Raw genomic sequence first — 72089 nt, 5'->3', positions numbered from 1 at the left:
CTTAACCATTCATGTCTAGACACTCCAAATCACAGTACGGTTATTGAATACAGTGTTTGCATTTGAAATTGGAAGTGTCACCGTTAGTGACAGAGAAGCCCCTCCAATCTCAGCTTTTGTAGCCGGCCATCAATTCAGTTAAATGTCCACAAGGGCTACTGGGAGGTCCTACATTGCACTCAAGTACTACGTCTGACGGTTCTAGCTAGGCTCCTTAACAACAACTAGCTCGGAAATTAAAGACACTCTTATTTTGCATCTCAAAAGCAGAGGACCTGGGCTCATTGCAGCAACAAAAGGAAAGACACTGTTGACATTCCAGACATGAGTCCTTTGGTCTTTTCTCAGGAAACCTGAGCCTGCCCACAGGAGATACAGTGCAAACAAGGATTCTACACAGTTTGTCTGGGTCTATTCTATCCTTCTCTAATGTCCACGTGCAATCACGCGTTTTAGTCTATTTTTTTTAATGGTCAAAACCACAGTGAAAATCACAGAGGACCACAGCACATTACCATAATTGTAATAAAATAACAAAACTCATCCACTGCTCCAATCAGAAATAAGCACAGGTCAGCTCCCATAAGATTCACTTACTCCTGTTATAGTAATCATTTGTCCTGTCAAAGGATGTGTGCCTTAACACAAGATAATATTTTTCATTACTCTGGCAGCAATCTGAGGTCTGCTGGTTTGGTCCGCTTAACAGGTGCCTGTGCATTGGATCACTGACTGTTTACAATGACATCATCAAACCATGGTGCTAATATTTGATTTCACTATACCTAAATACAGTGTTGTGTTTACAGAAAACAACATTCATTCAGGAACCTGTTCGAGATGCTCCTTACAGATTTTCATATCTCTCAAGAACTAGCTTTTATCTCTAAGCCAAAAGTGGTTGCGTGTGTAGTGATCGATCTTATAATGTATCCGTATTATTAATTGTTTTTCTAACCGCCATTCAAATAGTACTCAATTGAATCATAAAGTGCCCTTTAAAGATTCAATCATAGTAATATAATATTGTATGTAATCCGTGTAAACATACACTGGCACTTAGGGGCTGGTTGTTGACTTAGAAAGCATGTCACAAATCTGGCGCCTGAACTGTCATTGCTGAGAGCAGGGAAGCACTTGTTACAACACTGATGCCTACTTGCAGAATATGAGACACTTAACCCAAGAAAGGAGAAGTAGTTTGGCTGTGAAAAAAAAGTTAGTTGAGGGCTCACTTTTAAAACTCCCTGCACAAAACAAAGAATCAGCTGTTATGTATTAATGAGAGAGCATTCAGTTACCCTTGCAAACAAACGCACGCACTTATTGTAAAAAAAAAAAAAAAAAAAAAAGTGAAGCGAGCAACTGAGTGTGTTGTAAACTCTTCCAACTGTGAGTGAACAAGTTAGTCCTGCACAAGTCATGCAACTACAACTTGTTTGTGGTCCATGGATGTTGAGTGAACCGTCTACGGAAGAGTGTGAGTGAGATGGGTGTCTGTCTGCGGCTGTCACCGAAAGCGAGTCCTTACCGCTATAAGCGTGTTATTCCTCTGTTCCGTGGAGGAGGCCGAGTCCGGGTCCGGCTGTTTGATCTGCGGCTGCTTACTGCCACCGCCGCTCCCGCTGGCCGACTTCTTGGCCCTTTGCTCCAGACTCCGTTGGTACAGACTGACCGTCTCCCTGCGCTCGATCTCCAGCTGCTCGGCGTGGGCTTGCTGGTACCTGTTCTCGCAGTTGACGTGGTGTCTCCGGCAGCCCTCTATCCGCTGCCTCAGCCTCTCCACTACTGTGCTGTGCTTAGGTATGCCCACGGCCCCGGCAGGCACCACGTTCCCGGCGGCCGGGTTCATGCTGTTGTTGATGCAGATACTGCCGTTGGGTCCGGCAGCGGGGGAGGCGAAGTCCCCCATCACTGGGCCAAGTGGCTGCTATTTTGAAGGAACTTTTATCCGCCGCCCCCTCCTCCACCTCTGCCACCTACCGTCACCCCCTTTCTGTCCAAGGAGCCGGCCAGCTGAGGCTGGAGTCCGGAGGTCGGACCGGCAACAGACACACGCCAACCACGGGCTTTAAAGGGCAGCAAGCCTTGCGCTCCTACGGCCGGGAGCTCGCGAGTGACCTCGTCTTCTTCCCTCCTTAACACAGTTCCAAAACAAACAGCTCCCGAGAACACAAATAAAAGGCAACATGAGAGGCTTCGACAATGAAGCGTCTCTCCGCGACTCACAACAACTCCGCCGGAAAGCCAACAAAACAGCGACGGTGTGAACGCGGGCAGCCAGCGGTCAAACACACACCGACAGTCCCGCCGAGCAGCAACAGTCCACTCGCCGCTTTACGGTGTTGTCCTTAGAGAAAAAGTTTTGGTGCTTGGACCTAACGGGTTCCGGAGTTTCCGAGTCAACTTGCATGTCATATGGTTATTGGTTTGAAAGGAATCCCGGTAAGGATGTCGCTTAGTTTTGTTGTGAGGCATCAAGAGTCCAGACGGCGCAAAACGTGAATATGGGAAGCAGTGGCGGAAGTGTGTAGTCACTGGCTGACGCCTGCCACCATCACAATGATCAAGTCAGCTTCTCCACCATGCCAGCGGAGTGATATCAGGACAGGAGTTGAGTAAAACCAGCTAGAGGCTGTGAGAAGCCCGCCGAAGGAAATTCGGAAAACCCGGCGCGGCACTTGTGGTAGATCCCCGAAACAGAGAACTTGCGGTATAGTCCCCACCTCGACGACCTGTAGAAAAACATCTACAATACGTTGACATTGTAAAGAAAAAATTATCAATAGTTTAAAATCCCTGAGCCCCCTGCCTAAATAAATAAAAATAATAAAAATAAATATATTTTTTTGGCAGTACAATAAGAGTGGGGTGATTATGGTTAAACGCATCAGTTCTCAAGTTGAACTCATATGAAGTATTTGTCAAGCCAAAATGTATCAGGCATTTAAAATGAACAGGTAAACAATGGTGGCCCAACATTTTTTTCAAAGACTGTACATATACTGTATGGGTAATTCCATAATTGGAGGACAATTCAGGCGCCATCATTTTAGGAAAACAGACCATCCATCCATCAAATAAATAAACCATCCTATATACTTCATCCAGTTCAACTGTCAACACACCATTTCATTGAGCTCACTTACTTTACACAGTGAACGACTGGTTAATTCATCCACCTCGCAGTTCTGAGGTTGTGGGGTCAAATCTGAGCTCAGGCTTTCCTGTGTGGAGTTTGACTCTTCCCCCCGTGCCTGTGTGAGTTTTCTTCGGGTACTCTGGTTTCGTCCCACGTTTAGGAAGAAAAAAATACATGCACAGTAGGTTAACCCTCCTGCTGAGTTTGTTTGTCAGAAAATCCAACTGAATTGCTTAGTCAATTTGACCCATTAGCCAAAGATTCTGACACAAATTATAATTTAAAAAAATGTTAAACTCCAATAATCACCATCTTTAAAATGTATATTTCATTGAGATACTACACTAACTACTTAAGATAAGAAAGTAATTTTGCAATTGGTACGTTTGATCAGCAACCTAAAAGGAGGGTTAAAGTGACATTGTGTAATTTATAGAGCCATCTTGTAGTGAACTAATAATTCATTCATTTTATAAACTCTCTATTGATTTCAATAATATGCAAAACAAATATGTTCTATCACATCAGCATACAGTTTTTTAAATATAATTGTAGGTCTAGTAATCATTAATTATGCTACATGGCTGGAGCCTCACCTTAAAAGAGGCTGACATGTTTCACCGTCATCTTCCAGCTACAGATGCCCAAAGGCAGAAATGTCAAAACTACTAGTGTTCAGTACTTAGGTCAAAGTATTGTTACATGTGCAAAAATACTCTGATAAAAGTAGAAATACTGAAATCACGCCCCTATAAGTAAAAGTACAAAAGTACCAACTTGAACATGTACTTAAGTAAAAAAGTAAATTGACCTTAGGCAATAATTCTATATAACCACATTTGGTCATTTGACTAGCAAGCAGCCTGTTGCGCAATTATTGTTGACATCGGTGGCAACAAGTGAATGAGAAGCGCTAACGTTACCCATAGCTCTTCACTTGCAAGATAAACATATCGTCCTGTGTCATCATCAGTATCAGTCACGTGTAATTTGGGGGAAAATACAGGACTTCTGTCAACTCATGCTCAGTAACTAGGTTGTTACAGACAAATTCTGTTATTTTTTGGGCTGAACAGTGAATTAATTAATATTAAAAACATATCTGTTATACAACAAAATTGTGTACTCATTATGGTACCGTAGAAAGAGGATGTATCAACAAAGAAATACAAACAATATTTTATCTGTTATATTTGATATGTACTGTAAGATGGTCACAAGGAGGGAGGCACAAGAGGGAAAAGTATTTCAAATGATATTAAGGAATCACTTTAGCTGGGCACGTGCACATATAGACCCCAAATAGTGCTCAAGCACCTGCCCTTTTACCCTGGATGAAAAAAGTTGCAGCAACCCATTTTTGTCTTCATTCATGTTTTTTGTTCTTTTTTAGCTCAATTACACTCTCTGTCATCAATTCCAGTTCACTATACTATGGGTCAGTCCTCACAAGTATGTGCGTTTACCATTTACAAACCACTGACCAATCTAAAGTGTTGAAAATGGGTAGCTCTCTTCGATGATGCAATATAGTAAAATTTGAACAAACATGACGTTTTATTGGTCTCTTGAAACTTAAATATTTTGGAGATACATGAGTTCCACCCAACACCAGCAATAGACTCCCATCTTAATTTATTTATTTATTGTGTTTAATATTAGAAAAAAGTAGAAAAAAATTGATTATGAAAAATTTTCCTCTACTTCAGTGGAGTACAGTACAGATCTTCTACTGCTCTTTTGTCACAGTTATTTTCTCATAGACCTTGGTTTGGAAGTGTGTGGTTCTATGTCTTACCAATATGTGTTGGCAATGAAAATTCCTTCACCTTTTATCTCCATTACGTGATTATTATATCACATATTTTTTGTCAGTTTCATATACTATTTCTATAACATGCGATGTAATATTACACACAATATATTAAATGCAATACACTCTCAAATTCACAAATCATAGTTACTGTATGAATAATATGCTATGAGACTACATAGTGTACTGTTAGTCCTGATACAAGACAGCAAATATACTAATATGCAACTAATATACAAATTATCAATAATAAATGTTAATACTAATTAACGTTTTAATAAGAATCTATATCTATATCTATATCTATATCTATAATATAACTAGCAGTTTCCTACCATCCATGGTATAACAATAACAGACGTGCCTTCCACAGTAAAATAATTCTCATGCAAGTCAACACAGCATCCAATGCTGTAAAATAAATGAAGTTGAAGGTATGGCTACTACGTGTATGAAAGAAGAAAGACTTATGATGAGGCTACCATTATCTCCTGACCTCCTCCCTTTTGGAGAACCGATAGACCAGGGGTGTCAAATGTATTGCGCACGAGCTGGATCAGGCCTGCAAAGTGGTTTAATCCAGCCTGTAAAATGATCTTGTAAAGTAAAAAAATTAGTAACGTCAGACTGGCCAAATTCACAACGTATAAATTTGTAATTTCACAAGCAATCCTCAGATGAGCACTGCAACTTGTACACAGAATTGACCGGGATTTCATTAGTTTACACACAACCTAAAGTTATGGTTTGTTGAGAAAAATTAAAACATAAACCAACATTATATTATATTATATATTATATTGTATTATCTTATTGAACTGCACAATGCACCTTTAAATCAACATTTCAAATTGGAAACATGGATTAACATCCTATAACTTTATTAACTGCGCCACACAATGCATTCTGGGAACAATATATATGCAAAACAAGTAGATATAACACACCCAGTACTCATACGGGCAAAGTGTTGTCGCGTTCCATTTGCCTCTTTATTATTTTTTGGAACAATATATTTACAGTTGAGCCCCGCTATTTAGGGCTGGCCTGCATATAGCGAAAATCTGTGTGTAATGGACACCAACTATTTTTAAGTTATAAACCATGATTTTACCGGTCCGGCCCACTTGGTAATATATTTTCCTCCATGTGGCCCCTGAGCTAAGATGAGTTTGACACCCCTGCTATAGAGCATCCTTAAAAGAAAGACCTATGAGGAAGGAGGCAGTATACCTTTAAACAGCAACTCAAAGAGGCAATTCTTGCATTCGCAAAAAAAGGAGGTAGAAACTTTATATGCTATATTAAAGTACTCTAATGAAACTTGATCGGTTAAGATGATTTTTGGTCAAAATAGCTATCTATATCATGCACACAAAAAAAGAATGTTTTTTTGTGTGCATTTTTTTAATATACAGTAGAGTACTTTTCTACCAACGGGTATTAGTTTTAAACTGTTATGCATAATAAGTCCAGTAATTTAACTAAAGTAATGTGTGCATATTGTATGTGGTGCCTTGATGGTCGTTGTTCAGTGGTTCAAATCACTGTTTTGCTGCACACTTGTGAGCTTGTGTCATCAAGACACATTTGATTTAGAGTCTCAGCTGCGTATCTATATCTGTGTGTGGCTATGTGTTTGTTGTTGTTTAGTACCAGTGCGGCTGCGCAGTATGGCCATCTTAGCACTTAAAGAATGAATGGAATGTTATTTGGAATGTATTACACGCACACACACACTTGTACTTATATAATTGTGAGGACATCCATAGACATAATGCATTTGCTAGCCCCCTCCACTAACCCCAACCATTAAAAAATTATTGCCTACCCCTATTCCTTACCCTAACCTCAACCATAACCCAATACAAACCTAAACTCTAAAGCCAAGTCTTGACTCTCAAAAAGAGGTTTTGAGTTGTGAGGACCGGCCAAAATGTACTCACTTCACAAAAATGTCCTCAATCTGTTAGTTAAGGATGTATTTTGGTCCTCACAATGTAGTATGTACAAGTACACACACGCGCGGGCACACTCACACACACACACGCAGAGAAACACTTCTATTTGTCTCCCACACTCTATTTGGCTTCCAACACAATTGGATTTGATTTGTTTTAGACAGAGAATCGCAAAAAATGTGTTTCATTGGACTAAACTAAAAAAAATGCTGTAATTTGCTGCAGCTAATTTTCTTTTCTTTTTCTCATTATATTCATGGTTTGGTTGAAAGCATCATTTTCAATTTGATATAAATCAAATACATTTATTTTTCCCAAGCCAAAATTAAAAAGTTACAATAAAGTAACTTTTTTTTTGGAATAAACTAATTAAAGCCAATTTATTACTTTACCCTGAATCGAATTTCTGATTCAGTATGAACACAATTTGTGGGGTACAACCTGAGTTGGTTGCCAGACAATTGTAGCGCACACATAGGTGAACAAACACATCAAGGGACAATTTAGTGTTCTACGAACCAAGCATGCATGTTTTTGAGATGTGGGAGCAAACTGGAGTACTTGGAGAATGCCAACACAGGGACCCATAGAACATGGAAGTGCCACACGGGAAGGCTGGAGGCTAGATTGGAACCCTGGACTGCTGAATTGTAAGGTGGGCATGCTTACCGGTGGGCCACCAAGCTGGCTAAATTTGTGTTCAAAGCAAAAACATACTTGCAATCACATAACAAAATGCCAGTAAAAAGGAAAACTGTCCCTAAAAGATCATGATTATTGGGAGTACAACTTGTGCAATCTTTTGTAGCATTACATGAGTCTTAATTTACAATCCTTTTTTTGTTTTTTTCTAACTAGTGGGGGCACATACACCAAACTTTTGCAGATTAAAAAAATGTTTTTCATTTAGCTCCCCTATGTGTGTAAAATTGAGAATTCATGACAGGAGAAAATATCAAGAAAAAAAAACTTTCATACATTTTTTACAGTTCTAGCTTCTTCTTTTTGATTTTTTATAAAAAAAAAACATTTTGGGAGAAAATAAAAAGGTTTTATAGGGACAGTTTTCCAATTTTTAATGGCAGTTTCAATTAGCTTAGCAGGCTTGGTGGCCCACTGCTAAGCACATCCGCCTCACAGTTCAGCAGGCCAGGTTTCAAATACAGCCTCCAGCCTTCCTGTGTGGAGCTTTTATGTTTTCTCTGTGCCTACGTACGTTAATTAAACACTAAATTGTCCCTTGATATGTAAGTTTGTTCATCTATGTGTTCCCTACAATTGTCTGGCAACCAGCTCAGATTGTACCATGCAAATTTTATTCATACTGAATCAGAAATTCGATTTGGGGGTAAAGTAATAAAATTGGCTTTAATTAATTAGTGTAGTCCAAAGTAAAAAGTTAGTTGATGTAACTTTTTTGTTTGGCTTGGGAAAAATAAATGTATTTGATTTATATTAAATTGAAAATGTATACGAGAAAAACTTTTTTTTTTAATTAGCTGTAGCAAGTTACAGCATTTTTTTTAGTTTGGTCAAATTAGTCACTTTGTTTAGTGATCAGTCCCCAATGATGATGCTATTAGGGGTTGTCATAAGCAGTAAATGTTTTTAAGCTAGTAAAATACAATTGTACAAGTGTTGTATGTGGCCCCACTAGTTAGAAAAAAACAAAAAAAGGATTGTAAGTTAAGACTCATGTAATTCTACAAAAGATTGCACAAGTTTGCAAAGTACTCCCAATAAGCAAGATATTTTAGGGACAGTTTTCCTTTTTACTGGCATTTTGTTATTTAATTGCAAGTATGTTTTTGCTTTAAACACGAATTTAGCCAGCTTGGTGGCCCACCGGTAAGCATGCCCACCTTACAATTCAGCAGTCCAGGGTTCCAATCTAGCCTCCAGCCTTCCCGTGTGGCACTTCCATATTCTATGGGTCCCTGTGTGGGCATTCTCCAAGTACTCCAGTTTGCTCCCACATCTCAAAAACATGCATGCTTGGTTAGTAGAACACTAAATTGTCCCTTGATGTGTTTGTTCACCTATGTGTGCGCTACAATTGTCTGGCAACCAACTCAGGTTGTACCCCACAAATTGTGTTCATACTGAATCAGAAATTCGATTCAGGGTAAAGTAATAAAATTGGCTTTAATTAGTTTATTCCAAAATAAAAAGTTACTTGATTGTAACTTTTTTATTTGGCTTGGGAAGAATAAATTTATTTGATTTATATTAAATTGAAAATGATGCTTTCAACCAAATCATGAATATAACGAGAAAAACTTTTTTTTTAAATGAGCTGTAGCAAGTTACAGCATTTTTTTTTTTTGTTTAGTCAAATGAAACACTTTTTTTTAGTGATCAGTCCCCAATGATGATGCTATTAGGGGTTGTCATAAGCAGTAAATGTTTTTAAGCTAGTGGAAAATGGCAATTTCTCTTTGACTGCAATTTTTTTTTTAATTGTGTTTGATTAAAAAGACACAACATTACTGTGTGTTAGTCAACTGAGTTCATGAAGGCAGTTGTTTTGAGAAACTAAGTGATTATTGAGAGATGTTCAAATTTGTTTTCACAAGATCTGCCTCTCAAGAGCACAACATGTTTGCTCTTGAACCACAGAGAGGATGCATTTCTTTGCTCTTCTCGCAGTCATGCCGGTTTGTCTACTCACGACTCAAGGTGTGGAAGAAAAGAATGAGTTGTACACATCTGACGGCTTGATGGATGTATTAAAGCAAACAGGGCTAACAATCCAGTCAGCGTGGAGCTCTCCAGACCAAAATGGTGGCAGGCTTATTTCCTGGCATATTGACACTACATATCTTTTCTGCTAATTCTTTCCCACTTACTTCTTGTTTTCCACGTGACCTATCTGTATCCCTCTGTGTTCGCCTCATTGATTTGCACATCGTTTTGACATTCAGACTGCACTGTTCACCCTCTGATGACCCCGGACACACGCTCAGATACCCATTGGGAGAAAAGGGCTCTCCTACCCTTTGGACTTAGAGAGAGGGAGAGGCAGCGCATAATGCGTATTCTGCTGTTGCAAGGAGGTCCGACTAAATATTTTATGTGATCTGCTGCCAAGAGTGAATTGAAAAGAGGAGTACGGGCGATATTTTGAGGAGGATGGCTGAAAAATGAAAGCATAAAAGGGGAGTGGGATGCTAAGGTGATGTGAGAGACAACCTTGCTGAAGGGAACGTCCATTATTATTATTGTGAAAGTAAAGGTTTGTTCTGCCCAGACCTAGATGATTCCACTAGGGTCATAGCAGAGATGAAAAATACAGTTTATGAGGAAAAATGCTGTAAAATGAAAACCTCTAGGAATATTCTAGACCTCCATTCTTGCATCACCCAAGGAAGAAAATATAGCCAAGGAGAACAGTTCATTTAGAATGTCATTGTGGTGATTGCGAGGGCTTAAGGTTTGAGAAGAGGCTGTCAGACAAACATTTGCTAACATACAGTACTGAAATAAGGGACTGGCAATTGCCATCGATAATTACAAGTTTATTGAATTACAAGTACAGTGAAACCTCTGATGTTGTATACACCAGAAGCCATACAATTAGGAACGTGACTGAAATTATGTGGAAAAATTCACCTCTTAGTTTAAACAAGTCATGCAAGTCAAACAAGTCTTGCATGACGTCACATGTAAATTTGCATATTGCACCTCTCCATATGTCAGTGAACCTCTAAGCAAGTAACTGCACAAAGAAGAAAGGGAAAGCATCACATCAAAATGAAAAAGCAGAATGGGTCCTGGCTGCTCAGTACGATATATGTGGCTAATGTGCTAAAAGTGTTAAAATCTCCTTGAATGGATTTTGGTTGAGTTCAGGGGTTCCACCGTTTGTGCTTAAACGTTTATGCACAGATTCTCCTCTCGACTTAATTGGGTCAGTTAGGCACCTTTATAAAATGTACGCACTCTGGGTGGAGCAATATTTAAATGAGGTCGTCCCCTGTCAAAAGTAGCGGTGCGCGTATAAGCGAAGTGCGCATCTCGGCAGCGCGGTGCATCATGGGTATGCACTTTATCGGGAGTTTAAACAACAATGCGTTCACTCGCTTTTCAACTATAATACTGGAACAACTCCAAATGTGTATTCTGTTCTCTGATTAAATTACTTTTATTGCATGTATTTAATACTGAATGCAAAAAAAAACACATGCTGTTTCAAAATAGCCAGTTAGATGAGCCGTGCGCATGTCACTGGGGAGTTTGGGGACGATCAGTATAATTAATAATAATGTGAATCCATATCAGGGTTATTCAATTTTGGGAATTTTCATTTTAGTGAGTTTTTATTTCGTTTTGAGTTAGTTTTTTTTTTAAATTTGAGTTAGTTTCAGTTTCAGTTTTAGTTTTCTTTTTTTTTTTCTTTAAAAAAAAATGTGTATTACTTTTTGGTGGATGACTGGTTAGCATGTTTGCCTCCCGGTGCAGAGGACGTGAGATCGAGTCCAGGCTTTGGCCTTCTTGGGTGGAGTTTGCATGTACCTATGTGCCTGCGTGGGTTTTCTCGGTTTCCTCCCTCATTCCAAAGACATGCATGGCAGTTTAATTAAACACTCAAAATGTTCCCATGGAGTGATTGTGAGTGTGAATGGTTGTTGTCTGTGTGTGCCCTAGATTGGCTGGCAACCAGTTCAGGGTGTACCCCGCCTACTGCCCGAAGTCGGCTGGGATAGGCTCCAGCACCCCCGCAACCTTTGTGAGGAATAAGAGGTTAAGTAAATGGATGGATGAATGTATTACTTGTGTGCAATATTTAATAAACACCATTGTAAAATGAAAAAAGTAACGCATTTCTTACCTACTGTAGCTTTGCTGAGTTAAATGAAAAAGCAGGCAAGCCGAGCCATTGTAGCCAAAAGTCAAGCAAGAATTGTTACCTAGGAGCAACGTCATCTGAAGTTGCTTTTCTATTGACTGCTGCTAGATGATGTCACTTCTGTGTGACACACTTTCAGACGTCCTTATTCCGGCTAATAGCGAGAAAAAATATACTTAAAATCACATTTAAAATCATCCCCAAAGGCTCATGTATTGAATTAAATACCTAAGACTGAAACTGAAATTTTTGCTATAATTATAGTTAGTTTTAGTTAGTTTCGTAAACATAAAACATAGTTTTTGTTAGTTATTAAAAAGCATTTTGCTTTTATTTTTTATCGTAAATTTTATTTATTTATTTTTATTTTAGTTTTTTTTTCATTAGTTTTCGTTAACTAAATTAACCTTGATCCATACCAAGTCAACTTCACATTTAAAGTGTGAAATATATTTCAAATGGATCTCTATGGAATTCACGTCTCCGGAAAATTCCGCAATCCGGGATTTTTTATCGTAAATTTTATTTATTTATTTTTATTTTTGTTTTTTTTTCATTAGTTTTTGTTAACTAAATTAACCTTGATCCATGCCAAGTCAACTTCACATTTAACGTGTGATATATATTCCAAATGGATCTCTATGGAATTCACGTCTCCGGAAAATTCCGCAATCCGGGACTTGCAGGTATCCTCACAATTCAATGGGTCACACCTCTTTGGTGGCTGCGCTTTTCCCGGTTATGCAGAGTGGGTGTATCAGAAGCTGAGACTAGAGAATCACTGCGCATTTCAATTGCGTAAGGAAGGCGAGTAACAAATTGACTTAAGCGCAAACTGGAGAATCTGCTCCTGTGTGCTTGGAAAGGGAGTGTGCAGTTTCATTTTTCAGCCACACGTGGCAGTAGTGATTGGAATTTGATTTTTCTGCATTGGGCAGCTTTAAGGATACATTTTTATTTTTGATAACGATCAGAAAAGACTTATGGTCATGCATCAACCAAGACCTTTGTAGAGTGCAAGTATATGTAAATCCTTAGGTATACAGTGTTCTTTTTGAAACATAATTAATATATTATATAAATATTGAAATAATGTCTAGTATCAATTTTTGGGATGTCCCAGATGTAGCAACACAGGCTTCAGGCTAAATGTGTTTGTTCGCTTAAAGGTGCTTTGTGCAGTTCAACAAGGTAATATTAAAGCTTTTTCTATCGTGCATACTCCACTTATGCCCAAATGAGTACAAAGAGCCCTGACTTTTTCAGCTTGTATCTCCCCTTCAGTGTGGAGTGTTCGCTCCGAACACGGCAGTTTCTTGAGGGGGAAAGGGTGAAGTGGCGCCATGCACGAGTTATACAGTGAGGCTGCAGTTACGCTTTCAGCCAGAGGTGGCAGTTGTGAGTAAAAAAAACTGATTAAGTCCACAATGATCCTTTAAAAAGCTATAACATGTACTGTATTTGTGTCGGGCAATAAGAGGGCGGCTTTATGAAGTTATGCAAAGTAAATATGTCTCAAAAGCATTTGAAACTGTCTTACGGTTTTTCAATGTGCGAATAATAGTTGTAAACCAGTTTTTTACATTTACTTTTGTAATGTTTAAATTGCAAAGCCTTTACTTTGCATTTATAATATTTGACTTATTTTGAGTGCTTTTTGCAACATGTTAACTGCTGCATAGATTTGTTGGGAATTTTAGTAGTTCAGTTTGAATTAGTCACAGCCTTTGTACCTTTAGCCTAAATTCCTAGCCTTCCTAGCATTGACCATTTGCTATTTCATCAGAATGGTGCCATAGCTGCCAGATTTAAAAAGTATGCAATATTACAATATCATGAGCAATGGCAATTGATTAATGTCTATAATGTTCACTGGTAATACTATTGGTATTGTTCTGGTAATGGTAATACTAATCAATTTCCATTGCTCAAGACAGGTAATGGAAGCTAGCTTCATCACTACAAAGTTCTGTTGTTGTTGTTGTTGTTGTTGTTTTGTTTCTTAAAATGTTACAATACCTTGACTGCCAGTTCGGCGTTTCCGCTAACTCAGCCCCTTGGCTACTGCACAAGTGTTAGTAGCTGGATTGATATGGGACTGAACATGGAAGGGTTAGGGAGACTTTCATTCTATTTCTTGATTGGTTCAGTCTACTATCTATGTTAAAGATGGACCAATGGGCCTCCCCTCTACACTTCTCAAAGAGTTTGGGCTGCATTGGTCGTATATATCCGGACTGCTTCAATCCATTGTCCATAAAAAAGATGCCCCTTTGAGCCAGCCCCTCTAAACGGTAGACTGGTCTCTTAGAAAAAAAGGGAGACAAAATAAAAACCAACAACAGTGCTGCAATCAGCCCCAGAGGATTGCCGGGCATCTACCTGGTGGGATGGCTGGAAAGTCCACCCCTGAGTGTAAGCATAACATCACTGTATGATTTCAAGAGGAATAGATCGTAATTAGGAACACTGTACAATAATCTACTTGAAAACGTTAAACATAGAATGTAAAATTGACTGATTTTGGGGTTCACCTTACACCTTGCTGTGTGAAGAAACACAACCCACTCTAGGATGCTTGTCAACTAGTAACAAGTGGTTAGCACATCTACTTCGCAGTTCTGAGGTTCTGTATGGAAGTGGCATGTTCTCCCCTATACTTGTTTCCCCCCTTTTTTTTCCTACTCATTCCCCCCAAAAATACATCTTGATGGCGATCAGTCCAGGGTCCCTTTGGCTGAGGTCAGCTGGGACAAGTTCCAGGACAGGATAATTGGTGCATGAAATGGATGGTTGGATGGATGACCAATATAGTAAATGTTTTATATTAATTTGTGAAACTTTTTTTCTTACTGGTATTTTATTTTCCTGCACAAATGCTTGACATTCGACAATTCTATAAATGATTTATTATTGAATTGATATTGCAATAAGACTTGAATGGAACTGCATGCATGTTATTGAAAGTGGGCTATAAGTTATTTTGTTGTTGTTTTCTTTTTTCTTTTGTTTTCCCCCTTTTTTCAATTTTAGTGTGAAATCTGCCCCTTTTAAGTTAAACTCAAAGCTATAATTCTGTTGTATAAATGGCAACAACTGGATACACAGGCTCATTGTACTTTCTGCCATCTAGCAGAAGAGCATTGTCACTATATGATGGTGGCATAGATGAACAAATATGCATTATTTGTCGTGAATAATTTAACACTGAAGTAGGATCATTTGACAGTGTGTGATAGTGTGTCTCACAGAACACTATTGTGCCACAACAAAGTATTTGGGCATCATATGCACGAGAACAACACTATTACTTTCCTATAATACAGTTAGGAAGCCCTTTGCACCAACAACATTTTTTTTCTTTCAAGCATAGTAGTTGCAGCTGTAGAAAACTAAAATAGTCTATCCCGTGCTTCTTGAAGAAGGTACCTTTTTTTTGTTAGACATACTGATAAAGAGTAATTGGCATTTAACAATATGTCACAAGGTGGGTGAGGCAACGATGAGACTATTTGAACTTGGCTGTTCCTGAAATTTTACTGGATTCAGGCCTGGTAATCAGTTGGTCTGAAAATGAGTTGGAATGACAACCATGCATCTACCACTTCTATGGAGAAGAAGCTGTAGGCCTTGTGAGTAAGGATTAGCAGTTGATTGCGTACATAAATCAAAACTGGTCCAGTTTATTTAAAATAAAAGATTTCCACGTAAGGTAAAGGTAAGGTAAATAAGGTAATGGGGCGTCATAGAGTTGAGTCAATCTGATATGGCTTAAAAATCAAATCTAACTATTTTAGCGTACAATGTGACTGTACTGAGGCTAAATTTCATGTTGTTCTACTTAAGTCCAGGAGATGGTGCTAATGCAAAAGAATGTGATAAGGTCAAATAATGATATTGTGGCAATCAAAACAATGTACTTCCCTCATTTTGTGTGCCAGAAACTCAAAACAAATCGCTTGCAGCAAAATATAACTGAATATATAATTAGTCCGTCTCCTTAATTGCCTTGAATTGCCACAATGTGTGTGTTCTTGTTGATTTGGTTTCGAGTGGATTTACTTTTGTTTATGTTGTGTCCCTTTTTGCATGTCTGATTGTCAAGATTGTGATTCCTTTTGCTCCCTGATCGTGCCTACTTGCTTCCCTGCACTTTGGGACCTGAAAAATGCCAAACCATAGCATTTCTATTTCTGAATGTACAGTGCTGCAAGGGAGCGACAATAAAAGGGCAAAAAAGCCATGCTGGTGCAAGATTTTGGACAACTTTTCAGCCTGCCATGCCAAAATGAAAGGAGAGTGGGGAATTATTCCACCGCACACAGAGTAGTCTGTCATTATTTACAAACACAGCAATTTCCCACCATGCAGAACAGGTTTCCCCGTTTGGCCAAGTTATGCAAACGCTACCTGGTTGTCGTGGTAACCTAGAAATACCATCATGTGACAGCGAGCCTTCCCTCAGTCCTTGTCGATGAACGTGTATGTTATGTAAAATTCAACAGCTGAGCTACTGGTTTTTGTCGACATAGGACTTGCTGTTCTGCGTATGAGGTGTCTGTCAGTGAAGGCAGATTATTGCAAAGTATGCTCTTCCGCAATATGTATCGTTACCAACTCATCAACATTAACTTTAGTGTTGTATGTGATTTCTTTTTTAACAGGAAAATTAAATACTATTTCTTTTCAGACCGATATCAGTATGAGTACTCAACTTGAGTAGTCACCAATGTTATTTTAGTTAAAGGTGCATTGTGCAGTTTAAAAAGGTAATATTAAAGCTTTTTCTACATCATGCATGCTCCACAAATGCCCAGATGAGTACAAAGAGACGTTTTACTCTGATTGCACCTATCAGCTTTTATCTTCCCTTTATAATAGAGTGTGCGGAGCCTTCACACTCCACAGTTCGTTTGGGGAGGGGAGGGGCGGAGTTTTTCTTAACTCATTTGAAGTCATGTCTTCGTTTGTCAACTATGGCTGTCGCTTTAAGATCATGCACATACTCGCACGCGCACCATGAACGAGCCTGACGCAGATGCTGCAGTTACGCATGGCAGTCACACGTAAAAAAGTTTTTAAAAAACGAAAACTAACTGAAACTGCATTTTATGTTTACAAAACTAACTAAAACTAACTATAATTACAGCAAAAATGTCCTTTGTTTTTGTCTTTGGTAATTAATTGAATACATGAGCCTTTCGAGATTATTTTAAATGTGATTTTAAGTAAAAATGTTCCCGATATTAACTGGAATATGGACATTTGAAAGTGTGTCACACATAATTGACGTCATCTGACAGCAGCCAAATAGAAAAGCACCTTCAGATGATGTCGTTCCTATGGTGACAATTTGTGCTTGACTTTTGCCTCCAATGGCTCGGTTTGCCTTCTTTTTCGTTTAACGTAGTCGAAAATCAACGCTAGGCAAAATTGTTTTAAAAAAGTTTTTCTTTCTTAATTTTACCATGGTGTTTATTAAATATTGCGCACAAGTAATACACTTCTTTTTTTTTAAACAAAAACTATACAGAAACTAAACTAAACTAAATTTTTAAAAAAATTTGAATACAAAAAAAAAGACCTATATATCCCAATATAGTATTTTCACATCAAATTGAATGAAATTAATGGCAATTTTCCGTTCTTCACATTTCTAATTTGTAGTTCCTTATTGTAAAATGGCCAAAAGAGGGCGCCGTCGCAAGAACGATACCTTGAAATGAGGCCAGGCATCAGCCCAATACGAATCCTGGTGTTGGTATTCACCCATCCCTAATTTTTTTAGACTATATTAACATTGTTGTGCTGTAGTTTGATGAGTGATAGTAGTACAGTATGTGCGTGATAAATAAATATAGAAAATCAAAAATGTCAATCTTTTTCTGCTTTTTTATGATAATCATCTGTAGTGATGTCAACGGGTTTTGGTCTGGATGTCAGAGCAGGTCAAATTGTCTCTACAATTGCTGTTTTGATTACTGGCAGAGTCAAAAGTAATAATAATGTGGCTCAAGGGACACAACTCTTACCTCTAAATACAGCAAAGCCCAGAAGAGTGTGTGTAAATGGGATGAGGTATGAGAGAAAGGAATAACAGAGAGAGGTAGATAGTGTATAGGGGAGGAGGGAGATGGGGGCATGTGTGCTGAAGATCATAAACTAACAGTGTAGCCTTTCCTGGCTGCCCGCAAAGCCCGGAATGTACTTCTACTGAAGCAGGACACACACTTCTCATGACAAATTCAGGCACGCATGCATGCACATGGTGAGGCAAAACATTTCAAATAATAATCATAATAATACATCTCTTGGGCCTTAATTGACCAAAATTCTACCTTTTGACAACATCACGTTGCACAAAAATAATACAAAAGCGCTAAATTACTATACATGGCATTAAAAAAGAGACAGAGGCATTTCGTGATAAAGCAAGACTCACAGTTATCTTTGTCTCCTAATATATGTGGAACACCTGCAAACAACTCCAAACCTCATTCTAGAATATAGCAATTCACAATCAATAGTCATCAATATAAAAACTTTAATTAAAGCACTCATCAGAAATGTTGATGCAAATGCAGCAGACCTCTTCTTTTTTTCATTTTTTTTTTGCTCCTGCCTATCTGTGGAAGTTAACTGTTCCAGTCGTACGTACTCTATAAAATAATTTTATGGATGAAACGAACCAGCCAGCAACAGCGATTTTTGACCTAGTTTCATGAAGTCGAGTTTTTCTTGAAAAGTGCATCTTTAAAATTTCTTTAATCATGTCTGACATCATCCTCTTCTAGAAATCAATATTTGATGTGCATTTTAAGATCAACCTATATGGATAAACATAGCTGAGCCAATCAGAGCACAGAAGATTTTGTGAAGGCGTAGAGAGGTTCATCTAAAAAGCTTATTGGTTTTAAAAACAAACAGCAATTTCATCAGCGTGTGCATGTCTGGGATTCTGAAGGTAACTAACATTGCATGGCAACACATCAAAGCTACAATCTGTTTAAGGCAAAATAAAAATAAAAAATCCTACAAACAACTGGAAGCTGCTCAACCAAGGCACATGCTATGAAATGAAGACAAAAGACTGTTGAAAATTATCACCGCTTCATGTAAATTGTGCTTCTGATAGTGTTTGGGCCAGCAGGGAAGGCCTTAGAGGCCCTGACTGACCGCTACTGTTAATTTTGTTAACGAAAACTAAACAAAAATATTTTCGTCAACACATATTTTTCACCAGACAAAAATGAAATCTATGGACATTTTAGTTCATGAACAAAGATTAGAGGAAAATTATATGATTTTGTAAAAATCCTGTTTTTGCTAATCTATTACTGTGACACTGTCATGTGACACATAGTGACACACCCCCTTTCAAATCTGCAGCGAGCAAGTGCAACATGCACAAACACATGGGACAGACAGGAGCTGGATTCACGGTGAAAGGTTAAAAAATAAAAGAAGTAAATTATAGTTATAACGTAACATTAATCCAACGGCTATAACATTCCAACACTAGTGCTAATCTGACCGCTAACTAATGCTGGCTAACTTACTAGCTCGTAGCATGGAGCCATAGTAGCCACTTGTTAATGTTAAAAAGGAGAGAAAATTTGAAATAGTTTTAGATCCGAAATGTTCAACATTATCTGCTGACAAAAAAATATATATACAGGGGTAAAATGATTGTCCTGACTAACACATGACTAAAACATTGACAGTTTTTGTTGACTAAAATTCGATGAATAAAATTATGGATTCTTGGACTAAAATAAAGACTAAAATGCTAGATTTATAGTTAACTAAAAGTTAACTTAAATAAAAAACGGCTGAAGTTGACTAAATATGATAAAACTAACAAGCATGATTAAAACTGGACTAAAACTGAGACTAAATTTTAAAAATTCTGATAAAATTAACATGACTGCTCGCCACTCTTAATCTTCCTGTAGAGGGAACACAACAGTATTGGAATAATTTATTTTCTACACAAACTACTTCATAGTACAGTTCACAAATTTTAAAATGAACCAGGTCATTTCATAGTTCATAATACAAAACTTTGATCAAGTCAGGGGTAGGCAACCCTGGTCCTCGAGAGCCGCAGTCCTGCACGTTTGAGATGTTTCCCTCCAACACAGGTGAGGATTGTTATCGGGCTTTTCCAGATCTTATTGATGAGCTAATCATTTGAATCACCTGTGTTGGAGGAGGGAGACATCTAAAACATGCAGCACTGCCACCTTCAAGGACCAGGGTTGCCTGTATCGAATCGAATCGTGACCTATGAATCGTAATATGAATCGAATCGCCAGATACTAGGCAATTCACACCCCTAATATATATATATTTGATGATTTTGACTCTTTTCCCACATAAGAACAACATGGAATTTTGGGGGGGTTATCTCTTGTTTTTAGTTGTTATAGTGGGCGCCAGGATAATACGACTGTAACGTGTATGCAACATTTTTAACATGGACATTATGCAAATCAACTTGCGATTGTGATTGGTTAGTCAAGATCCAATCATGAACCAGAAGTGTTGACATCATCCAAATTATGTGTTTTATTGGTTTAGACACACGTGAATATGTTATGTCCACTAGGACTATCTATGGGTCTGAAGGGGTTAACCCAGTAATTTCAAGCACTGGGAGAACATGCAAAGTCAAACCCCCTCAGAACTGCGAGGCAAATGTTCTAACGCAGGGGTGAGCAAACTCGGTCCTCGAGAGTCAGAGTCCTGCAGGTTTTTGAAAGTTTCCCTCCTCCAACACAAGCTGATTCCAATCAACAGGATCGTTATCAGGCTTATGCAGAGCTTGCTGGTTAACTGATCATATACCAGCTGTGTTGGAGAAGGGAAACATCCCAACCCTGGAGGACTCTGGCCCTCGAGTTTGCCCGCCACTGTTCTAACCCCTCGTTAATCTTGCCGCCCTGCTGTAGTTGAAAGTAGAAATCTAGAATCAGTGCAAAATAAGACTAGTGGTGCAAGTCAGATAAGAACAGGGTCATGTGATTGTTCTTGTGATCACCTGTTAGAAGCCCTGCTGCATCATTGTGAACAACCTGGAAGTGATTTAAATAGTCCTTGTTAAAACATAAAAAGTGAGTTGCAGTAATCTAAACAAGAGGACATGAAAGCATGAATGATTAACTATGGGTCCAACCTCGATAGAATGTTCTTTAGTTTGGAAATGTTCCTTACATGGGAAAAAAGTCAGAAAGATTGCTGGAGCAACACCTCAAGATTTCCAATGCCAACGCTGACGATGGAGCACAGAGAGCTGAAAGTGGAATTTTTTTCATCAGGGACAATAATCTGCGTTCCAGTTTCATTATCGTCAAGGGAAAGGAAGTTATTGAAGAGACATTTCTCTTCATAACATCACCTAAATTAATGTAATGTATTTTCTGTTCAGTATCAAGCCTAAATACAAAGCAACAGCGTTAACAAAAGTCTTGTTTGACATTGTTTATTCCTGTTTGACTCATATTGTATATAGTGATAGTGTTCTAATGTGTATAATATGCATTCAGTATAGCTACCATACCAACATGCACAATGGCTTGATCAGTTTAGGTTACGCAGCCAGAACTGATCGAGGGAATGACTTCTGTTCATGCAGCATATTACTGTGTATCCATACTCTTGTGCTCAGTACAGAAGTAGCCCGGCGATGAACAGTCAGATTCACTGCTGTTCTTTTACTATTTCATCTTCTTGTATGTGCAATGAGCATTGGACCCAAGCCTTCCATAACACCGGAAAAGCAAGCTCATGATACATTTCAGACTTCAATGTAAAATTAGCCAACTTTTCTGACTTTGCCACGATTCCAGAAAGTGGAGTGGTGATGGTGCATTTACAATGGAAGTTGTTCTCAATGGGATCAAAATATTGTGCAGTAAAGAATGTTGTTGCTGTTTTGCAGTGTTCATCATAAACCACTAGAGTGCAGTCTAACACCACAGATCCAGCTAGACGAGTCTTTCCCCTTTGTGTTTTCTGAAGGCATTTCGGATCAACAGGCACAGAACAGACCAGTAGTCCAAAACAGGACCGATGAACCAGTTCATCAAATAACACACTCCACAATATTACACAGAGAGAAAAATGTGCCTCGCTGACAATTCCGGTTAATGTGTCACTGACTGCAGTGTGTGCATCATTTTTGGGTGTTTATAAACCCCTGTGTCGTTGACTGGTACTAAAACTTTGACCTGTGATGCTTTCCTTGCAAGGGAGGTATTCAGCTTGTTGCCATAGTGATCTTTTTCCATGACAACTCTTGTAACTCGAGTCACCAATCAGGTCGGGTAGGTAGCCATGACGTTGTAAATGATTCAGGCGGCAGGTGAGTGTGGAGGAAGGGCCAATATGAGGAGGAAAGCGAGTGAACATAAAGAGACAGTGAGATCGTGATCGCTTTTCTGAGATAAAAAATAAGAAAGAACACCAAGCTGAAGGAGAAAAGGGAAAGAGAGGCCATGGAGGCCGATTTGGAGGAGGAAGATGAGACTTTTACTAACATCTCACTGGCAGATGACCCAGGTAAAGATTCACAACGTCTTCCTTTTTACATTATTATTGGGAGTTTACATTGTCATCTGAAAGTTATTTAACCTTTAAGTTTGTAGGCTACGAACAAACTTGATCAAACTAGCTGACTGCATTCATTATTTTCAGCCGCAATTTGTCACATTGTGAGCTGGTAAAACCAGAAATGCCGTTGGCAAAAGAGTGACAAAATTGTTGGAGAACACGAATTCTTTACATGTTGAATGAGAAACAATATACAATGCACCTGACTTGACAGTAAACAACTTTCACCTTTGACCATGATCTGACAGGTTGTGTAACTAAAGTTAGTAAAGAAAATTTTGCATTGGGGCAACACAATCCTGAAGTGGTTAGCACATCTTCCTCACAGTTCTGAGGTTAGGGGTTCAAATTTCTGTTCTTGCCTTCCTGTGTGAGTTTTCAGGCTCTCTGTGCTTTTGTAGGTTTTCTCCAGGTTCTCTGACATTTCTTCCACATTAAAAAAACCCATACTTTTTGGAGCCTATCCGAGCTGGCTTCGGGGAGTAGGCGGGGTACATCTGACCAATGTAATGGACAGCTCCGACATGTCGTCAAAAATTCCACCCACACTCCCATCACTGAGTGGGAACTGAATCCACGCTGCCTGCACCGAAGTCGGGCGAATGTAGCATTACTGTACATCATCAGTGACACACATTTGACTTATTATTTCATCATAAACTAATTAAAACTACAAAAAAAAAAGAAAAAGCCGCTCGGGAGCCAAGCCAGATACACCACAAAATTAAAATAAATAATTTATGTATTATTTTTTCAATGCTGCAGAAAAATGAAAATAGACAAATTTGCAAATAATAAAGCACAAATTGTGTTTATTTGGGAATGTACTCCATTTAACAGTGTGCATCTTGCATGGCTAGTTGATTTATTTACTTTACAATCAAATACTAAAATGTTTAATTGAGATGAGATGTCAGCTTTAGAATTGGTGAATTTATCTTATCCTCTCCCCCAGCGTTCGGGGGAAGTCAGCTATTTCAATGAAAGTCTTCAGTTTTTAGACATTATGAAAGCAATGAAGATTGGCCATAGAGATGGACAAACAAAAAAGGCCACGGGGAAGAAGGCAGCAGTAAATGTGAGAAAGAAAATGGTTGAGAGTACCGGCAAAAGGCAGCTAGAGACATCCATCCATCCATTTTCTTAACCGCTTTTCCTCACAAGGTTCGCTGGAGCCTATCCCAGCTGGCTTCGGGCAGTAGGCAGGGTACACCCTGAACTGGTTGCCAGCCAATTGCAGGGCACACAGAGACGAACAACCATCCACACTCACAACCACACCTATGGACAACTTGGAGAGTTCAATTAACCTGACATGCATGTCTTTGGAATGTGGGAGGAAACCGGAGTACCCGGAGAAAACCCACGCAAGCGCGGGGAGGACATGCAAACTCCACCCAGGAAGATGGATTAATGGGCTGCTCCCTCTAAATCTTGGGGTAAAATGGAGGAAAATAACAGTAATAATAATGATGATGATGATAATAATAATAATAATAATAATAATAATAATAATAATAATAATAATAATAATAATAATAATAATAATAATAATAATAACAACACTGTATCAGCCCCAAAAGACGTCTGCCCTGTATACGCAATATGGCCAGTCCAGCCCTGATAGATAGATAGATAGATAGATAGATAGATAGATAGATAGATAGATAGATAGATAGATAGACAGACAGACAGACAGACAGACAGACAGACAGACAGACAGACAGACGTTTGGTAGTTGCAGCGTCCCCTATCCGTCTGTTAGTGTAGTACGTCATACACATGCGTTGGTGAGGAATCCTCATCAGTTTCAGTAGTCGTCATCGTCACTGAACTACTGTGTGTGTATGTGTGTTTGTCTGTCCTTGTTTACAACAACACTCCGTGTTTCGGAGAGCACACAGTCTTGATTTAGGTGAGTGGGAACACAATAACTCGTTTTTGTATGCTGCTGTTTTCGCTTTTGAATATACAGCCGCTAGCTGGCTGCGTGTTAGCCGCATCCCGGTGGCCAGAAGTATTCGATAGGGCGGCTTAGTAGAAACAAAATAGCATTTGAACATCTCCTCCTTTCAGTTTACGTGTTGTTTGTACTAAGATGCTACCCTCACTGTTGTCGTTTCATCAGTAAGCGTCGTGTTTCCGTAGTTTCCCGTAAGAGCTAGTTAGCTAGCACAGCTAACTTATTCGCGTCGGTTTATCGGACACGTTCGTACCTGGCTTGATTATACAAACACATTACTGTCGCATTGAGTTGATCGCGTACACGAGTTGCCATTGTATTCTTTTGATAAGCATGTGTTCATTTCGCATGTCCCTTTGGATTTGTTTACTCTCAGCGGTATAAACAACGGCCTGCATGCTAAATTGATAGAATTCGCTGGGGTTGGAAGTCGTCATTAGACAGACTGCTTACTTATGACTAAATTATTCAGATTTGAACTAAAAATTATGTACACTAGGACCTTAATATGATGTCTACTTGATGGAGTTGCTCGAGTTTTAAAACACTGCACTACACAAGCCAAATCTATTTGTTAAATTGTAACTTGCTTATTAATCGATAATGAATGAAGCTAGTTTAAAAGGTACAACAGTAGTTTAGATGCTTGAAGAACCTGACCAGAAAACTGGGGGTTCAATGAAGCATCTAACAGGGTGCGGCATCCGCTGCTAAAGCCTCCATCCATCACATAACCGATGCATCTATGCAACTGTTTGGCAATTTCAAAGCGGTGTCTATAGTATATGTATTTATGTAACAAAAGCAGAATTTGCACTGTGAGTCTAAGTGACCAATTCCAAATTGATTCCCAAGTCATGTTTTTATTTGTTTTAATTTAATTTTACTATTTGCATATACAATGAACCACTACCCCACTATACAGTATCATGGTTTGTTTGCATCCCACTGTATGGCACCTTTTTTTAAGCACACATTTTTATTGGCTTCTACTGTATGAAGGCAAGTCAGAATTAAGAGTTGCACGCCGTCAGTGCAGAACCATGTTGTACAGAAACATGCTGGGCAGCTCTGAGATCTCCTGGAAGAGATGCTTTGTAAATCAGAACAACAGCACAAGCGGATGACCTCAGTCTTAAGAAGCGAGGAGACACGTAATACATAGGAGGCCACAATTTATTATTATTATTACCTTACAAACAACTGATGTGGCTCAAAGGCAGCAGTGCAAGTTCTACAGATTTTTTGAGAGAAACACTATCTTATTAATCATGTCTGACTTCAGACCGGAACACTCGAAATATACGATGTTGCTCAGGGCCTTAGTTTCAAGTAGGGAAAGTCTCTATCTTTGATTTTGAGATATCCATATCTTGAATGTCCATATCTACATATAACTACTACGATAAATCTTCCAGTCCTACAACAAATATGAGCTGCTAGGATTCCGAAATTTTTGGATTAACCAGAATGAACTGCCTGGGCCCATAAAAAACCCGCTAACAAAGCGACTCCCAAATAGAGGTACAACGGTTTCAGATTTTGGTGTAGAATTATTGTCTGAGAAAAAAACCGTGGTTTTACGGTTATTAATGTAGACATAAAAAACACAGCATTCTTAGAATTTTTTTTTATTTTTAACAACAATAAATAACTGAAAATATTTTTTTAAAAAGTTGATATCTTTTTAAAAAAAATACAGCAGATTAGACAGACTCTTAAAATAGGGACTGGGCACTATGTATAGCAAGTGGATGGTATGTACCCTCTTTTTCTTTCAATCATACTTACAGGTGAAATGTTCGTCCACAGCCTTTAAACTGCCGATTTGTGCAGTACCGCTACACATGTAGGCATTTTGCAGCCATAATGCATATGCCGAGATGCGTTTCTTGGGAGTCCCAAGATGTTGGCCTCGCAGCTTCAAAAGTATCGGCCTATGGCCTCTCCAGTGGGAGGCCGTGGATGGCGGGGCTGTTCAAATGCAATTTGTCATTGTACCTGCCTGTCTAAGGTCTCCGGTGTGTTGCTACAGAATGTCAAAGTCCCCTCAAAACTTTACCTCGCTTAAACAAATCTATTAATCAGTGTGCCGGCGCTCGAAATGAAAAGGAGAAGTTACCCCCCCAATACGGTCGGCTGCGTGGGATGTGGGATTTTTTTTAGCCTGGAAACCAGGCTCATTGCTGTAACTAGCAAATGAGTCTGATCACAGTCGCCATTTCTAAGGTGAGGCAAACCTGACCAAACTGACAGTGGAATGAATCAATCAGCGAAGAATGGCCATGACGTGACATCAAATAAGCGACTCAAGGAAGTACACGTCTTCTTTTTAAATGGATACTTCCTGTGCCATAAACTGCTGAAGTTTTAATGACTCTATGTTTTTGGTCATTTAAAACCGAGTCTGATGCTGAATGAAACAAACTATCGTCCTTCCCGCGCGACATCCATGAGAATGGACTTCTTGCACCAAACATGGCGTTCCTCACGAAGAATACGGCACAGCAAATAAATGAATTTGATTACACGGTTCGTTTTGAAACGGGCCAAATAGCAGTCAATGGCAGCCTTTCCAGACTTGTCAAGAAATTGGGTGTGGCTTGCCAGGCTAACTATTTTTAGCACAGAGGTTGGAACCCTCTAGAGCAGACTTAGCAGTTGCAGTTTAAAGGGTCAACGGAGGGACATCAGCAGAGGCACTGCCAACACACACGCACACGCTTCGGGTTCTCGCAAAGAACTGTTTTTGGATCCCCAACGCTACTTGACAGTTTCTGTTATTCTGTTACAGTGGACAGCAGAGCTGCAGCCCTGTATACTAAGCCAGAGAACGATCTCTTCATCATGAACTGCGATATAGATGGTATGTGTCCTCCATATTGACATAGTGTCAAGTCATTTTTAGCGTGGAGATGATGCTAACCGATTCCCTTTCAGGGGACATGGAGAACCAAGTGGAGATGGAGGAGAAGACAAGGCTAATAAATCAGGTGTTGGAACTTCAGCATACTCTGGAAGGTAACATACCCAACAAATTTTTTCCCTCTTAATTAGGTCTGGGTTTAAAATATCAATATATGCTTTTCATAGCCCAATATTGATTCATAAAACCATGTATCGATACTTTTAATACGGCTTTTTCCAGTAAATTAATGTGCCCGAGGCGAGCACGTACTCATTCAAAACCTCGTGTGAGCGTTGTTCAAATGTGCCCTTCTATTATTCAGAGTACCCCAAAAGGAGCCTAGTGCTTACAAAGAAAGGAAACGGCTCAAGCATGAGCTGCTCAGATCTGTTGATTGCTATATAACTTTAAAAATGTTTTAAATGGCTTACCTTAACTGAAATTCTGCATCACATTAGAGCCAAAAGTAGAATCCTGATCGTTTACTGCGCATCTTGCTGCTCTAAAAAGGAAATAAGTCAAAGTACACTATAACTTACACAACACTACGGACTACTTCTTCTACTTCCATTTGATGGTTGTCAAATACTTTTGGTTCATCAGCGCCCCCTTCTTTTGGTGCATTACCGCCACCTAATTAAACGGATTGCATGCATGTGGCAGTAAACTGTACATTAAATGAAAGAAAAAGCGAACGACTGAACGCAAATTCCCCCCAAAAGAAGTAAGGTAAGAAATTGGACATAAAAACACGAAATGTGGATACATAATTATGCACTATGACTGTGTCTCTTATGTAAATTTGTTTTTATTTATCTATTAACGACTGGAAGCTTAGGATAAAAACTGTCACAGGAATGTGAATATCGTGATTTGCCAGAGTGTTTTTGCCACTTTTTTGACATAGCTCTGTAGTTGTAATTGAGTTCAAGTATTATTTATTGTTTTGATCAGGTCATGTTCTATAAAATATACATGATTAATGTAACTGCATTGGAATCAATTATAAATGTAAATATTCACATTTTTACTAATGCACCAAGTAAGAGAAATAAGTTTCTACTATTTACAACATTGGTACTTGTCAGAATGTCTTTCAAATAAAAGTAAAACTGGTACTGCATGAAATCCTTAACTGAAATGAAAATCAATGTGAATCGAATCGGGCCCTTCTGAATCAAATCGATTTTGGAAATCTGAATCGATGCCCAGCCCTACTCTTGATCATAAACCTTTAACATTTAACATTATTTGCATTTAACATTATTAACTGTCATACATGTTTTCACTGACATTAACCATTCTAATATTGACATGTAATAAACACCTTAAGTTTGATGACGAATGAGGAGGGGTAATAAACGTGCCACTGTTGTAGCTGACATCCTTTTGGGGGGTTTTGTTTTTTACATTCACTGTCACAGAAGTATAAGAAAAGACAATATAATGTAAAACACTACACACTACCTCTTGATCACAAGAGACATGCATCTATCAGCTATCTTGAGAAGCTAATAAAACACAAACAGAACAAGAACATAAACTTCCGCTTAGTCTTTCACATGAAGTCCTTCTACAAGCAAACTTGGGACCGTCATGGCGTTGAAACATTCTGTAATGCTGAAGTAAAGCTCCTGGACATTGCCAGAGTCCCGACTGCGCTGAAAGGAGCCTGCTTAATTCACAGCATCTTCCCTTGGATAGTCTTCTCTTCTCACATAATCGTCATTGTTGTCACCATCCATCCTAAAAGTGACACAAAAAGCCAAAAGGAAATGCAAAACACACAAATTTCAGATTTTGATGCTGGCTAGGATGTGGTGTTATCAGATGCGCAGTGGCTAGCGTGATAGTCCGCCTGCTGAAGCTTCCCTATATTGTTTGTGATCACCCACAATATCAGCATGTTTACAGCTGGTAGTACCTTATACTGTCCGATTTTGGAGTAGTTGTTGTGGAGCATGTGCAGACTAGTTCTACAGTATCTCCCAAAAGAGAGTACACTCCTCACATTTCTGCATATTTTTAATGATATCTTTTCATGGGACAACACTGAAGAAATGACACTTTGATACAATGACAAGTAGTCATTGTGCATCTTATTTAACAGTGCAAATTTATTGATCCCCCAAAATAACACAAAATACAGTGATTAAGATACAGTGCTCCCTATTCACACCTGACACATTGTAACACTAATGAGTCTCACAGAGCTACCAACTGTTTGTATGTTGTTACACAAATCTCTGAATGTGACCTTGTTATGCCCAAAACATGCGGTATTCTGGATATAAAAAAAATAAATAAATCATGGGCCCCATTGCCCATATAGGTTGAAAACGAGCAAAAATTCTTGGCAGATAATTGCAATCAATGTTTAACAACACACCGCTAACACTGGTAGTTCCGGTGACATCAGCATCACCGTGCAAGCTATATGGATGCTTGCAGAATAGCAAACGGATCCAAAAGTTATGTGAAAGCTAACCACTTGACTCGACAACGGTCACTGCTTGTATTAAAAGATTCATATCAGCAACGAGGAACAAGGGCAGCACAATGTAAAACTTCACTGGCAGATTATTTGGTTCATTAACACACAACTTCACAATCAAAAACACAAACACGCCTTCACATACAGCTCAGTGAAACATCGCTCATGGTGAGTGATATTGTTGATTTGTTTTTATTTTGGTCCTTGAAAAAGTATGTCTTCACATGAAAATGCTTTTATTTTATTTTTTATACTGCAAAGTAAATTTAAGACAGACGGTAAAATGTTAATTTGTTCAATACAGTGCCTTGATTTTGTGAGGTTCCTTCTCAGTCACAGCCATTAATATAATTGAACTACTAATAATGAATAATTACAGATAAACGTGTATATATAGTAAGGTTGCATTTCTGTATTTTGTACTTTTGTAAATCGGGTATTATTTGTTAAGAATGGAAACAAAATTAGAGGAACAACTTTTCTGTATTACAACTCTAGAGAGGACGAGCAGTTCAGAAAATGGAAGGATGGACGTGTAACTGTTGAAGCACAATAAATTCCACATAAAGGAAAAAATAATTTAGTTGAATTTTATATGACTACAATCGCATATTTACTTGGTCAATGCAGTAAATGGATTAAAATTACAAACTGGAATTCTACAGTGATGGTTATGTTGAGTAATTGAACAATTTGCAGATTTTTCAGTTTTATTTTACTGTGATAACGGGATCCCGCTGTAATGTTCTTGATGTTCTGGAAATTCAGACAAATTGTTCTGGAAGTGAATTTTGATAGGTTGGCAGTTCTGGTCACATGACAATGAGCATGGAAAATGACTAACTGTACTGTACTCACAGTTTGGACAGTTCCACTTAGTGGTGTACTCACTTTTGTTGCCAGGGTGTCTGTTTCGAGTTATTTGGAGGCAATTAATTACCCGTAACTGTTTTATAAGCTGTACACTGACTACTTTTCATTGAGTCAAAGTGTCTTTCCTTCAGTGTTACCCCAGGAAAACTTATAATGGGGTATATGCCATGGACAAGGCAGGACTTCCGACTTTCGCACATCAGCTTTGTTTCCGGTTCCGGTTTGCGACGTGTGGGGCTGCGTCCCAGTACTTTGCGTTCCTGTTGATGGGTGCGAGTGTCTAGTGTGTCTGTCTCCGTTGTCGGAAGCATTTCAGAGCCCTGAGATGCCCTGCGCGCTACCGCCCATCGGTGGGAGTGGAGGGATGGGGGTGCGAGTGTTGGAACGCAGCCAGCAGTGGCCGGAAACGGCGCTGATGTTTGGAACCTGGAATTCTGAAGTCAATGGCATCTACCCCATTACATAGCTGCAGAAATGTGAGGGGTGTACTCACTTTTGTAAGATACTGTACCATTTATCTTTATGCTTCCCTGAATGAAAGAAATTTGGATTGGATTAAATCAATTGAACCCAGACTTTTAAAATGCTTGTAACACAGTTATTGTATTGGGTTTGATTTAATAAAAGTTGATTTGGTTGGTTCATGATCTTGGGAATCAATTATGAAATGTTTTCTTGTACCCCTTGCAAAAACACTGCTCTACATCTTAGACAGCTATTCAAGTTTAGGGCCCGACCGATATGTTGTTGTTGTTTTTTGCCAAGGCCGATGCCGATTTTTGGCAGAAAAAAACACATTACATATTAATCGACTGATTATCTAAAAAATATATATTTAATGCGTAAAAATATTCATCCCACCCAATTTCCTTTCAATGGGTGTCACTTAGGCAAAAACCTTCGCCATTAAGATTCTCTATTTTGAATGACAAGTCCATAGTATGACCTTATCAACAAGTTCACAAGGTTATTGTATAGATTTATGTGTCAATAATAAAACCATTCTTACTTATTTACAACTGCTGTTTAAAGCATTAACCTTTTCTTTTATATATTTTTATCTTGTGTATTTTCACAAGTTTTGGGACTTATTGTGCTAACCTGGGACCTTGAGGATTGTATTTCGTGCCAATGTCATGGAAATGTGTTAAGACAAAAAAAATCCATGGTTTCCATCCTTAAATTTGAAGAAAAGAAAGTCTTTAAAATCTTGAAATATCAACTTTAAATAGAACTTGGAAGGACAATGATAAAATAAAACAATAAGAAAGTGAAATAAGAATATAATTAACTAAAATAATAGCAACTGAAACAACAGTAAGAACAAATACTAACTCTTCCTGTGCATCTTGGCCTCTTGGGGGCAGTGTGGTGCCGTGCATCCATGGTGTACACACTTGAAGTGAGTACACAAGAAAGTTACTGGACTGGACTAGATTGAATTGTATTAAAATAACTCATTTTTTCACATGTTGGGAAGAATTTGTGCCTTTGTGTAGTGTTATCTTTTGTGTAGATCTTTTTATTCAGAATTTTTGATAATTTTGAAAAACACAACGATGTTGTCGAATTTCCACACGTACTGGGCCTTACCTATTACAGGCGAGAACAAATAAGCCAAAACATCAGAAGATTACCCAGAAAGGTAATATCAGCGAGTCGTATATGAGACTCAAAAGAAACTTGAGGAGCCAATAAACGACCCGCTTATCCCCACCATTAGCAACAATCCATCCACGCCAACACATGCACACAAATACAAAAAGTAAACAAATTGCGTAGTGTTATCTTATCTGTGGGTATGTGTTCCCACAGCATTTGTGTGTGAATATTCATTATTTGAAGGAAAAGCACTCCTGAAGTCGATGCTAACTTCCTGTTAGCATTTGAATGGGATCCTCCCTTTGCTTTTAGCATTAGCGCTAGGCTAGCGATGTTTTAAAAACAAAGCATGTTTTGTATTTAAATATACAGTGGATGTAATTTTTTATCGTTGTGTGTTTAGTTTTACAGTTAAAGCATAACTCAACACTTAATCAACTTTTTTTTGTTGATAAACTATAAACTGGTGTCTACAAATGCTGTCTACATGTCCTGGTCATTATTTTTACATTTTAGTACATGTTTGTTTATTAAAGCTTGATTTGGAGGCAAAAAAACGTGTGTTTGGTGCCATCTTAAGGTTAAACACTGAGATAAATACAATTTGGCTGTTTGTTCTCTCATTACATGAGAAAATACGTACTACGTCACTCGCCCCTGCCACCCACCGGCTCTTTCTCGTACACTCTTCCTTAAATGGCTTCTTAGTGAGTTGCTGCTGTCAATCGCAGCCAGACCACGCCCAACCCTCTCCCATTCAAAAGCCAATAGTCCTTCAGGCAACACCCCCTTTGAGCATTGATTTCAAATATTAGTGAGCGGTGGAGCAAGAGTCTGACTACCTGTTGAGTAATTCTTTAACTCAGTAGTGGGCAAACTCTGTCCTTGAGGGCCGTAGTCTTGCAAGTTTTGGCTGTTTCCCTGCTCCAACACAGCTGATTCCAATCAACAGGATTGTTATCATGCTTATGCAGTGCTTGCTGATGAGCTGATCATATATTAGCTGTGTTGGAGAAGGGAAACATACAAAACCTGCGGGACTCCGGCCCTCAAGGACAGAGTGTGCTTGCCCCTGTTTTAACTCCAACTGGGGTGTCATTAAACAGCTTAAAGCACGCTTAGGGACAACAGATAACCAGAATAACATACGCTACACACTTGCTAATTGCTAATGCTACGCTAGCAAAATGGTGCATTTAGGGTATTTCCAAAGCGTCAGAAACTTAGTTTTTCTTCTATGATAATGCTTTAAGGGGCTGGTAATTGAAGGGCAATTATCGACCAATCATAATCGGCTGCCGATTAATCCGTTGGGCCCTATTCAAGTCATCAAAATCGAGATAGGTTTTATTCAGCAGTGCCATTTTTCATGTGCGCAATTCCTGATGAAGAAACTCAACGAAAGGACTTATCTGTTTGCTGCAGACCTGTCAGCGCGGGTGGACGCGGTCAAGGAGGAAAACTTGAAGTTGAAGTCGGAGAACCAGGTGCTCGGTCAGTACATCGAGAACCTCATGTCTGCGTCCAGCGTCTTTCAGACCACCGACACCAAGAGCAAACGCAAGTGAGTTAAGCTGAGGAGAGACGTGAAGGAGGCGGACGACGTCATCCTTCAGACCTGGGCCCAAATTTCGCTTTTTGCCACCTGTCCTGCTTACTCCGACGGTGCTGGGTCACTTTTGATTTGTCATGTGGCACTTGTTCCAGGTTACCGTTCCAGCAAAATGTATTAGAAGACGTGTGGAGTCCTAATTCGGTAATTTGAATTGGTGTAAATGTCTGCAGATAACTGTAGATTTTAATAAACATTGACAACATATTTTATACACAACTCTCCACACATGGGCAAATAATCCTGGTACACTATAAATAGACTATTGTGAAAAGTGCTAGCTCTCCATCTACAGACGAAGGTGTGCCACATGACTCGCTAAATGAGTCCATTAAAGTGTCATGAGTCACTTTTAATATCTTTGAGGTCCTAACCTTGCACCTTGTTACCAACCTGATTTTGTTTTTCAAGACAATGTGATCCTGTCTCAGCCTGCAACGTGTAAGTGGGGTGAATGAAGCAAACCAGGCTATGAATAATGTTTGTGTCATAATATAATGTATTTATGTTTTTGTTATCAAGTCATCATGGTCACACATTGCATGACTGTTTTTCCCCCACTGCCAAGCAGAAGTGTTACTGTAAAATGTATTAGAATGGCATGTACACCTTTAGCCCCCGCCCCAATTTAAGCATATCTAGAATGAATTATAACTTTTTACAGTTAAGATACTAAAAAACATGGTTGTTTGAATAAAAAGGGTTGATCTAGATGAGTTAAGATGGGAAGCGCTAGGCACGCGCAGAGAACAGATTATTTTTTACTTGGAAGCAGTCGAGTGCATTTGAGTGCTATTGATCTGATGTGGTAGACCAGGACCGGAAATGTGCTTCTGTTGTCCACATTCAGCTGCAAAATGAAGGGCGTGCCCCTTTTCCAAAATAGAATCATTAGCAAAATGAATACTAATGAAATGTTTGATTGGAAAAGTAGTCATTCATCTCATCATAGTTGGTAGAAATGGTACGCTGTTAAAAAAAAAAAAGGGGAGGAATTGTCATTTATGAAAATTATTTTGATATGTTTAGGTTGAATGAAATTATTTTAGAGTATGCACTCCAGGTAGGAGCCATCTTGTGTGAAGATACCCTGCACTGTTGCTTTCATTTTGTTTTTAATAAAAGTTTCAGTTCTGTGCTCGCTCTGGATTAATTGTGTCCTCAGCACATCATCTTAACACACCTCAGACAAATTGTGTCATATTAAATATTTCATTTTATTTTCAAGAGCAATGCACAGTTTGCAAACAAATGTAAACAAGGATATACTATTTACCAATGTCTGGCAGGAGCATTGAGACTTAAAAACAAATTTTGTGTTCCAAGGGCTTGTCGTATATGTCGCAGACACAATTGTTTTTGCAAAAATATGTTCACACAACTGGCAAGGCTAAAATCACACACATCAAAGATCCATACGTTACATGATTACAATCCTCCAGGTACTGGGCAGGATAGTACTAAGCTAAAAGATTTTGTGCCTGATCCAATTAAACAGTGGGAAAAATGTTTTAGTGCATTGCTTCAAATAAAATTTACTATTATATTATCTGCACTACAGCGTGCCCTTCAAGTTTCTCTATACAAGCATAAAATTTTAAACTAAAAGTATTGATCTCTAGATTGTTAATAAATATAAAGACTTAAAAGTCAATGCTCAGATGAAACAATTTACAGCAACCTATGAGGTCCCTTTCCTTCACCCAGCATTTTGTGCCTCTGCCTGAACTCTTAACAAGTAGAACAACTCAACGAGTTCTTGAAAGCAAAGGACATGAGAGCTGACAGTCCAGATGCTGTACACTGCCTTTACCCTGACACGTCGATGAATTGATAAAGGAGAGCTGAGGTCACACATGAAAGTCTGCCAGGCAAGGTTCGAAACAAGGGAAAGAACGATGATTATTTTTGAAACATCCAGTGAGAGAAAAAAACGTCATGCACAAAGCACTGGAGATGCATCTGAAAGACGAGAAGGAGCACTGGATGTTGTTTGTTTGTGGCAGAGGGATGAAAGATGCAAATGAGGCATCCAGAGAGACCGGAGGCTACCAGAGGATAGTAGGAAATGCACGTTCTGTCCTGCACATGGAGAAGCGATGACGCTTCCACGTCGTCCCTGTCGGGTAGATGGAGATGGTAGGTGTCGACGTCACCTCAGTCTTTCCGTACCCTCCTCTTCCTCACGGCTTGCTTGTTGCTCTCCACGGTGTCACTGCCTTCATCCGGCTGGAAGAGAGGAAATGAGATGGTGATTATTAGGCGTGTGTCTCAAAAAAATTCTTATTTTGTATGATTCAGAATCGATTTATTTCAATTATTTTATACTGTCTTGTCCTTGTTTGTGTGTGCCTTTATTGGGAGCGGTGTTCATGTTGTACACAATTTGGCCACTTAGGGGCAGTGTGGTTCCGCACGTTCTGATAGACTTAAGTTGTAGCCACATTAGAGAGTAGAAGGAAAAAAGTCACAAGTTATTCCAATAAAAGTTGTTTTTTGTTTTTTTGCAGCGTAGGAAGAGCCATACGCCGGTGAGTAACGTTAAGATGCTTCTCTGTATACATTCCTGGAGCGTTTTTTTATGAATAGCCGTTCTTTTGAGTGATAAAAGTGCCACGAGTAGCGCTCTAATTAGCATTAGCGAGTCAGACTAGAGTCATGACGATTATTTGCACATCTACAAATTGAAGCGGAAATCATTGTCAATCAAATCATTTTCAATCAAAAATTGTTCTGAATCCAATCGAATAGTGAGACAAAGATTCCCACCTCTAGTGATTATTTACATTACGAATGCGGGCAATGGATCCCAGTGAACCTTTTCTGGGGTACAGACACTTTTCCATTTACCTCCTCCTCTTCTAATGTTCTCTCAGGAGCTTTGCTTTCCTCTTTCTCTTCATCCTCCTCTGCCTCCTCCTCATCTTCTTCTTCTTCTCCAACATCCTCGTTGTCACCATCTCCATCTCTCTGGTCCCCTTTTAGATTTGTACCATCCTTGTCCTCAGTCTCTGCTACAGTTTCAAGTTGTGTGTTAAGAAAATGGGAAAGCCAACATGACTTCGATGTGTGTTGTCACCTGCAGCTGTTTCAGCGTCCGCAGCCTCAACATCTTTGTCATCCTTGTCTGCTCCAGCTGCTGCTGCTTCTTCCTCCTCTTCTTCTTCTTCCTCTTCCTCCTCTTCTTCTATATTAGCCTGCGACACATCCACTTTCTTGTACACATAGTCATCCGGTTTCTGTGACCCCCCCCCCCCCCCCCAAAAAAAAATTTAATTGGATTAACATGATGCAGATAAACGTAAAAGCATGACGTAAATAGCTTCTGGTACCTTTGGCCAGCAGAAGAGCACAACGAGTCCCACGGGCAGACCGACCGTCAGGATGTAGACCACCCACAACCATGGGCGCTCCTCTGCTGCAATCATCAACTGGGCAAAAATCCCTGGCTGGGACCAGAGGACCAGAGGACCCTGGTTAATACGACTGAGCCGATTGATGCAGATTTGCTGCTCTCATGAAGTGAACTTAACACTGACCTCGTTAGCACTGGCCACCAGCTTCTTCAAACCCCAGCTATCCGAGGCCCAGCGATCAGCGACTTCCTTGTGGGAGGTGATGATGAAGTTGTCGAAGTAGATGTCGGAAGTCATGGACCAGAGTTCTAAGCCCACCGCTTTGAAAGGCGCCATTTTGAATGGCTGCAGGTCCTCAAAATATTCGGGGTTGAGGATTTTACCAGGCTTCCAGGGACCCTTTAAAAAAAATCCAGAACAAAATCAAAGATCAACATCTTCAGATCCGGCCCATAGAAATTGAAGCAAGTCGGGCACCTTAAAGTTGGGGTTGTCTACCAGCGGGGCCTTCCACTTGCCCTTATACTGCGGGTTGTTAATCATGGGTGGCTTCCACAGCCCACACCCTGGAGCCTTTTCACAGGCTGGGTTGGGGATCTGCAGGGCCTCCCATTCTCCATCCATCTCCTTATCCCTACACACAGGAGAGCTGTCACGACACCTACTTCCTCAGGATAAATGACAAAAAAATACCGTATTGCAATACTATGGAGGACTAAAAAAATTAATAAAAAAAACAACTAAATAAATAAAAGTGAAAATAAAAACGGATAGAAGAAATAATTCAAAAATTAAATACAAAAAATATAAATTGAAATAAAAACAACTATATATATATATATATATATATATATATATATATATATATATATATATATATTTATATATATATCCCTAGATAAATAAATAACCGTAAAAATAAAAAACAAGATTAAAAAAATTAAAATAAATGTCAAAATAAATACAAAATAATTATATAAATATAATTAAATATCAATCAATAAATAAAAATGCTCTGCTCTCACATTTATTTATTTCATGCTGCAGACGGGCGGTCCTACGCGTGTCTTGGGTTGGGCTCTGCTCTTAGTGAGCGGGTCGGCGAACTAAGAAGTCTCGCCGGCTTGCATGGAGAGCTCCAGCAATCTATATATCCATATATCTATATATATATACATATAGATAGATAGATGGATAGATAGATATAGTTATTTTTTATTTTGATTTATATTAATTTTTTTGTATTTAATTTTTTTATTATATTTTTTATATCAGTTTTTTATTTTCACTTTTATTAATTTAGTCATTTATTGATTTTTTTTTAAATTTTGGCAGTTTTGGTCCTCCATACAATAAAGGGACGACTAAGCACTATTGCGAATACCAAAAACTGAGTAATTGACCCCCATCTCCAAAAGGGTTTTTAATTGCCTATAAGTGCCACAAAATGGCGACAATGGTTACTGTTGCCTAAATGAAGGCTCCTCAATTGACTTCCAATTGTTTCCATGGCAAGATGCTACCAGATGGAGCAAGTATGTCCAGTTTGTCAGCAACAAACAAATGTGTTCACTATCTACTTGCCAGTCTTCTGGTTTCTCAGCATTGGGATCCGGGATGAATTCAGGTTCCTCGTCCAGCCAGCCCTCTGGCTGCACTGCATCCGGGTCTTCGATCTTTGCAGGTGCATCCTCATCCCTGACACAAAAGTCACGTTAACCAAAAATCGACAGTCATTCATCAATTCTCGTTACGGCAAGTTCAAGTCACCAGTCGTCGGGCCTGACGGCTTCGGGGTCGGGAATCTTGGGCCTCTCGTCCCAGTCGTCCGGCTTGGAGTCGTTTGGATCGTCGATTTCTTTGGGCGGGTTGACTGGAGGGACCACGTCATTCAGCAGGTTGCCGCGGCTCACGCTGAACTGGTCGATGAACATCTCATAGCTGTTGTCCGGGTTCAGGACTGGCAACGGAGGAATGCAGACATGCATTACTGATATTTGCAACTATTTGATGTGCTATCATGAGGAGCATACTGTTGTCTGTTTTCAATTATATTTCATTTCATGCTGTTTTTTTTTTTGTGTAACTATTCTGTCCCCCCTATTCTGCCCGATGTGCTGGGGCCCTCATGCTACCATACCCAAAGTGTAGAGGTGAGTCTTCTTGTCAGTGTAGAACTTCTTCAGGTCCACATCGGCCCGCTTGGCGTGCTTTTCCTCCAAATCTTTGTTCAAGGGATTCTGGTGGCGGAAGATGAAGTGCAGCTTGTAGTCTTCGCCGCACTTGTCGGGTCCAAACATGATCGAGTAGGGTGTGCGGTCCTGAAATTGCTCCTAAAACCCACAACATGCAGTGTTTATTAATAGGTCAAATCCACGCAACATGTTTTTACTTGAAATCAAAAACAGGCTAAATAGCTTTGAGATGTTAGTATGCCAACATGTGCGCACCAGATTGACATCACCAGTGTCCGAAAGCAGTTTAATGTAAGCCCCGCCGCAGTCAATCCCATCCTGGAAATTCACTTCATACCTAGAAAAATAAACACAGACAAAGCTATTACTTTCCACTAGGAGTGTCAAAATTAGTGTGTTAATTTTTAGTTACTTTAAAGTTCCTTTAACACCACTAATTTTTTTAACGCACGATTAATGACCGCTGCTTACTTGGAAAGCCTGTACTGGGGGAATTCCAGTCGCAACGCAGCAGACACATCCATGTCAAAATTTAGCAGCAATAAATTTAATAATAATGCATATATTTGTGAAGACTGGGGTCAAGTTGTATTTTACATTTTTTAAATGTACAGAATTTCACAAGTTACTTCATGTTAAAGATTACATAGCTCTTAATATGAAAAGAAAAATTCTCACCGTCTTACAAATGCAATTATGCCATCTAGTGGCAGAAAAATGACCTCAACACAAATCAATATCACACTTGCTTTTACAGTACAATACATCATTTTAATTTGAACTAAATTTTATGAAATTACTGTATCAATGACTAAAAGATGCAGCCATATTTCAATTAGTTTAATTTTTCCCATTTTACATTAAAAAGAGGATGAAAACTTTGCTTTTTTTAATTGCCAATTTGATTATACATTTATAACACATAAAAAAAAAAAATTGCGATTAATCCTGAGTTAACTATTGAAGTCATGCGATTAATTACAATTTTAAAAAGTAGTTAATTAACAAGCTGCCAAAATGTCCCGGGCCTGTGTGTGTACTGACTGTACGACAAGGGGCTCATCCTGGAAGACAAACGGTTTGTTCAGCATGGCGGCGATGGCGTGATGCTTGGCGCGGGATTTGAGCACCAGGCCTTGGTCTCCTGGAACCTTGTTCTCCTTCAGCTGCTCCACCGCCCACTTTCCTGCATTGACCACACACACACACAGCAAGTCAACAGGTCGTCTTTTCCAAGACACAATTGCTGCATGCTATCCAGATTTTTTTTCCCCTGGATAACGCAAAGCAACACACAAACAAACCATCATATTTGGCGATGTCATCATCTGCATCTTCTTTCACTGTTTTGGACAACTGCCATCTAAGGAGAACACAAACAAACATGTAAACATGGGATTCTGATTAATATTGCATTTGTGGAATATAAAAAAGCAGCAAAATGGTTTCTATCTATCTCAGGGGGCGGCCATTTTGCCACTTGCTGTCGACTGAAAATGACATCACAGTTGCTCAGGAATTCTGTAACAACCAATCACGGCTCAGCTTGCAAATGAGACATGGCCAAACTCAGAAACCTGGTAAAGCGTGATTGGTCATTACCGGAGTCCTAACCAACTGTGATGTCATTTTCAGTCGAAAGTGGTAAAATGGCCGCCTCCTGAGATGGATCAAAACGGGTGGATTTCACTGATTTCCAATGAGTTTGTCACTTTCTGCATGCCAAGCGCAAGTTCATATGCTAATTTACACCAAACGGCAAAGTTCTGCGTGCATTCAGACTAGAGATTACCTGCCAAGTGAGCCATCATCAAATGTCTCAGCCAAGTAGACATCTCCAGTGGGCACCGGAGTCTCGTATGTTACCTATGAAACCAACATCAATAAAATGATTTGTTTGTGTTTTTTAATTCTTCCAATCCCCCTTTTAGTATGCACCGGTTCTTTACTCACTTGAAAGGACATCTTGTCATTGGTTGCGGTTTTCTGGCCTGTTTGTTTTGCCTTATTTTCCTCCGTGTCCTCTTCTTCCTCCTCAGTGACAAGAGGCTCCATTTCCTCCTCGTCCAAGCCAATCTCTTCATCATCATCTGATTTGTCCAGTTCGGTTTGCTTTTGGGCCATTACCACTGCCAGAGTCAGGAAAAAGAGCAGCAGCATCCGCCACAGCCAGCGCCTGTCCAGCTTCATCCTTAAAGACAAGTGAATGGGGAAGCGCATGCGTGAGAGGGGAACAACACTAAGAATATGACAATGAATATAAAATAAAAAAATATGTAAAAGGATGAAGGGCTGGGAAATGTTCTCAGAGAGAAAAAAAGGGGCACTCTGACAAGATAACAATCTTTACTTTGCAGATAATCTATTTACTTGTATTGGAACAAAATGTCATGTAAACATTTTACTTCTATTTCTCATTTTGACAATCGGCAGGTAAAAACACTAAACCTCTCTCTCCTTGTATGATTGATTATGTAGTGTGACGAGACAACACTCTGGCGGCTGGCCCAGTTAATTAAAATTCTACTGCCCAACTCAGCATGGAATTTCACTCTATATATAACCTATGCACGTGTTGAAAAACAGAATGTTTTTTTCTAATTGATTCCATCAAATTGCAAATGTCGTAGTACTTATCTCAAGTGTCTCCGTGCATATTTGCACATGGTTATGTACAAGTTACTTACGTTAGCACAATGAGCTCACATTTAGCACATTTTCCAATTAGATCAATCTCGCCACTCTAAATTTATTAGTTGATTCTCAGTATAATGATTGTTCTCTCAAAAACAAGTCAGTATCATTCCATTGTTTAATCATATGTACATACAAATGTATGTTCAATTGTTGGGCATGTGTTTCAGCATCCTCTTTACCTTCATAATCCATCTTTATCTATAATTTTCCCTAAAAACTGGAACACCCTGGTTTAAAACAAATGGAGTACAGGCCAGCAGTATAATATTTTCTAATACTACTGCTGTGTAAGACTCCTTTACATGATAGATTTTTACTCCATTGTAGAAAAAAAATGGCCTTAGAAGAAGGGAATAAAACGCCTCACATGCCAGCGAGGGGGCAATACAACAATATGTTACGTCTGAAAATGGTGTCGTTGGTTAGGCCCCACAACACTCAAAATAATGATTTTCTTGAACCATCTCCAGACTGATCTGGTCACAGAAAATGAGAGGTCTCCAAGGCCTTCATCCTACCACACACAATGTGATCATGTGGCCCACTCATCATCAGGGCCTTGTTCATTACCCATCCAAGGGTGCTCATGGAGATACTACCAAGACCAGATGTCCCTGCCCTATGCGTTGGATGCTGGGTGCGAGGACATCACAGTGGAACAGTGTACGGGATGGGATGGTTGAGACATTTGTGTCATTTCTTCCCGCAAGGGAAAATATCTGCTGCGATGTGGACAAAAATATGTGGCCGGGCAAGAGTATCGGGTTTAAGGCCAAGAGGATGTGGATGGCGGCCAGGAGATGGAGGGTAACGGCCAAAGACGGATACTAAATACACTAGATGGCTCATGCACGCTGTGAGCCAGTGCCGTAATAGCGTTGTGACAGGGCGGCCATTTTGTGACAGAGCTGCTGCTTGATCACTCATGACATTACAGTCAATGGAGCATGCCGGACTGGAATGGACTTTGAAATAGATGTTGTTTGCTCAATTATTACTCCCTAATTTTCAACCAATTTCCCTTTTTGTTGTTAGATATGACACAGAGGTTAGGTAACTGATTAAGACACAAACAATGCCATGTCATGTATTATTATATTTTTTTAACATTTAGCCTGAAGCATAGCCACGTTAACATGGTTTGTAACAAACCAATTGGCAGTGATAGTTTTAAACATTTTTTGTTGTTGTCATAATTCCCCCAGTCTATCGTGATAGATGTTGATATTGACTTTATATCACCCAGCCCTAATGTAATTTTAATGTTTTTGATGATGTGGGACCTCCTTTAAGCATCACACTGTTTTGGCATATTGATTAATTTTGAGAAAAGATTCAAAAAGTGGTTATATTACCTTTTTCAATTTTTTTTTATTTAGTTTTTAACAAGGATCAAGTGACAGTTTTGCTGTTTGTCATTGCACAAGCTGCAGTACACACTACAGCATCAATTCATAATTAGTTTAATAAGTTTAAACTTAATTTCACTTACCTTGTGAAAATAACTAAGGAGTTAAATGGCACTGACTCATGTCCTTCAAAATGTTGGAGTGCAGGTGCAAAGGCAGAGCTTAATCATTTACGTCCCTGAAGAGTTAATCTAAAACTGTGATCAACTTTGAAATAACAGCTCTGAAAATGTTACACTTTGGGTGTTAAAATCAACTCTCAATCTAACCCAGCAACTTTAAGATCCAATTTGTTCGTGTTCTAGAAATACATTGATTTTTGTGTTTCCCAGAAGTCTGGGGGTTTCAAAGTGATCCATGCTTCCTTTGTATGTGGCCAATAAAGGAAAAGGTGCGGACATTTTGGATTTATGGACTCTTGAATGACGCTAACTTGCGTGGAAACGGCGTAAACCCACCCAAGCACACTTAAGAACTTTCAAACATTCGAACCTCATAACGAAGCGGCAGACCACCAGCGTGCTGCCCTACATATTGCATTTCTCTTGGTGAAATACCGTGAAGTGACTACAATTAGGGTAATACAAGACACAACACCGTATGCTGCCTTTATCAAAGTACATATTAGATAAATAAAAAACAAACAACAAAAACAATCATTTGAACATATATATGACAAACGTGTGAAAGAATAAAAATAGCAAAAGAGATTAGGTTCCAAGTGTTGTCCAAACAGCACAAATGCGCATGAATGGCCAGCACATCCCATAATCAGCCCTGCAATGACCTGCGTACACTGGGCCCAGCATCTCTTAAACCATAGCCCATTCGGTAAGCAAGCTATTTGCCAACAAAAGTGTCTAGAGGTCCTGGGCCAGGTCATTGAGCTAACATGGCTGCCTGTGAAACTGCGACGTCCAAACTCTTACGAGATGAACGCTTTCTGCAGTAGCACCTGCTCTACTGCTAATGTGTGCTTATCACAAACAGCTATAAAGAGCGTAAAGCAGTCCAGTGCATGCGTGCTTATCTTCTAAAATGTCACGCCAAATATCGAACTAACGGAACTATACAAAGCCAACCAAGAGATAGAACGTGTGACGCCTAAACTACGTTTTTAGATAGCGTATTACGTACACATCTAACGGTTAGCTTTGTTATCTTAGCAGCGATGTCCGTCGAAGGATGAGAGGGAGCGATGGAAAATGAATGAGAGCGCACAAACCTCGCGTCTTGTCGCGGGGAAAACAGACACCAAACTGCTCCTCGCGAAAAACAAAACAAAGAAGCAATTATTTTTGCGCGAGTCGCTGTCAAAACGAACTGGCGATGAGACAGCGTCGCACGTACACTTTGAAATGAAGTACGCGATACTCTGTTGCCCTCAGATGACAGCACTAACCGAACCGCTGCCCTCAAAGGGTTCCAACCTGACCAGACTGCTAACAAACGCGCATGCGCATTTGTTGCATGCCTCGTCGAAACGTCTTTACTGTTTTTTACGACATCATACGTACAACACACGAGCAAATAGAATAAAAAAATAATAATTTTCAGTTATTCAGGCATTATACATACAGTATATTGTTTTTTTTATTTAAAAAACACGTCACGCTCACATTTTTAAACTGACCTTAACAACTATCAATTTTAAATTTGAACCCTCAATGAAAATACATTTCAGACATCTATTTGGATTATCTATTTTCGACAAACTAGAGTTATATACGTTTAAAAAATAATAATAATGTACTTCCTTGATCTTATCTGTTCTTGAATGTATCGCATTTTGCATTGTTCATTTATAATGTTCCAATAAAGCTTTTTTCCCCCTCCCTAAATCTCATCTAGGAGGGTTAAATGAGCTCACCTATATTTTGATCAGTCTCCTGTTATTTTTTATTGTATTATATTTCTATTTTATTTATATGTTTTATGTACGGTTCGTATATATCACATTGCACAGTTGTGTATGTCTTTATTTGTATTTGCTACTTGCAGCTACATCGGCATTTGATACATAAGTGTTTAATAAACTTCTCAAACGAAAATTGCTTTTCCTTCCTTTTAGCTCATGACAAACCAGGCAAGAGATGGTGCACGAAACATAAATTCTAGAATAACAGAAAGAAAAAGAAGAGGTGGAAGCAGACTCATTTTGGTGTGACGTTATTGTGTTTCCGGGTTGAAGTTCACAACTTTAATAATGGCGGTGGCACGCTTTTGGTAGTTATGCTGTTTGGGTATTAACATAGGATATAAACGAATAAAGCAGAATGAAAGAGACACCTTTGTCGAATTGCGAGCGAGATTTCTTGCTTAAAGCCATCCAAGAGAAAAAGGTAAATATTGTCCGTTCGTTTTGTAAACGCGGTCTGGTCGTGGTCAAAACATTTTCTATGGTTTTGATCATAATTTGAAACGAACGCAATTATTGCATTCATGCGCAATTAACTGCCACTGTGTTATTGTATCAATCGTATTCATAATGCAAATGTTTTAAATAGCGTGACATTTCCTCCCGCAGCGCCTGGATGGACGGGAGACTTACGACTACAGAAAGTTAAAGATCATGTTTGGGACTGACTATGGATGCTGCTTCGTGGAACTGGGCAAAACAAGGTGAACGTGTGGCCATACAATTTTTTTTGTTATATGTTATTTTGTCTAAAATACGATTCCGTTTTCTGTCATGGCAAACGTTTTAGCTAGGCAGTGGATATTTTGCCGTGACCGCCAACTATCCTGCTAGCGCAATTTTGCCATAAACCGCTCTGATTGGTCAACCCCCTGACCGAGCCATGCATTGGGCGTGGTTCCTGCCTCGCTTCACCCACTTCTGTGTGTTTTGATGAACTTATCATTTTGTTTTGCCACCTAAGATAATGCTGTCTGCATTACCAGCCTAACCATAACCAGTTCAGAGAGGGGTTTCAACCTGTGACCTTGCAGTTTCGGAGTGACTGTCTTAACCACTATGCTATGAGTTGGCACGCAGTCACTGGCACAGTATTTGTACTTGTAGTTCTCACGTGAAAAAAGGGCATTGACTGTGCTGATGAATACTGGGACGATTAATTCATTTTTATTAAGAAGCAATATTTTCTTCACTGTGCTTGGACTCGCTGTGTTTCTCCCTTTGGAAATAACATCCCCGGTGTTAGAGAAAACTTTTTTGCATGGTGCAGAGGACGCAATGGTGCAAAGTACACTAGTAGTTACCCATGTCATGCCAGAGAGATCTACGCAAATTGATTTTAAGTTGGCTCCATGAAAAAATAATGCTCTTTGTCAAATGCAAATTGGGGATCCGCCAACACAACCACTAAAATTGCACTTGAGATATTTGAGACATTATCTGTGACATCACTCGTCCATTGCGAATCACTCGTTATTCAAGAATTACTTCTGGCATTTCTACAAAGTGCATTACTTGCTAAACATTAATTATTCTCGGCTTTAAAGAATAAGTCTTCTGTATCGCTTCAATTTCAAAACGCTGAACGGTAACACGGTTCTTGAGATGTTGAGTGAAAAGTGTGCTCATCAAACATTCTATAAATCCATTTTCTCCTGTTCAGGGTCACGGCTGATCTGATATTGTCAACATATTCACTTAGCTGTTTTGTGACGCTTTTGCTTGTCATTATACAGGGTAATGGCCCAGGTGTCCGGTGAGCTGGTGGCCCCCAAAGACAACCGACCAAATGAGGGAATCATGTTCTTCAGTTTAGAGCTATCACCCATGGCGTCACCTTCATTCGAACATGGCAGGTGAAGAAAAAACTTCAACTACAACTGTTTAATTCTCTTTGGCTGATGTGTGTGTGTGTGTGTGTGTGGGGGGGGGGGGTTGTCATTAAAGAAAACCTGATTTTATCATTCAATTACTCCAACAAAAATAAATATGCCTCATGATTTTCTTTCTCTGAAGGCAGTCAGAGTTGTTAGTGAAGCTAAACCGACAGCTGGAGAGATGCTTCAGGAACTCCAAGTGCATTGATACGGAGTCCTTGTGTGTGGTATCCGGAGAAAAGGTGAACCTCGACAGTTGACAAGTAAAAAGCACTTTCTCTACTAGTGATGGTGACAGTGCTACATTTGCATGAGCAGGTGTGGCAAATTCGGGTGGATGTACATATGCTGAATCATGATGGGAACCTGATGGATGCTGCCAGCATTGCTGCCATCGCCGCTCTGTGCCACTTCAGACGGCCTGATGTTGGCATCCAGGGAGATGAAGTCATTGTGGTGAGTAATATTGTTTTTGAGTTATATTGACTTTACTGGACAATCTGATAAATGCATGCCAGTGTCCTGGATTTTTTTGCTTTCCCACAAGTTACCTGTGAATAATCATTTGTTCTGAGTGCCATTGTCGGTCTCTGTGCATATGATGCAACCAGTTGTTTTTGCTCTCAGTATAGTCCAGAAGAAAGAGATCCCATTCCTCTTAGTATCTACCACATGCCCATCAGTGTCACCTTCGCCTTTTTCCAGCAAGGGTAAGGCTGCACCATACAAGACACAGATTTTATATGAATAACAGACACAATAATACATGGTGATTAGACATCAATAGTGTTGTTTAAAAATAGTTACATTGATTAAGTTTCACTGATTGTCACACCCACCTAAGTGGGGCAAAATTCGTTCTCCGCATTTGACCCACACCCTGAGGAAGCGTTGAGCAGCAGCAGGGACTTGCGCTCGGGAATCATTTGGTGATCTAACCCCCCAATTCCAACCCTTAATGTGTTTGAGTGTCAAGCAGGGAAGCAAATGGGTCCTTTTTTTTATATTATTTTATTTTTATTTTTATTTTTTTTGAGTCTTTGGTATGACCCGGCAAGGGATTGAACACACAACCTCCCAGTCTCAGGGCGGAGACTATTTAAAAAAAAAAAAAAAAAATCTAATTTAGAAAATACTAATCAGTAAACTTGTACATGTATGTACACTGTAAGATTTGTATGAAAATGTATTTATTTATCTGAAAATTCATGCTTATAACTGAGCAGGTTGCAGTCTGTTTCATGTTTGAACAGCACTGAAATAAAATATGAATGCTTAATGTTCTATTAATATAACATTCTTCCATGCTTAATGTGTGAATCCTAACCCTAAGTAAGACGTTTTGTTGAATATTCCCATAAATAAATGTATGTTTAAAAATCGATTCGACAATTGCGTGCTGTAATATCGCAATATAGTGCCAAATCGATTTTTTTCTAACCCCCCTGTGCAGGGGCAATATGCAGAAATGGAGTCAAGCCCAGGTTATGTACTTATTGTGCCTCTTGTTTTCTCTGCAGGACCTACCTGCTTGTAGATCCATGTGAAAGGGAAGAGCGTGTGATGGACAGCTTACTGATGATTGCCATGAACAAGCACAGGGAAATCTGCTCCATCCAGTCTAGTGGTGGCATCATGTTGCTCAAAGAGCAGGTTAATAGACTCCTGTTGAATTCATAGCATGGATCAAAATTGGGAAGAGAGCTGTTATATTTCATTTCTTTGTTTCTGGCATTGAAGGTAATGAGATGCAGTAAAATAGCCAGCGTCAAAGTGTCTGAAATCACAGAACTAATCACAAAAGCTCTGGAGAATGACAAAACAGCCCGGTTAGTTCACACTCACGTACTTAGTGGAAGCCCAGCTCTTATTCAGTGCTAACAATTTGATCTGAATATTTTCCAGGAAGGCAGGCGGCAAGTGTGGCTTTGCTGAGTCTATGCCTCAAGAGCGAATCACCGCATTAAAAAAGGAGGAGACGTCAGTAGAAATGACAGATGCGACCGAACGGGCCAATAACATTATCCTGGAGGCCGAGGTCCCTCCTCAAACGTATCTTACATGTGATATGAAAATACAGTCTTTTTCTTTTTCTTTTTTACCATTGTGAAACCTTAACAACCCAATTCTAGAAGTCAGTCACTGGTGGTGCCACTCCCAGGCATGGGCCAGGTAGGCCAAGGACTTAAGAACAGACAGGGATTGGAGGAAGATGAACAGGATGAAGAGGAAGCCTCCAATAGTGATGAGGATCAAGAAGCAGTGATGGAAGTGGAGACAACACAAAAAGCGCAGGGTAGGGAAGGTTTATTTCTTCAATCTAAATGTGTTGACGCTAAAGTCAATTCTTGTAATGTCGTGAAAACAATCAACTGACCTGAGAATTTGTTTTTCATTCTAGGTGATGTGGTTGAGATATCTGACAGTGAAGAAGATGAAGTGGTCATACTTCAACCAGAGAAAACAGACAGAGTTCAGAAGTAAGTTTCCTGTCTCGAACAGAGCTTGTTTGGACTTTTCCAACTTTTCTGTCTAGACGGAAAGGTGCCTCAATGCAACCTTTAACCCTAACCCACATAAGTCGGAGTAGTCTCATCAAGGAAGTTTCAAGTTATTGTGGAAATAAATTCAGCGAATCAATCAATCATGTCGCCACCAAATCTGATACAAGTCAAGTCATTACGTAGTTTAAAAAGGACGTCAACCCCAAAAATGTTTGTACAATAAACATGGCATCCTAATATTGCGTTTGTGGAATATGAATTAGTTCATTCACTCCCAGCCATTTTCACAAAAGCAACTCCCTTCCCAACTGTTTTACTGGATTTTGATTGATTTTGCAAGGCCCACAGAATATTGTGTTATATTGCTATAACAGGAACCTACCAAACAAAACATTAGTCTCTTCTTTCATCAGGAAATAAAAAAGTATATTTGTATGTGTTTCTGTTTTGCAGCAATTGACATTAGAATATAGCTAAGTTTCATCAATAGTCACATTTCTGTTGAAAACATAGGCAAAAAGAGCTTGTTGCAAGTTGCAACATGGCCCTGGCTGATCTCTTATACTCTGCTGCCACCTGCTGGACGTTTTTTGTAATAATTCGCATTGCTTTAAGCCACCTCTTCATGTCAGAAGATGCGTTAAAGCCTTCTGTATGGTCTTGCATTAAAAAAACGTGTAAGCACGTTTTGGAGAGTCAGGGACGAAGTTAAAAAAACGTGTTTACATGTTTTTTGGTTTGAATGAGTTAAGCAGCAAAATCCACCTGTTTTTATCCATTTCAGGATGTGGCCATTTTGCCACTTGCTGTCAACTGAAAATGACATCACAGCGCCTAATGCACGGCTTTAAACTACCCGAAATGGTTGCATTTTGCCCCTAAAATATGATACAGCACGAGTAAAATTTTCATCTACTTGCGCAATTGCGACCAATAAATTTATTTATTTAAACTTTTTTTTGTTGCTCACACACGTATTCTGCACATTATGGATCATAAGACAATTGTCACTGAAACAATGGCTCCGGCATAAACCGGATGTTGTGATAACCCAATAAAAAGTCACGACCCACGCACAGCCAGCGAGCCGTAAACTCGAATGGGCACGTGTCGGGCTTAGCCTCACCAGTAATGAATGGCAAGTCAATAGGACGCCATCTTCGGCTAGCTAGCCGAACCGCCCCTCAATTTATACCAATATTCTAGCCAACAATACAAGTACGTGCTAAAGATAACTTTATTCATCATAGATGTTTTAAGACAATGCACACCAACATCAAGACACTTTACGACACTGTGTCGTTGTGTCTCCTTGGTAAGCAGTCATATAACTGGTCACAATGAAGTGGTGAGTGATATTTTTAATCTACTGGTCAAACCGTGTCTTCACACTGTTCGGGGGCCGCTGCCATTAATTAAGCCCAAAAAATTGACTTTGTGCTTGTGCATTGCTCAAATGTTAGTGAAATGCAGATATTTTAATACTTTTGTCAATAAAGTATTCTTTGAAGTTTTCATATTAGTGTATGCAAATGCAATGCCATGATTTTAGTGATACATAGTGATAGCCATAAATGAAATTGTACACTATAAACAGTGAAACACTGTAAATAAGAAATAAAATATGTTAAAGTATATACAGTATATGGGGCCAGTAGACCAACAGGCTTAACTGTCAGACCCTGTAAATCTCTAAAAAGTAACAATAACCAAGAGGAGAATGATCAGTGCCTACTTCCTCCCCAATAACTTCGTGTGCCAGAGGAGATAAATCCTGTACTGGTCGCCAGTCAGTTGCAGAGCAAATCTATACAAGACAACAGTTCACGCTCATATTTGTAGTGTTTTTGAGTGGGAACTGAACAGAAACTTACCAGTAAGTGCACCTTTGGTAGTGGGGTTGGCCTTTAGTCAGTGAACGAATTTGAATAAGTTTTCACCTGTTTTCTGGGTTTGCTCATGTGCCGCTCACAAGAATATGGTTTAGACTAGTGGGGCCGCATAGAACATATTGTTGTAAAGACAAAATTTGAGTTTACTTGACTTCCCTTTTAATGGTAGAATTTCATGATAACAGTCTCCACAATCTTGAATCTATCACTTTATCGACCTGAAGACATGAAGTTGAGTCAAGTGTACATTTGATAAGCTATTGGTAAGCTAAACAGTCTAACCTAGCTAGCTTAGCTTCACAGCTAGCTTAGCGCCATCTGACAGACCATATGAAGTTATAAACTTGTGTTTCTTATCCTTGAATTGTAAACCTTAAATGTGGCTATTGTCTTTTTCCCGCTATAGAAAAAAAGATGATCCTTGGATCCAAATGTAGTCATCTTTGGCGTGTCCTCTGACACTTGCTGAAATGGAAGCCTCAGCCCTTGCCTCGTAGTGTAGCCTACTGGTGGTTGGGTAACACGACACGCATACAAAAAATAACTTTGCTTTCAAAAACAAAAGATGCACTATATTAAAAAAAAAAAAAAAAAACAGACTTTTTAAAATATAAACAGACTTGTCAAGTGATTGAGTTTAAGTCAAGTCAAGTCTTTCAGAGGTTTTTGGCCAAGCAAGTCGCAAGACATGAAATCAGCGACTCAAGTCCTCCATCACATTTAGCATAGGCTACTCCTGGCGAACCTTTACAGAAGGAAAGGAGTTATGCTACCCATAATCCTTTACGTCAGCAATATTTAAGAGCAGGCCACTGCAATTTCACGCCACAGACCTACGTCAGCAATAGTCACCATCACATGACGGCATGTTCGAAAATAAGCACTTTTTTCTCTTGCCTTGACACAAAGACTTTTCCCTCAATGGTTAAGGAAAGGTGGTAAAGGATAGGACATATGACTTTTTGAAGAGGCACCCTGGTATTCTTTTTTTTCTTTCTTTTTTAATTATTATTATAGATATATTATTATTATTATTATTAAATTCCTCCACCTCCTTAAACACTGCTGTTGGCCTCTTGGCAGCTTCCCTGACCGATTTTCTTGTTGGCTTTTTATACATTTAGGAGGGCTGCCCAGTTTCTGGTAAAGTCACTGTTGTGGTGTCTCTACTTGATGATGATTGTATTTACAGTGTGTCATGGTGTACTACATTATTTTTATTTAATGGTAGTTAATTGTACCCCTCTCCTTTTGTGCTTTAAAGGGATACTTGACTCAATTGAGCCATTTTCAAAAGTAAGAAGTTAATCTTTTGTATATAATTTATGTGATAAATTAATAATCTTTCATGAACAATACCTTTAAAAACACATTTAATATGTAACGACTAATAATGGCTCAGTTTAGATATTAATTGTACATGAAAAATAATGAAGGTATCAAATGAATTCTGGGCAAAATATTAACTTTTTACTGCTGAAAATGGCTCAATGAGCCAAGAATTCCCTTTTAGGTGTAAGTACAAAAAATTTCAGGAAAAGCCTACTAGAAGATCTAGAGAACTTGTATTTGTGCTTAATTAGAGCAAGCATTTCAAATAATGGCAGGCGGGTATGTGCTGACTCCATTAACATGACTTTGAATATGAATGATTTATTCTGAGCACAGCCTCCTCCACATTCAGAAGCAGGTGTGCATATTATATGTGTTATCTCAGCTGAGTCTACTTTTACGTCCCATCTCCAAATGATTTAATTGTTTTCCCAATTGGGTTGAGCTGTGTATAGGCCGCAATCACGGTGGTAAACGCTTTGAAATGATTTTTGTTGGTCCCGTGTTTGGCTGTCACAAAAATCTGGCATTTGAACAGGGAGTATAGACTTATAGCTCATGTCCGCTCTATAATGAATACATGTTTTCTCCCTTTCAGGAAGACAAGTTCAAGTTCCCAATTGAAGGGGCCAAAGGCATCAAAGAAACAGCAGAGAAAATGAGAGAAAGCAGTACAACGCTGTCTTACCATAGCAAAATGCAGCAACTCTTTGCGACTGCATTCTGTTACAATGATAATCCTCACTTGCCTGCATACCTGAGTACTTCCTGCAACAATATCATGTTTTACTTATGTTCATTTTTCAGTTCAATTGCCATAGTTGAATCTCACTTCTACCAAGGCCTGCCCTAACAACTTCAGCTTTCAGTTTTGTCACTTCTGACCCAGCAATTAAATCTAGATTTGGACAAACTGTTCCTGCATTTTGGCTTTGGAGCTTCAACAGAAGAGCAACAAAATGCTACTTCCTATAATGCCATTTTAGGCAGACTAAATAATCTGACTACATTGAATAGAATGGTAAATTTGAATATAGGTGTAAATGACACCAGCTCATCCATATACTCATGACGCATCTGGAACCACATAGGAAGCTAACTCTGAAACCTTGCAGTTGAAAATGATCATTGTCTGCAAAACGTCATGTTATTTTGTGTTTGTTTTACATTTTCATTGTAAAATGAACCAAAATATTCAGTGACGTGTTGAGAGATAAACGCACTGCTGTCTTCTGTAGTAATAGATTGACAGAACGTCACTTCTGTGTTATATTAAGGCAAGGGCAAGCAGAAGGCGCCATTTTGAATCTAGATCCGGACACCAGAGATACCGCAGACAATTCATGAAGAAACTGGCCTTGGCGCAGAGTAAGGAAGCGTCACTGCCATTAAAAATATGGAAAGTGGAGTGAGCGGTGAATGCGCCTTTTGCTGATGCACGTGTAACATAGTTTTTAAAATGGAATGAATTGCTCTTGCTCCTATGTTATGATGTCCCATATGTGGCAACACTCATAACATAATTTAAAAATGCAATAAACTGACTTTGTGACGTAAGTCGAGAATGCCTAATGTGGTAAATTCCTGCAGTAAAACAAAGAAACCTTTCCTTTTAGTCTTATCAAAGTTAAGTGTTTTTCATTCCTCAGTTATAATGGCTAAGTGGGAAAGTAAAGCAGCTGTCTGTCTCAGGTAAAGGCTTTTCAGTCAAAATGTTTTACAATATGCTCTCCGCGCACCCCACTAGTCTAAACACAGCATTCTGATTAATATTGCTTTTGTAGAATATGAATTTAAGCAGCAAAATCCAACCGGCCATTTTGTCATTTGCTGTCAACTGAAAATGACAAAACATTTGCTCAGGGTTCAGCTTATGAATGTCACATGCCCAAACTCGGGGGGAAAAAAGCTCAGAAAACACGTGAGCCACAATTGGTCATTTAACTCTTCAACTGTCATCTAAGCTTTAATGAGACACTTCAGCTGTTTTGATGTTGGTGCAGCATACTATTTTATTGATAGGCTTATGAAATTACAGAGAATATTTACTTCCCACCCTGGAAATATATGAACGAATGCAAGGCGTAGTGCTAAATGTGCTAAACTAGACTTTCCCCGGCAAGAAATGATGAAGATGCGCCCGTTTTTACGTCAAGCACACAAGCACCTGTCTAAGAAAATTGGGCTTAAGTTTTGTATTCTTCTTGAGCTAATTCAGCATTATTTTGTCAGTTCATAATGTTAGCAAAGCTGTGGCAACATTTGTGTCAAAGCATGCTATCTTAAAAAAAACAAGCATGCCCCCCCCAAATGGGACAAGAAATATACAAAAAAAAAAAATATATATATATATATATATATATATAGGATTATTGTATATAATTGACAATAAAAATATATATTTTTTGCTTTTGTACATGTCGGATGCTGTATTTACATAGAGTATGTTTATGTATTTTGATAGATATTATAACATTTTTAATACTTTTAATTTTATTTTATTAACCATTGTTACACATTATTAACATTTTAATTCTTTATATTAACCTTGTCGAAATGTTTTGTGTCCTGTGCAGAGCAGATGGTGTTGACTTCGTATAGGCTGACCTTAAGCTGGGACATACTATTTAGTCTAAAAAAGTTCCTTCTCAGCGCTTTGTGCGAAAACACATTTGGTCCTTGAGAACAGAATCTGTTTTGAACACCCACACCTGACTCTGTTTTCGCCATCGCTCACGGAAAAGTACCAGAGAGTATGTTTTGTCTACAAATGAAAGAGAGGAGGTCTTTTTAACTATAAGAAACCGTTGTGCACGCGGAAGAGCTACATTTGACGCTCTGAATCCCACCTGTTTAAGTGATGATTAGAGGCAGTTATTTGTCCAGAGATTCTCTGTTTTTTATTAAATAATTTTTGCAAAAGGTGTATTTTTCTTACATTAAATCTATCTTCATTTTTGGAACATGCAAAGAGGACATCATTTATTCCTCTTTCAATTTCAACCTAAGTACAGAGTGTGATTATGTTTTCCTCGTCTGCTGTTCCATAAGTGAGGTGAAACTTTCAGTTGAGGATCCTGACTGTGACGATATCTGTGAGTCGATGTTGACCTCACTGCGCAGTCGGCTTTACAGGATCCTCCAACCGAGTGTCGATGGGGTGCGCCCCTGGCCCTGTTGCCTCAAGAAAGGAAGAGGTGGAATAACAATTTTACCGCAGCACTCACAAAAACGCTGCCACCCGATCAGAAGATGGAGGAGCAACGCCACCAGCTACTCCGCCTTATCCTAGAAGGGGATGCTTGCAAGGAGCATGACATCCGCCTTATCCTAGAAGGGGATGCTTGCAAGGAGCATGGCATCAGGCAGAGCTTAGCAGACAGAAGCTTGAGCAGTCTGCTGCCTTCTAGTGATCTTTTGACGGTTCTGTTAACTAAATTCTTATTCACCCTTGACTTTGTTGTTGTTCTGCAGCTTGATAATGTCATTTTTGCTGAGCCTCTTCTAAATCAGTGGGTCCCCAACCACCAGCCCACGGCCCGGTATCCATCTGTGGAGAATTTGGCACGAGGCTACACCTTTCTTTCTTCTTTTTTTTGCAGCAGCAGCAGAGCATGTCCTAATCAGGAATATATGGTAGCAACCCCGCTTGGCGATTTGTTTACGATTGGGAGTCGGCTATACGCCAGCACCACTCCCCCAACTTACGTTTATTACATTTAAACATACATTTTACGATTTTATTTGAGTCCACAATCAGTATAACACTAATTATTTACGGTTCAGGTCATTGGTGGGTCAGTGTGTCGCTTATAAATCAAAATACGACCACAACCACAATACTGTTTGTTTTTTAAGTAAGGCCAAGTAAGTATTTTAAAAAAATAATTTAAATGGATACTTGACTCATTGAGCCATTTTCAACAGTAAAAAGTTAATATTTTGTCCAGAATTAATTTGATAACTTCATTATTTTTCATGTACAATAATACCTTTAAAAAACATTTTCCCCACTTTTTGTTGGCTGAAGATGACATCTGTGCTGAAGAAATAGGTAACGACTAATTACGGCTCACCTGTTTTCTGGGTTTGGTCAGCAAACTGATCCATGATTGGTCATTACCTGTTTCCTCCGCACAGGTGATGTCATCTTCAGTCGACAGCAAGTGGAACATTTAGTTTTTTGAAGTTTTAATTGTTAATGAAAAAATATAAAGTTATCACATTAATTATTGCCAAAATATTTTTCTCACTGTTGAAAATGGCTCAATGAGTCAAGTATCGTTTTAAGATTCAAAAAGAAGACACACATGCCAAATGTGGAAGCCAAACAACACGTTATTTCAAAGTTGTCACATTAAAATGTGAAAAATAACATGTTAAAACATGTTACGCAACATAAAGTTCATGTTGAACCTTTTTTTTTTGTATGGCAGCAATATTCTTCCATCCTATATTCAATTGAATATATCTCGAAAATGATTTGCAAATCATTGTATTGTGTTTTTATTTACATTTTACACAATGTCTCAACTATACTGGAATAGGCGTGTGTAAAAGAGACTTCTGCAAGATTCGAAAGTCTTCCAAGGAGTCCTTTTTTTTTAACCTAATGTATTGAGGCTCAGTTGTGTTGAAGCGTACCTTCACCAAACTGGTCCCACAAAGTTGTAGGCCTACATGGCATACCGCTGGTCTAGAAGGACTTGGTCAGAAAAATCATTAAGATTTGGGGCGGAATTGAGGAGTGAGAATTGTTTCAGACGGGGCTGGAAACGTGTCTATCTAGTGGCGTCTTACCGCACCGGAATTACGTGGATCAAAACATGCAAATGATGCATTGTAATAAATAGATAAATAATGTAATATAATAACAGACCAAGTTGGATTCGAAGCAAAGGAGGAAGAAGAAATATAGGTTCCACCGAGATTTGAACTCGGATCGCTGGATTCAGAGTCCAGAGTGCTAACCATTACACCATGGAACCGGTGGCTCAGAATGTTAAATACATTTGATTTAATTTAGCGGTTTGTGGTCCAACGATTTTAACGAATGCAATTATCTCAGCAACGTGTCAAAGCAAAAGATTGTAATTCATGTATCACCTCATACTTGTCAAGAGAGCATATACTGACGACTTGAATACGTTTTGGAAGATTCTCGTTTACACTGTTTGAAAGGAAATGACAGCGCTGCATAGCACAAAAGTAGAAACGTGAACATAGTGCAGTCTCCTTAGGCAAAACTGTGCTGTGCATGCAGCTGTATGAATTTACAATGCAGCCTTTCTTCAAAACAACAACAATACTTTATTTAACAAAGTGAAATCAAGAGCAAGAACATGGCAAACATAAGCACCACAATAAACATACAGGTCTATGGATAACAAACTCACAATAATAATGATAAACAGTAAAAAATAAATAAATTAATAATATATATATATATATATATATATATTTATTTATTTTTTTTTTAAAGAACTGGGGGTGCGGGGGGATTGATTTAGCAAACCGGTCTTTAAAAAAAAGTTTTTAATTGCAAACAGACAACACAACTTTCTCAAATATCAACATCAAAAGACAATCAATACAATATCAATATCGTTGAAACAATCACTCAAGATAACATGAACAAATATAAATCAAAGGAAAAAAAAGAGAAGCAAAGAAGAAAAAAAGGGAAAAAACAGCAAAAGGTTATGTATGCTGCAACATACTAGAGGCTCGAGAAGTTTTACAAGTATATTTAAATTAGAACCCTGTTTTATTACTCCATGTAAATGTTCTATTCTTGGGATATTTTACCCTCCATATATCATCAAGGTCAAATTTTTCCTTAAATGGAATTAAGCCAGTGTTTGCCCTATTTAATGAGTCAGGAGGCCATTTATCCATGCCAGTATCTTGTACGCCATTGAAATCACCAACAGCATTCAGACAATTTTGCTAGCCTACGTAACAATAAATCCTCAATCAACATTAACAGATGATCATTTTCCATTTTTTGTTATACCCATACACATTGCTTATGTATACCTGATCATTAAATTGTATAGTTTGGCAGATAAAATGACCAGCTGGATCACATTCAGTAAACAAAACTTCTCCATTGTACCTGTTTTTTTCGCAACTCCAGCTGAGTGTTCTGTTCTATGTGAGAACCAGACATAGTTCCCCCACTGTGATTTCCAGAAGTTCATATCCTTTCCAACCGAGTGAGTCTCTTGTAAGTAGACTAGGTCTGTCCTGGACTGTTTGGCAAAAAGAAACAAAGCTTTGTGTTTAGTAATATTTCGTGGGCCCCTAGCATAAACTCAACAACTGTAAACAGACAGTAGTAAACAAATAAAAATAAAGATACCGCTTTTGAGCAAACCTTTAGAATCTAAAAAAATAATGACCAGGTAAAGATAACCACAAATTCAACTAAAACTAGTTTTAGTTGTTAGAGACCTTTTTTCCTACAAAAATAAGAAAACCCCATAATTTTATAATTTCTACTAAAATAGCTATTTTTTCATAATTTCTACAAAAAGTAAAAAAGAAACTTTTACAAGTTCAACCAAGATAGTTACTTTCTTATACCCTACAAAAAACAGTTTTACAAGTTTACCCAAAATAAAGATTTTTTTTCTCTTCCCCAGAAAAACAGTTTTGTAAGAAAAACAAACAAACAAAAGACCTCTTTCAAAATACCCCTGAGTCAATAAAACACCTGAAAATACAAGTCAATAACATGAAATTCACTCTAACAGCATCCTAAAGCGATTAAACTGACGATGGGCCCAGGAAAAAGGCACCAAACCTAAGTGGCTCTTCTTTGGAATAAGTAATGATCATCCACATCCCACTCTATGCATGTATTTCTAAACCACTGACGAACCCTTTTCCCCCCAAGAAGTAGGCCATCTTCCCCTCTTCTCTGGCCTTTTTAATCTTGGGCCACAGTCGTTACCGATTCTCCTGATCCTCCTTTGTCAGATCCTCGGAGAAACGCAGTCCCTTCGATTGCAGTCGTTATTTGCCGCTTTCCAAAGCGCCTCCGAGAAATGAACCTGATGACGACACTGCGGGGTTTCGGGTTCTACAATGACAATAAAGCTATTTGAATTTGAATGATCTCCCTATCCCTTCACCTCCAGCAAATCAAGATCTTCTTCCCTCATCAGATGAAGAATCTTCCAAGTCAATATCTACTGAAGACAATATTTCTGTTTATTTAATTTATATGCGGTATACTTGGAAAAAAAGTTAAGTGAAAGAAAAAAAAATCTAGAGGTGATACTGTAGAGTAAAACTGTTCAGAAATTTGAATTCACCACATCAAAATGAGTAAAACTTACATATTCACATCCTTGCCTTAACAGCAATTTATAATTTATTTTGTAAATCAGTGTGATGACAAATCGCCGACAGACGCTAAAGGGCGATGCAACTCAAAATTAGTGTGCATTGGCTTGGAAATACGCCCATACAAAGTCGCAGATAATACCTTTAGTTGGATAAGCAATCCAAAGGAATGGCCTGGAATAGAGTTTGGAAATATCAAAGTGAGCTTGTCTGAATTTTGTTTGTTTGTTTGCTTACATTACATGTAAATATTGTGTTATTCTGTTTCTTTTTATTTACTTTAATATTGGGTTGTTTACACTTAAAAATGATAGATCACAGGTATGTTGTTTTATGTTCCACTGCAAATAATAGAAAAGAAAGCTGATAAAACAATAGAGAGGTACCATTTACTGGTAGAGACTTTATTCTTATAAATTTACCCCCCAAAAATCAGGGCACATCTGCAGTGATAACAAAAAGACGGATTCATACATTTGTTTTGGAAGCGCCTTTCGAGGCCGTCAAGGATGCTGTACATCAGTAGACAAGCAATAAAACGCATAATTTGTTGATGTCAACACTTCTGGTTCATGATTGGATCTTGAATAACCAATCACAATCGCAAGTTGATTTGCATGATGTTCATGTTAAAAATGTTGCATATAAGCTTAAAAGTTTACTGCACGTTTCAGCCATATTGTCCTGGTGTCCACTATAACAACTAAAAACATGAGATAACCCCCAAAAACATTTCCAGGTTGTTCTTATGTGGGAAAAGAGTCAAAACCAGCAAAAATTAAATAAAAAAAAATGCCCAGCATAAAAAATTTGGGTCTAAAGGAGCTACATAAGATTTTGACAAAAAAAAACTAATAATAAAAATAAAAATAAGAATAATAAGAAAAAATCTTAAATAGGTGAGTTCTGCGTTTGGATTTGAAAATGGTCAAATACAACCTGCAATGACCAAAATCAAATATGATGAATACATCAAAATAATTTGTAAGACTCCATTTACTGTTCATCACACACATTACTGTAGCTCATGTTGCTCAAAATAGCACACACTAGCACAAATTTATCGTAATTTGACAAACTACAACTTAAAATGGCAATGTACCTTTAGTTAATATACGAAATTTAGTACGAAACGCAGGTGTGTTGATTTGATGAATATTTTTCCCGTCAAGCCCTTTAATCATGGAATCAAGGTTGTCATTGGTCAAGTCTTTCCAGCGCCAGAAATAATTGAAAGCAGTCGTTTTGGGAAGTCCCTTCAGAAATGCAACTATTTCAAATGACAAGTTGTGCCTCAACTTCACCAAAGTGAGGACGAGTTGCTCCTGCTTGATTTGTTTGTGTCCTTGTTGTCCACAAACTGGCATAAAATATGAGAATCTTTGTGAAGGTAGCCCACTTGATGCCTGTCATCATTTGGCATTTTTCATCATCTCCTTCCACAGACCCACAACACATACTTGCTTCCTTCGGGAGCTTTTCAAGGTCAGCAAATTGCTGAAGAGCACTATGCCTTTCTGACCGCAAATGCTGTTTTTCAACCGTAGCATCAGCTTGTTTTCGCAAAATGGAATTTGTCATTTCAACAATCTTCTCGCTTTCTTGGGTCACAGCGCAGCTTGCACACTCCTGAGACTCATACTCACGAGTACAGTCTGGACAATATCCAAGGTTTATGGTGACACTGGCAGGCGATGATGCTGTTTCATTTAGAGGTGAAGATGTGCAGACTTGCAGAGACGCTCTTTGTTGGCGTTTCAAGAGTTGACATCTGCCAGGAACTGTTAAGCATTTAAAATAAAATAAAATTACTTCAAGATATAACTTTCATGCATGATATCGTAATCAGGCTTGGGGAGTAACGGAATACATGTACCGCCGTTACGTAATCAGATTGCAAAAAAAAATCTAACTGTATTCCATTACAGTTACAGGAAAAAAACATTACAGGTACATTTATTAAAAATGGAGATTACTTCAAGGGATTACAATTTCTACGATGAGAGAGAGTGCGAAAGAGGGCGAGAGAGAGAGTGAGAGCGAAAGAGGGCGAGAGAGAGAGAGAGTGAAAGAGAGAGAAGGACAGAGCGAGGGAGAGCGCGTGCACGCCCGCGAGTGGCACCGTTGCTACATGTTGGGGAGGTGGGAATGAACGAACAGACTAGTCATGTTCTCCACACGCGGGCAGTTTGAAAAAGCTTTACGGACGGTAGTAGGAAATGACAACCGGTATTCACTGGAATTTATTTGGAGTGAAAGTTTGAGCTAAGATCTATCTATCTATCTATCTATCTATCTATCTATCTATCTATCTATCTATCTATCTATCTATCTATCTATCTATCTATCTATCTATCTATCTATCTATCTATCTATCTATCTATCTATCTATCTATCTATCTATCAAACTGTGGGCTGTGGTTGCTTTCAGTGACAGTTCGAAAACAGCATATGGCATTCAATCAATCAATCAATCACTAGCCTACATGCTTTTTAAGTACACTAGGATTTTTGCTATTTGTAGGCTGCCCGGGTGACTATCACCCGCAAATAGCAGGGGCACATTGTATAGACTATATATTGTGTTGATATTTATTTTTATTTTGTCTTCATGAGCATACTCAATAATGGAGTAATCCAAAAGTAATCCACTTACATTATTTTAATGTTATGGTACTTGGATTACGTTACTAACTACATTTTTTAGCAGGTAACTTGTAACTGTAATGGAATACATTTTAAAAGTAACCCTCCCAACCCTAACCGTAATCTTGTACCTGTTTGGGATCTTCGTGATACTCTTTCATCTCTAACCATCTTGCACCCAGAGCCAGGACCATATTTATTTTCTTTTTTCGGGAAGACAGAGGATACAAAATCTGTGTGGTTCTCCACATTGACCTTAGTACCTAGAAAGAGGTGACTATTTTTAATTGGGAACCACAAGAATGACTCGCAATAATACACGGAATATTCAATGTGTGGAAGTGAGCAACCCGATAGTATGTGGTTATTTTGACGTGACCAGCAACTCGCCACCTAGCGTTATTTTGCCGTGAATCGGGGGTGAAACAAGGAAGGAACCATGCAGAGTGCATGACTCACGGCAAAATGACAGATTCCCGCCAGGCCAAGAATATATCGCTCCGGCGAGTGACCAATCAGAGCCGTTCACGGCAAAATAACGCTAAAAAGAGATTTGCCGGTCACTGATCAGGAGGGAATCAATTAAACCTTTAATCACCAGTAATAAAATGCTGGCTGCATATGTAAGTATGCATGGATTTAGATTCCCACAGGCGAGAATGAGCCACGCCACAGTCTGTCTGGGATATTTGATTGATCACTTTCAGCCATTTGTCTCTCCTTCTCTTCTCACAAGGAACAATGAAGAACTGCAAATGCGGGTGCAAATCCTTCCGAGCGTTGCCACCCTTAACGCAGCAACGTTTAGCCATTTCAAAAGACAATAGATGACAAATAACTTATTTCTCAGAGAAGTTAGAGAATAAGAGAGGATTTTACTACAAATTAAGTTGTCTTGATTCACTTAAAAATCACTTTATCAACCTGTAACAGTCTTGTACTTAATGGTTAACAAAAAAATATAGGTTATATATTATTCATAAACTGTGGACGTGGCGGGGAATTTTAGATTCTAGCCAATCAATAACCAAGGTGCTTCGTTATTGATTGGCTCCTTGGCTTGTCAGTCACACTTCTTACGTGTGTGCTCTGAGTACGTAGCTTGCGTAGGTCTCTAAGTAACAGTGTTTATCAGTGCCAACAATGGCAGAGAAGGATACGGGGCCACCGAGCTGTAAAAGATAGACTGTTTTTGAGGTTGCTGAACAGAGGAGACAAGGAATGAAAGAGTGAAGCCAAACAAATGTCATTTTGGGCGAGTCTTTTCAGCCTTGGCGTGCGCTAAAGCAGCAGAGTAACTTCAGTTGACTTTTTGAGTAAGAATTATACGTTATGAAGGTTGTTAAACATGTAAAGTTGTAAATGACAGTAGCGTTAATGCAGCTCAACAGTTTGTTTATTGACACTACGTTTCCTGCGTAAAAAGCAGGGATGAGGGGGACGTTTACGCATGCGCACTATTGATAAAACCACCAACTCATTCCCCGCAGAATCCTCTCTAATAGTGCAGTTTTCCTGCACAATTTGCAAACGATTGAATTTTTGCATCATATCTAGCCTCTTGTAACCAAATGACCTCCACACAACAAAGGTAGCTCCCACTTTAGGCACTATAATCCTTTTTTGAGGCCGAAGACGCAACAGATCTGGCTGCGCACACTCTCTAACGTTGTTATGAGACGATGTCGTATGATGTTATGGATTATGCCATCATATCCCTACAGTGTCAATTTCATGATATTGCACATTTTTATCACCCCAAAAAAAGTACACCGGTAATATCCTATTAGGAACATGCCTAGTTTCTGACTGTAAATTTGTAGTTTTTTAATGCGCATACGTAGTCCAAACACTAGAGTGTTGGTCTGGCTACGTAACACTCAGCGAATCAATCACCAATGTGATGTATATGCCACAATAATACATAAAGCCAACGCCATGTGGAAAAGTGACAGTGACGGGAAAACAATTTCATGCTGATCTTATATGTTCACGTCACTCCATTTGTTTCGCTATACGTCCCCTAGCAAGCTTATATTGACAAAATAAATGTGTTCAAGATTTTTTTTTCAACCTCTTTTACATCTATCATCTATTTTTTTGTTCTTTCTGGAAATCGTGAAGAATGAACGGCGGTTTGAAAGTGTACACTTCCGTCTTCTCAAACTTTGCAATGGTGTTTTTTTTTGGTTTTGCCTATAAACTCCATGAGGACAGTTAAAAATGGCACCTGTCGTCTTGTCACTTAAGGCTTAAAGCATTAAACAATGCTTACAAGCTTTAAGGCGTACAGTCGCACAAACACTTTCAGCACTCTAATCTCCGCCATTCAAATGATGGCTATATTGGAAGCCACGCTTTTAAAAAACAAACAAACAAATAAACTTGATTTTCATGCATGCGTGGACGTAACGCACACAAATATCTTCGCTTTTGATGACTAATGCTTTACATATTTCTCTTTAGCAAGACTTATGTGGGGGGAAAGCCGAATGGCAATGTATGCTTGACATTTGACAACTTGGTCATCATCATTTCCATTTTGATGTGCACAAGTGACTCTACGACGTGAAGATTGAACAAGTCATTCTTTCTCACTATTTCACTTCTGATCTGAGATCAGAGAAGCTGTAACATAACAGTTGTAATGTAGAATACATTCCACAAGATGTCAGTAATGCTGTTAACTCGTCTAGGAGATTAACAGGCCAGGCCTCCCCTTTTTTCTTCTTTCTTCTTCTTCTTTCTTCTTGTGGAGTCTGCATCTTCTCATGGTTTGTCTGAACAAACTGCATCTCTGCATCAAAACTTGATATTTTGTCTGAGTACACACTAAATATGATCACAATTATTGTAACCTTTATGCGATTACTGTAGTAATTGATGGTACTCCCCCGCCGCCCCCGCCCCATACTTCGTGTCCTCCAAAAAGGATGTGTGACTGAATTTGCAGCACTTTCATTTTTGTAGACTTATTTTGTTTTGTTTCTTATCTAACATATAGCAAGTACAAGTGCTTTTGCTCTCCCCGCCCCCGAGTTCACCCCCTGCACATGCATACTCACACTCACATGCAGACGTGTGGCTCAGTGAGTGGAAAAGTACTGGACAAAGCAGCACTGGGAGTGTACATGTACTATCGCTAACCAGTGGCTGCCCTCTTGTGTATCTACATGTAGAAGGAACAACATCAATCCTTGATTAGTCCCCCAAGGCTAAATTCAATTTGACGCTCTGTTATGCTACAGCATATTGAAGCTATGCATAAACTGGCTATTCAAAAATTTATACGATCTCTGGGGCCACGCACGAACAGTGCCTTGAGCAGTTTGGCAGTTATAGTCAGTCCCGTACAATGTTTCATAACGGAGACTGAACTTGACATCCACTGGTTCCAAATCCAAGTGTTTACGTCGAGACAACTGTTGTCACCAGTGGTCCCAAGATAGAGGAGATATTGAAGAAATCAGATATTTAAAAAATAAAAGAACACAATAAATAAATAAAATAAAATAGCAATGTGTGAGAGCTGCAGAAATTTACTGCAGTTGATAAAGATATTTAAATAACTTAATTTCATATTTTGGTGATTGCATGACATTTGCATTAGTGACAGTTTTATATCAAAAAAATACTACAGTCCTCAGTCCCCTTACAGGCCGATGAAAACGGCCTAAGCCTTCTCTCCCACAAGTCTGTTTGAATAGCAAATGAGGGGCCAATGGCCCGGTGCCAAAGTCGACGGGAACAGGAAGTTGGAGGGACACGCAGCCAAAAAGGACAATTTAAAGTATTTGAAGGGTAAAGTACATGCTTGTGGTAAGCATGGCACGCCATCCTCTAGGCTTGCTTCTTTACATCAGGGGTCTCAAATTCCGCTGGAGATCCGGTCTGGGTGTGTGTCCGGGCCACATCAGGTATTCCACAAAAAAGGGGGTTCAGTATTCAAAAAACGTACAATGAATCCAATCTTCTCACTCTTTATTAATAACAGTTCAGATTATGAATGAGAACAAGATTGGTGACCCAGTGCCCTCTTTTATCTTCCTGCTTCTTTGCATTCTCCTCATGACATCAGATTTCTTGCGCAAAGTCTTGTCAGGTCGCCCGTGCTGAGCAAAATATCACGTTGACTCTTGTTTTTCTTGAAATTGTCTGTTGTTTTGAAAAAAACCTGATAGGGATTGGGTGACAGGACATCTTTTCCTTTCACTTGGTGTCACTTGACTTCAGAATTATGTTTTGTCGAAAGCTGAGTGAAATAGCCCATAAGTAAATCAAAAATAAAAACACCACAGGCAACGACACAGCAAAAAAGGTGAGCCATTAACTAACATTAAATTTTGATGACAAGTGGGGGACCCCAAAATATCATGGCGACCGGGCCGTGAATTTGAGACCCCTGCTCTTCATGCTATGATGTGCTGTTATTATGTACATATTGATATTGATATCTGCTCTACAATAATTTCCATCATTTGGCCCTTTAAAACAAAATTTCAATTGCCCTCGCTCATTAGCTGCAATAATTCTCATTGGAGAAAACTATTTACTGTATATTAGTTCCATTACTTACAAACCATAAACTGGAGTGAAGAGTTAGTACACACAGACAATATTACAGAAATGTCAGATTATATCAACCTGTTGCATTTAGTGCCTAATCAGGTTGTTGCTCACATGCTGCAGTATAATATGCTGTGATGAAGTAACCAGCATCATGAATTTCTTTGGCGACAACTTGCCTCTGTATTCTCACACAATTTGATGAGGCTTTGCAGTTTTAGTCCATTAAAGTGATGATGCATCCAAATGTAAGTGTGAATGGTGATTGAATGGCGATCACACTAGATGGGCCTGAATGGGGACCTGAACAAGTGTCGAGAAAATGGATAAAAGGACACCTAATTGTCAATCTTTCAATCAATTTACCACTATAATCACAATGTTCTGTATATAGACAATTGAATTTCTGTGGGTGGTATAGAATATGGATGGAAGGAAGGTTAATATAAATAATTGATCTCAATGGGTTCGAAAGGATTTTGTGCCTGTGAAAAAGAAGCCATGAGTGGGGTTGTGTCCTCCCCAGGACGGCCTTGGCATGACTCAGATGTCAGGTCTCAAATGACTGAATGAGTGGGTGACATGTCAGATCAAGTGCTCAAGATTAGCGGGCATGAATACGAGGTCATCAAGAGGGCTGGTTCAAATAAAAGAAATGATAACGATAAGAAAGTCAAACTGAAGTTTGAAAATATATTCCAGGAATGATATGTCCTTGGACCTTGGCTGAAAGGGAATGAAATGAAGTGCTACAGCACTGTCAATATTTCAACCATGAATGTTTTTGTCCTAATTAGGACGGCAAGTGAATTGATGCCTATCTCAGCTGACTTTGGGCGAGAGATGTGGGATGCACCCTGGACTAGTCGTTGCAGCCAATCGCAGGACACTTAAGTCAGTGTACCTGGCGAAAACCTACACAAGCACGGGGACAAGATGCAAACGTCAAGATTCAAACCCGGACTCCCACAACTGCGAGGCAGGCGTGGAAAATGCATTGATGTGATACACCTGGTGGCGGACGCTTAATTCTTTACTTGTGAGTGGTTCGAGAAAATAAAATGTGTTACGGCAATGAGAAAGGAGACGTCAGACCGAAGCTGTGATGGATTGCCACAAGTAAACAATTAGCTAAATCATTCCAGACGAGATCCTCCGCATTTTCTGAGCTGAGCTCAGCAGTCAACTCATCCGCAGACATCTGTTTTATGTTACAAGTGCATGTTACATGACCCATACGTTGCCATACTTATAAGATGACATGCATTTTCTTTCACTGGGGTGGGAACGGATGTGCACTTATGACCAATTTACATAATTATCTGGCCACCAACACTCTAAAAACAGTTGGGTCCCAAAAAAAAACAAAAGGGACCAACTCATCTTTTTGAGTTATTTAACCACAAAAAGTTGGGTCAGGTGAATAACCCAGAACGCAACCCCAAAACTGGGTTGCTTTGTGGGTTGTTCATGTAATTTTACCCAACTTTTTGGTTTAAATAACTAAAAAAGTTCAGTCGGTTCATTTTTGACCCAGTTAAATTGAGTTATTCAATTTACCCCAAAAATTGAGTCAAATGAATAACCCGACAAATTGGGTCATTTTGTGGGTTATTATTTAATTTGACCCAACGTTCTGGATTGAATAACTTAAAAAGTTGGGTCGGTTCATTTTTGACCCGGTTCAACTGGGTTATTCAATGTACCCAAAAAGTTTAATCAAATGAATAACCCACAAAACAACCCAATAAATTCACTCATTTTGTGCATTATTATTTAATTTGACCCAACATTTTGGATTAAATAACTCAAAAAGTCGTGTCAGTTCTTATTTGACCAAATTCAGTTGGGTTATTCAATTAACCCAAAAATTTGGGTCAAACGAATAACCCACAAAGCAATTCAAAAATTAGTTTGCTTTGTGAATTATGAATTTCTTTAATAACTCCAAAAGTTGGGTCGGACAGTTTTTGACCCAATTTGTTGTTTTTTGACGCAATTTGTTTTTTTTGACCCAACTGTTTTGAGTGCATCAAAACCTATACAACCCCAACCTAAACCTTTGCTTCCTAGTTTTAAATATATTCTCCTGTGCACTATTACGGCTGGTGCAGCCATGGATCCCGGTTCATGATTTCTTCACATTTAGACACAGACAGCCATTCACACTCGCACCGTCATTGATTGGGAAATGACCCCTCGCTGCCTGCACGGAAGTGAAGCGAGTCGACCAAAACAGCATCAATAAATATTACCGGAAACATCTTAACATTTTGGTGTCATTGTCAGTCGCTGAAGTTAGACTGATTACACTTGAGAAACAAGTTAAGAAAAAAAATGGTTGAGTTAGATGTCGATGTTGATCAAAACTTTAATGCTGATTTGGATCTCACACCCAAAATTTAAAACCAGCCATCAGAAAAATTGTGTTCCCCAGTGTTATTTATATCCTGGCCAAAATGAATTTTGACAGGGCAGTGGCAAAGTCATTACCACGTCAGCATTGCAATTGAGAGGCCTTGGGTTCAAATCTGGACTGGGATTTCCTGTGTGGAGCAAGCACAGAGAGAATGCCTGCAAGCGTACGCCAGCTTCCTCCCACATTCCAAAAACATGCAAGCTTAACTAAAGACCCTCAAATTCAATAGTATGGCTGTGTATTGATATGAGCTGTGTGATTGGCTGATTCGCCTAATGGGAGAAATTGAGCTGGGATAGGTTCCAGCTCAATTTTCCCCAATTTTATGGCGCCCCTGAAAGCCGCACGCTCTTCGCATTTGGCTACATTGCCTAATGGGCAATCCGGGTCTGCCCGTGACCCGAATGAAGACAAGCACGAATGGATATCTTTAAAAATGTGATTTCATTTGCAGCTAAAACATACCATACCAAATTAAAATGCACTTTGACTCAAAATTTAGCCAGGATCTGCATAATTTGGCTCTTAATGGCAGCTTTTCTTTTAAAGTCCATTCAAACCTGCAACTGTACCTAGAAAGAATACATACTATAGATATTGTGTATCGTTCTTTTCTAAGGAAATATCGCCACTGAGGTCGCCTGATACTGGGGAGCAGAAGCAGCAGATGCTGTGAAACTTGAACTTGCTTCTCTTTATTCGAGGTGTTTGTTGATTGCATCCACCTGTTAAAAATAGAGTGAAAGTAAAATAAGAGCTGTCTTTCTACACTCATATCTCCTCCTTGAAGTTGGTGCAAAATAAAACAGCTGCTGAGTTTGTCCTATGCTGTCTTCAGGGTTTATTCTTAGCCTTTTTAGGTGAGTTTATGTAATTTTGCTTTCTTTCTCCTCATCTTTATAAGTGTGTTCCACTTTGTGTCGTTGTCTTCCTCTGGGCAATGTTTTGGACTGCATAGAGCAGATGAAAATTTGACTTTGACAAGACTGAGCCAAAAAGGACAAGCAGCAGCCGCTTGTCTTATCAGTCAACTGCAGATTGTTCTATGCTAATGAGGAATAGAAACCACTTGACATATCTGATTGTTAGCATGCAGCTTCAAGTCACTAAAGCAGAGGTTTGCAACCTGCGGCTCTGGAGCCACATGTGGCTCCCTGTGGATCGCTCATTTTTTTGGTGGAAATTGATATATATATATATATATATATATATATATATATATATATATATATATATATATATATATATATATATATATATATATATATATATATATATATATATATATATATATATATATATATATATATATATATATATATATATATATATATATATATATATATATATATATATATATATATATATATATATATATATATATATATATATATATATATATGCAGCACGGTGGCTGACTGGTTAGCACGTCCGCCTCCCAGTGCTGAGGACGTGAGATCGAGTCCGGGCTTTGGCCTTCCTGGGTGGAGTTTGCATGTTCTCCCCGTGCTTGCATGGGTTTTCTCCGGGTACTCCGGTTTCCTCCCACATTCCAAAGACATGCATGGCAGGTTAATTGAACACTCCATATTGTCCATAGGTGTGATTGTGAGTATGGTTGTTTGTCTCTGTGTGCCCTGTGATTGGCTGGCAACCAGTTCAGGGTGTACCCTGCCTACTGCCCGAAGCCAGCTGGGATAGGCTCCAGCACCCCCGCGACCCTTGTGAGGAAAAGCGGTCAAGAAAATGGATGGATGGATGGATGGATATATATATATATGTTTTTTTTTACATATTTATTTTTAGTTTTTAGATAAAAATATTCTTTAAATGAATTAAAGATTAAATAAAATAAATAAAAATGAAATGTTCCAAAAAAGTCAGTCCAATTTTTTTTAAGTTGTCAGAAAAAGCGAGACAAAATGTAAATGAAAAAGGTTTTCCAAAAAAAACAAAAAACAAACAAGAATTATTGTCCACAAAACTGCCAAAAATCTCAAATAATTGCTAATAAAAAAAAGGCAGAAAAAAATGTCCAAAAAAGGAAGAGGAGAGGCAGTAAATTACCATATGTTCATAAAATTGCCAACAATG

General features: G+C 38.9%; 4 protein-coding genes and 1 non-coding gene across 8 annotated transcripts in view; 2 read left to right on the top strand and 3 right to left on the bottom strand.

Moving 5' to 3' along the window:
* The window catches only part of maml3 (mastermind-like transcriptional coactivator 3), a 136381-nt gene extending 133809 nt beyond the window's left edge, over positions 1–2572 (bottom strand). The window contains exon 1 of the mRNA XM_077571285.1: positions 1532–2572. Within this exon, the coding sequence (XP_077427411.1) occupies positions 1532–1912 (381 nt within the window). The 5' untranslated portion in view covers positions 1913–2572. The remainder of the gene's footprint in view (positions 1–1531) is intronic.
* Positions 2573–22155: 19583 nt separating this feature from the next.
* scoca (short coiled-coil protein a) lies at positions 22156–34969 on the top strand. Of its 2 annotated transcripts, none has more exons than XM_077570243.1 (4): positions 22156–22328; positions 27137–27208; positions 27283–27363; positions 33645–34969. In XM_077570243.1, the coding sequence occupies exons 1-4, from the start codon at positions 22265–22267 to the stop codon at positions 33785–33787; spliced, it is 360 nt and encodes a 119-aa protein (XP_077426369.1). In that variant the 5' UTR covers positions 22156–22264; the 3' UTR covers positions 33788–34969. The 2 variants fall into 2 exon arrangements, with proteins under 2 accessions (XP_077426369.1, XP_077426370.1); XM_077570244.1 differs by lacking the exon at positions 22156–22328 and adding an exon at positions 24129–24294.
* A 55-nt stretch (positions 34970–35024) lies between these two features.
* On the bottom strand, positions 35025–44942 carry clgn (calmegin). 2 transcript variants are annotated; one of them, XM_077570242.1, is made up of 16 exons: positions 44839–44931; positions 44714–44747; positions 41336–41573; positions 41175–41248; positions 40687–40745; positions 40427–40568; positions 39638–39719; positions 39328–39520; positions 38958–39147; positions 38772–38885; positions 37665–37821; positions 37371–37586; positions 37164–37280; positions 36911–37070; positions 36682–36845; positions 35025–36060 (listed from the first exon to the last, which is right to left on the bottom strand). In XM_077570242.1, the coding sequence occupies exons 3-16, from the start codon at positions 41570–41572 to the stop codon at positions 35989–35991; spliced, it is 1977 nt and encodes a 658-aa protein (XP_077426368.1). In that variant the 5' UTR covers position 41573; positions 44714–44747; positions 44839–44931; the 3' UTR covers positions 35025–35988. The 2 variants fall into 2 exon arrangements, with proteins under 2 accessions (XP_077426368.1, XP_077426367.1); XM_077570241.1 differs by having other exon boundaries at positions 44714–44942.
* A 699-nt stretch (positions 44943–45641) lies between these two features.
* exosc9 (exosome component 9) lies at positions 45642–54568 on the top strand. 2 transcript variants are annotated; one of them, XM_077571610.1, is made up of 12 exons: positions 45642–45830; positions 46016–46110; positions 47143–47262; positions 47423–47525; positions 47602–47739; positions 47911–47993; positions 48804–48936; positions 49024–49112; positions 49189–49335; positions 49419–49579; positions 49685–49763; positions 53610–54568. In XM_077571610.1, the coding sequence occupies exons 1-12, from the start codon at positions 45765–45767 to the stop codon at positions 53671–53673; spliced, it is 1278 nt and encodes a 425-aa protein (XP_077427736.1). In that variant the 5' UTR covers positions 45642–45764; the 3' UTR covers positions 53674–54568. The 2 variants fall into 2 exon arrangements, with proteins under 2 accessions (XP_077427736.1, XP_077427734.1); XM_077571608.1 differs by having other exon boundaries at positions 45644–45830; positions 49416–49579.
* Positions 54569–57927: 3359 nt separating this feature from the next.
* Positions 57928–57999, bottom strand: trnaq-cug (transfer RNA glutamine (anticodon CUG)). Its single transcript has one exon. It is a non-coding gene; the product is annotated as a tRNA-Gln (tRNA).
* Between the last annotated feature and the right edge of the window lie 14090 nt (positions 58000–72089).

Source organism: Vanacampus margaritifer, chromosome 7, assembly GCF_051991255.1.
Source record: "Vanacampus margaritifer isolate UIUO_Vmar chromosome 7, RoL_Vmar_1.0, whole genome shotgun sequence".
Taxonomy (NCBI): domain Eukaryota; kingdom Metazoa; phylum Chordata; class Actinopteri; order Syngnathiformes; family Syngnathidae; genus Vanacampus; species Vanacampus margaritifer.
The sequence above is the reverse complement of the archived record's forward strand: the minus strand, read 5'-3'. Positions and strand labels throughout refer to the sequence as shown.

Excerpts from the sequence above, each read along its gene's own strand:
- scoca (XM_077570243.1), top strand. The coding sequence starts at position 22,265 with ATGGAGGCCGATTTGGAGGAGGAAGATGAGACTTTTACTAACATCTCA. Across the intron at positions 27,209-27,282 it reads CATGAACTGCGATATAGATG|GGGACATGGAGAACCAAGTG; the intron begins GTATGTGTCCTC and ends ATTCCCTTTCAG. Across the intron at positions 27,364-33,644 it reads ACTTCAGCATACTCTGGAAG|ACCTGTCAGCGCGGGTGGAC; the intron begins GTAACATACCCA and ends TGTTTGCTGCAG.
- exosc9 (XM_077571608.1), top strand. The coding sequence starts at position 45,765 with ATGAAAGAGACACCTTTGTCGAATTGCGAGCGAGATTTCTTGCTTAAA. Across the intron at positions 49,336-49,415 it reads GCCGAGGTCCCTCCTCAAAC|AAGTCAGTCACTGGTGGTGC; the intron begins GTATCTTACATG and ends ACCCAATTCTAG. Across the intron at positions 49,580-49,684 it reads GACAACACAAAAAGCGCAGG|GTGATGTGGTTGAGATATCT; the intron begins GTAGGGAAGGTT and ends TTTTCATTCTAG.
- clgn (XM_077570241.1), bottom strand. The coding sequence starts at position 41,572 with ATGAAGCTGGACAGGCGCTGGCTGTGGCGGATGCTGCTGCTCTTTTTC. Across the intron at positions 39,148-39,327 it reads GACTCACCTCTACACTTTGG|TCCTGAACCCGGACAACAGC; the intron begins GTATGGTAGCAT and ends CTCCGTTGCCAG. Across the intron at positions 36,061-36,681 it reads GAACATTAGAAGAGGAGGAG|CCGGATGAAGGCAGTGACAC; the intron begins GTAAATGGAAAA and ends CCTCTCTTCCAG.